Genomic DNA, 67,846 nt, shown 5'->3' on the forward strand with positions numbered 1-67,846 from the left:
TCCCTTCTAGATGTCCCTTCACTGCTCCAAATCCCGTCCAAAACGCTGGTGGCCAAAGTTTTGAAACACTGACATTAACACCTGAAATAGCCCACAACCCCCCGCCAGGAGTGGGCTACCGGGCCACTGGACTCTGCCAGGCTGGTCTGAGAGCTGAAGCCAGGCTGGTCTCCTACCGGACGTTTTCCTCCCGCTGGATCAGGAGGCCTTTCCTGTGGTAAACAGGCATTCATGTGCTAATCTGCAGTCTGAGGCGGGGTAATTATTTCTGTTGGTTTTTTTATTGAGCCTTTGTGGGAAGGGCAGAGTGACAACCACGAGGGAAGATGACTGGGGGGCCAGCTGGAGTGTGCCCCATGACAAAAGTGGCCCGGGTCAGTTCACTAGAAGCCACACATCCACACGCTCTGATCAGGGGAAGATGCTCTGAACACAAAGTTGCAAGGGGAGGTGGGCTGAGCTGAGCTAGCTGCTCTGTTATCTCAACACTCACCTCCACAAGCCAAAGTTGAACACCTCGCTGGGAACACCTGCATCTCTCCGCCCAGGGCTTGATTTCTAGCTGTGGGAGACCTTGGCCACAGAGTGAACACTCTTGGGAGCAGCCCTCGACCAACACGGCTGGCCAGCTAATATACAGACAACGCAGCGTCCTCACCCCTCGGTCTGAGGTGTGTTCCGCTGGCTCCCAGAGTCCCCAGGGCAATTAAGCTACAGGTACCACCACTGCCATCAGCCCAGTAATGCGCCCCTTCCTGGCTTTCTTCCCTTCCCAGCTATGTCTTCCTCTCCCAGGGGACAGGGAGATTTCCTGGGATCACCTCCCAAATAAACTACGTGCACTTTCATCTTGTCTTAGGATCTGCTTCCAGAGGAATCCAAACCCAAGTAAGCCTCAAGAGCTCATCACACCATCTCACCTGATCTCTACCTCAGCCCTGGGAGCCAGGATCATCCCCATTTTTTAGAGGTGGAGACTGAGGTGCTCATAGAGTTTAGGCAGTCAGAACCCCAACTGGCCAGGGATTAGCAAGAGCCAGAGGCTCAACAAAGGTTCCTGGTGGGAGGGTATTTGAGCCTGTCTTCTTGACCACAGAGTGAAACTATCCCAGACCCAGGCTGAGCCCCAACTTTACAGCTCATTCTGCTCCAGCTCCAGCTCGCCTCTCCCCCATGACCATTCCCCCAGAATCCTCCATCAGTGAAGACAGCTGGAATGGGGTCAGAGGTTACTTCTAGAATCAACCTGTCATAAAAGATGGAGAACTAAGAGTTCTTAGCTTGTAACAATTCCATAAAAACGATCTCCATGAGGGAAAAAAATGGCGTGGATGAACTCTGCATTTATTAAACAGTAATAGCCAACACTTATTTAGTGCCTACTAGGGTGTCTCTCCCGATCAGATGGGGGCCCCCATACGTGGGGCGTGGGCAGTGAAAGTCACCCATGGCAGAAAAAAGGAGATGGATGTTTATTGAACACACTGCGGGGGGGAGGGGGGGGCAGGACAGCAGAGGCGAGACTGTCTGCACGGAGGCCGTGGGTGGGGGAAGGTGAGGAGGTATGGGAATGTATGGAATCTTCCCTTTTTTGGTAACCATCCCTGGTTGTAAGTAGCCCATTGGTCAGTTAGGGCCTGTGGATACTTTGAGGTGGGTCAATAGATAGGCCTGTCTGGATTCAGCTCTGGGGGGCACTGTGGGCCCTTTTGTCTTGCTCTACATTCCATTGCTCAAGCCTGTCGCCTAACAGCACCCTCTACACCTAGTAAGTGCTGAGCGCTATTCTAAAAGCTTTACAATAAAATAACTTTTTTAAACGCTCACTCTTGGGGCGCCTGGGTGGCTCAGTCAGTTAAGCATCCAACTCTTGATTTCAGCTCAGGTCATGATCTCAGGGTCCTGGGATCGAGCCCCACATCGGGCTCCCTGCTCAGCGGGAAGTCTGCTTCTCCCTCTCCCTCTGCCGCTCCCCCTGCTCATGTGCGCACACGCTTTCTCTCAAATAAATAAAATCTTTAAAAATAAATAAAATGCTCACTCTCTGAGACAGGTACTATCACTTTTTCCATTTTACAAACAAGGAAACCGAGGCACAAAGAGATTAAGAAATGTGTCCAAGGTCACACGGCTAGCAGATGATGGCACCGGAAACAGAACCCAAGCAATCTGGCTCCGGAGATACGCTTTTAATCCTTGTTAAAAGATGAATGAATGCAGAAACTAATACAACATTGTATGTTAATTATACTTACATTATTTTTAAAAAGAGTTTTAAGGGACGCCTGGGTGGCTCAGTCGGTTAAGCCTCTGCCTTCGGCTCAGGTCATGATCCCAGAGTCCTGGGATCGAGTCCCACATCGGGCTCCTTGCTCAGCAAGGAGCCTGCTTCTCCCTCTGCCTGCCTCTGTCTCTCTCTCTCTCTCTGATAAATAAATAAAATCTTAAAAAAAATAAAAAATAAAAAATAAAAATAAAATAAAATAAAATAAAAAGAGTTTTAAAAATGAAGGAAGGCATATTAAAAATTTTAAGAGTTTGAGTAAAACCCTAATTGAGTCTGGCAGCGTTAAACCAACAGTGGTCAGGGGCGCTCTCCCACAGGGTCAGGCGGAAAGACATACATATGGGGGGGCAAGGTTGGCTCTGAGGGCCACACCTGGAGAGGGCCACAGAGGAGTCTGAGTACAGACTGGTCAGCAGCCAGGGTGACAAATAGACTTGAAAGCAGGCCCCATGAGAGATTGGGGGACTCGGTATTCAGCCAAAAGGGAGGACGTGAACAGAGGGTCTGAGGGCTGCCCCCAAACATCTGGAAGACGTAGGTGTGGGAAACAGACGTGATTATTTGAACAGCCTCAGGGACACAACCAGGACCAGTGGCTAGACAATTCAAGACAGCGATTTTTTACTTTCTGTAAAGAATTTACTCAAAATGAGAGATGTCTAATAAGGGACTCGGCTGTCTGGTTAGGCAGTGAATGCTCCATCACAGGAGATGTTCAAGTAAGGGCCAGAAAACCTCTGGGTGAATAAGGTCTTAACAATCAGAAGATTTAGATTCAGGGACCTTCAAAGACCTCCCTCTCTCTGAGCTTCATTGAGACCTGGATGAGGCATCCGGTAGAATTGTCTACCCTTGTAATCATACCAGTGGCCACCAGATGGCAACAGAGCCCCATCTTCCCAGTCAAGGAGCAATTCGCTCACAAAAACCAAAATAAATAGTTAACTGATTCAGACAAAATGACATTCATGAGCAAAGATTATGAATCAAATCCTCAGGAGCTTTAGTCCCCAGCACAATCCACAGGGCTCCAGATCAAGTAAATTATAAAAATTTTTGAGAGTGATAATCCTTTTTTGAAAAAAATTTTCCATTGAAGTACAACATACATATAGCAAGGTACACAAACCATAAGTGTACAGCTCAATGAGTTCTCGCAAACAGGGCACACCTGTGTAACAAGAAATAAAATATGACCCGAATTCCAGAAGCCCCCCACCTAGTCACCACCCCCCATCCTGACCTCTAACTCCATAGATTAGTTTCGCTTGTTTTTCTACATACAGAGAATCAGATGGTATGGATTCCTTTGTGCCTTGCTTAGATGGTTATGTATGGCATGAGATCTGCAGATTTTGCTGTGTGTCGTCTTTCAATCCCATTGCCGTGTAGTAGTGTGTGGTGTGAATAAACCACAACTGATTTGTCCATTCTCTTGTTATGTGCATCTGAGGGCTCATACGCAGGCTACTAGTAAAGGGCTACTATGCTGAGGGCTCCTACATATAATACTGCTATGAGTTTCTAGTATATCCCTTATGGAGAGTGTGTATACACATTTATTTTATGGAATTGCTAGGTCACAGGGGTAGATGCTAGCTGGCGCTTTCAGCCTTAGTAGACAGTTCAGTAGACATTACCACCCAGTTTCCAAAGTGACTGCACCAAGTGACATTCCCACTGACAATGTATGAGAATATCTGTGGCTGTCTGGCCACACCAGAATCCTCTGTCTGGATAAGTTTTGGTGAAAGAAACGTGGGCTCTGGAGTGAGCATCCCTGCAGAGGGTCTGAGGGTCCCGGAAGCATGAGCGAGTGGGTTTGAACCAGAAGGAAGAGTCCATCCCACCAGCACGCCCTGATGAGCTCTTCAGCAATGCTATCTGCTGAACGGAGAGCCTCGCTTCGTGAGCTCTGAACAATATTGCCAGAGCGGTGTTCTCACCGAGCGCTCACTGCGTGCCTGGCACTTTCCTCAGTGCTGGGGGTGGAAGCTTACATTCTAGTGGGGGTGGGCACGGACAGTAAATAAATGTATGTCAAGTGGTGAAAGTTCTGTAAAGAAAAATGGAACAGGGTAAGAAGATGTAGAGTGCAGAGAGGGGTGCTATTTTAAAATGTGGGCTACAGTGAGATGTCTCCTCACACCTGTCAGGATGGCTGCTATCAAAGAGACAAGAGACAACAAGTGTTGGCGAGGCCGTGGACAAAAGGGGACCCTGTGCACTGTTGCTGGGAATGCAAGTTGCTGCAGCCGCTGTGGAAAACAGTGTGGAGGTTCCTCAAAAAATTAAAAATAGAACTACCATATAATCCAGCAATCCCACTTCTGGGTGTATACTCAAAGGAAATGAAAGTACTATTTCAAAAAGATATCAGCACTCCCATAGTCATTTCAGCATTATTCACAATAGCCAAAATATGGAAATAACTGAAGTGTCCATTGACAGAAGAATGAATAAAGAAAATGTGGCATATGTGTGTATATATATATTATATACAATATAATTAATATTAATATATATATTAATAATATATATATATTATTCAGGCATAAAAAAAGGAGAAAATCCTGCCTTTTGTGACAACATGGATGGATCTTGAGGGCATTGTGTGCTAGGTGAAATAAGTCAGGCACAGAAAGACAAATGCCACGTGTTCTCCCTTATATACGGAATCCGAAAAAGCTGAACTTGTAGAAAGAGTAGAACGATGGTTGCCAGGGGCTGGGGGGTGGGAAAATGGGGAGATGCTGGTCAAGGGGTACAAACGCCCAGCTATAAGATGAATAAGTTCTGGGAATCTAATGTATAGCATGGTGACTAAGATTAACAATTAACAACTATATCAACAACTGGAAAAATGTTGAGAGTAGATCTTAAGTGTTATCACCCCACACACAACTATGGTAATAACATGAGGGGCTGGAGTTGTTAACTAACCTTATTATAGTGACCATCTTGCAACTGTTGAATTGTGTGTTGAATCATCACATATGCTACCTTGAACTACACATATTGTATGTTAATAATATCTCAATAAATCTGGGTAAAAAATATAAAAGAATAAAATAACATAAGTGGTTAGAGGAATGATAAGGTGACTTTGAAGAGAAACCAGAGATGAGAAAACAAACCATAAGAAAAGAGAGCTCCAGAGACGGAGCCATTCAGTGCAAAGGCCCTGTGCTTGGCACATTCAAGGCACAGTGAGAAGGAAATAGGAGGAGGAGTAAGACTGCTGGGAAAAAGTTAGTGGGGCCATGATTATGCAGGACCCGCCCTCCCGGATGCTCAAAGATAACCACAAACCCAACACAACATACACATATCTACTCATATGAAACATCAGGGCTTGAGGGTTTGGGGCGGCTATTGCTGTTTATAAAAATGCAATCGTGCCTATATTAACACTGGCCTTTCTCACTTAACAACATACCGTAGGCATCTTTTTAAGTCCGTAGCATGGATTGGGGCAGGCAGACTTTTTCTGTGAAGAACCAGCTTGTAAATATCTGAGACTCTGTGGGCAGACAGTGTCTGTGGCCACTGCTCGGTACTGCTCTTGTCCGTTCCGGAGCAGACACAGACTACACGTGAGGGAGTGAGAGTGGCTGTGTTCCAACAGAACTTGACTTACAAAATGCGTGGCGGGCCAGATTGGGCCTCAGGTGGTGGTTTCCAAACCCTGGCACATAGCTTCCCTGTTATACTGCCAATGTCAAGAGCAGTGGATGCTACATAGTAGGCACACAATAAATATTTGTTAAATGAATAAATCTAGGGGCACCTAGGTGGCTCAGTCGTTAAGCATCTGCCTTCGGCTCAGGTCATGATCCCAGGGTCCTGGGATCGAGCCCCGCGTCAGGCTCCCTGCTCAACGGGAAGCCTGCTTCTCCCTCTCCCACTCCCCCTGCTTGTGTTCCCTCTCTGGCTGTCTTTCTCTCTGTCAAATAAATTTAAAAATGTTAAAAAAAAAAAAAAAAGAATAAATCTAACATTTTTTTTTTTTTTAGTGGTTACAGAATATTCCATTGCTAGAATATAATCTTAGGGCCTAAGGTTTTACAAATTAATCCTCTTATCAAGAAGATTTCTAGGAGTAAGGTGGCTGGGTCAAAGCCTCGTGAACTTTCTGCTTGTCAATGGGCCAGCCTCCTTGAATCCCTTTGCTCTCTCGGCTTCTGTGACACTGTACTCTGGTTTCTTTCCCTACCTCTCTTCCAAGTCTCTTGTCCTGTACTGAAGTTTCAGAGTTGCCCTGAGAGACAGAATAAGGCCCCCCACCAAAGATGTCCACGTCCTCCTCCCCGGATTATAAAATGTTACCTTACCCGGCAAAAGGGACTCTGCAGAAGTGAGTGGCTCAGTCGGTTAAGTGTCTGCCTTCGGCTCAGGTCGCAATCCCAGCGTCCTGGGATTGAGTCCCTCAGGCTCCTTGCTCAGCGGGGAGCCTGCTTCTCCCTCTGCCTGCCGCTCCCCCTCCTTGTGTGCGCTCACTCTCTCTCTCCTCTCTAACAAATGGATAAATAAAATCTTAAAAAAAAAAAAAAAAAAGAAGTGATTAGGTCAAGGATGTTGAGATGGAGAGTGTATCCTGGATTATCCAGGTGGGCCCAACGTAATCATGGGGGGCAGGGGGTGGGATCTCATAAGAGGAAGGCAGGAAACTCAGCATCAGGAGATTTGACCATGGAAGCAGGGGTCAGGGTCAGAGTAACTGGATGCAAGAAGGTCTCAATCAAAATTCATGGCTTCAGAGATGGAGGAACGGGCCACAAGCCAAAGAATGCAGATGTCTCTAGAAGCTAGAAAATGCAAGGGAACAGATTCCCCCCTCCTGGAGCCTCCAGAAGGAATGCAGCCCTGCTGACACCAGTTTTAACCCAGTGAACCATTCTGGACTCCTGACCTCCTGAACTGTAAGCTAATAAATTTGTGTTGCTTTAAACCAGTGAATTGGTGGTAATTTGTTACAGCAGCCATACGGATTATATGTAGGAATTAGTACAGTTCCCCAGAGTGTAGTTCTGAATTTTCTTCTGCTCTCCATCTAAATTTACTCTTTTGGGGTTTCCATCCAGTTTGTGACTAACTCACAGGTTTATATCTCTGGCCCACTGTGTGCATTTTTTTTCCACTTGACACTAATAGATTTTATTTGTTTATAGGTTCTTAATGCATTTTACCGGGCATGTGCTTGGATGCTGTGGGCCCAAATTCATGTACTCAGAAAGAAAAAAAAAAATTGCACATTCACAGTTAATCATACTTGGATCATTACATTTCCTTGTCATATTGCTCAGATAATACCAGATATTTAAATAGGTCAGTATAGGGGCACCTATACAGTCGTTAAGCATCTGCCTTCGGCTCAGGTCATGATCTCAGGGTCCTGGGATGGAGCCCCGCATCGGGCTCCCTGCTCAGCAAGAAGCCTGCTTCTCCCTCTCCCACTCCCCCTGCTTGTGTTCCCTCTCTCGCTGTCTCTCTCTGTCAGATAAATAAACAAAATCTTTAATAGATAAATAAATAGTTCAGTATATCCCATTGCCTTGAGTGGTGAAACCTTGTTATCCTGCCACTTCTGTTGAAAATTCTGGTTAATCCTTGAACACTTCAGAATGCAATGGAAGCCCATTCTCAGTGCCACACATTCCCTCACCGTCACAAGCAATACCTTAGGGGGCAATTCTGTGTCTCAGCAGACATTTGTCAACATGTCAAGACACTTGTGTTTACCCCCCAATTTTTTTATTGAAGTATAGCTGGCATACAATGTTATATTAGTTTCAGGAGTGCAACATAATGATTTGACAACTCTGTACATTACTCAGTGCTCATCACCTTACGTGTGGTCACCATCTGTCACCACATCAATTTATTACAATACTACTGACTACATTCCCTATGCTATACTTTTCATCTCCATGACTTATTTCATGACTAAAAGTTTGTACCTCTAATCCCTCTCACTCAAGAAATTTTTGGTCATCACAGCTGGAGAAGGCAAAGAGCTACGGGCATCTAGCAGGTAGATGCCAGCCAGGGATGCTGCTGAACATCCTACAGTGCACAGGACAGCCCCTCACAACAGAGAATTACCTGGCTCCAAATGTCGGTAGTGCTTAGGTTGAGAAACCCTGTCTAGATGAATCCTGTACAGATGTTTTTCAAAAAGGGTTTGGATTCACTTGGCAACATTTAACCCAATACTGCAGTTGGAAAGTACCTTTAATCTCATCCCTTCTGAGGTTCTTTCAATCATCTGCTTCCCATCTCTTTCAAACTATGTCCCTGACAATTTCCATTTCTGAATTCCATTCCTGCAGTGAGCCCTGCTACATTTGCTCCACTCCAGGTAAACATACTTGAGTTGCCATGTTCACCCCAAATCCACTCAGGGTGACAGCTTCTGAAATGCTAACATTTTCAGACATCATACAGCAAAACCTACCAGAATCCAGTTTACACCCACTCCAAATCACATGGTATTTGGGATTGAAAACCGCAATGTGTGCTCTAAACTGTCCAATTTATGGGAAATTATGGATTCAAAGTTATTAACTCTCTCTCTCAATGACAGATTTCTGCAGTTTTCTCCACAATTTTAGAATCAGCAATAGAGTGATCTTTATTTGCCACAATTGTAGGTATCTAAAGAAATGAACTCCTGTGCTGTACATCTATTTCTCCTTTGAGTTCTTCTTCCAAAATATCAACAGAGGTGAGTTAGATCATCAAGACTCCACAGAATGCTGATGACCCAACACTCCCTTTAGTCATATTTGAGACCGTGTCCTCTTCTATAGCTAGTGCCTTAGGGGTTTTTGGTTAAGAGTAGCCATTGTGGGGCACCTGGCTGGCTCAGTCAGTGGAGTGTGTGACTCTTGATCTCAGGGTGGTGAGTTTGAGCCCCACACTGGGTATAGATATTACTTTAAAAAAAAAAACAGAGAGGGGTAACCACTAGGCTCTGGGGAAAGAGGTGAGAGTAAGCAGAGGATGGCGTCAGCTGCATCTTTCTCTTTGGGCACATGAACTGCAAAGAGAGGAGGCAACACCCCATTCCCCGTACACATTCTTTAATAAGTATTACCCCATTACCTTCCCAAAAGGAATGTTCAGTCCAACCAACACTGTATCAGCGCATTTCTTGATTCACCTCTTGCCCATAATGAATTGTAACAATTTTTTAAATATTGACAATTTGATGTGTAAAAATGTCTCACTGTTGAATTCTTTTCCCTAATTCGTATATGCCAAGAATTTTTAAAGATCTACCTTGTATTGTATTTCTCTAACTTTAGGCACAGACCGTACAGCCTTTACCACTAGACGCCAGTATTAACACTTCTCCCCCCGTCCCAACAACCACCTTGTCTCTAGACTTTGCCAAAAGTCCCCTGGAGGGCAAAATCGCCCTCTTTGAACCAGCTGAAGAATACTGAGGTTGGACCACTCAAAAAGAGCTGGAATATTCGGAAATACCTGAATAGCCAGTGATATCTCACTGATACTGTTTCCTCTCTTGGCTTCTGTGACCCAGTGCTCTCGCGGTTTTTCCCCACCTCTCTGCTCCCTCATTCCCAGTCTCCTTTCCTGTAGTCAAGTTTCAGAGTACACCAGGGCCTTCTGCTCTCCACTTAAACTTACTTCTTCGGGGTTTTCATGTAGTTCTCCAGCTTTAAAAGGTATCTAGTGATTCACTAAAAAAATGTGTATTTCTGCCTCATAGAAAAGGTGCCTTCCAACCTGTTGGGGGAAGAGATGGCGCTGGGACACCGGAGAGAGCGCACCTCTGCAGGAGGGCTGTCAGGTCTTGCTCAACTTTCTTGGGCCAGAGGCTCCCTTTGTGAGCAGCCACAGCGAGCGTGGAATTACCACGTACACAGCAATCTACAGGCGACTCCGGCTGCCAGTGCTTCCAGAAAGACCCACGGAGGGAGAGGGGGACGTGCCGCGAGGCGGTCAAGGCTGATGATGGCTGTGAGTGAGACCACGAGGGACAGAGAACAGTAGGAGTGTGCGCTCGCAACGCAATCCCGGCCGGGTCACCGCGACCCCGAGCTCAAGCCCGGGATGCGGTGAAATGAGCTAATCATCCGTGTGGGAGCGCCAGTTCCCCGCCAAGCTGAGCGTGAACCCATCAGTGGAGGAAACGAGCCACCTCGCTTTCAGGAGCCAATCAGAGACCATGCAGGCCTATTATGACAACCTCGAGAACCAATGAAAAACGGGAATTCTCTTGGCCTGCCTCCCGAGCGCCTCTCCCGGGAGAGATCACCGAGAGGAAGTTTTTAGAAAGTACAAATTAGAAGACAAGTGTGTGGCTCGACGGGGGGACACTGCGTTTACAAAGATGGGTGCTGAAAACAGTGTGAGCGAGCAGAACCTCACCTCCCCGAAACCTCGCGGACGGTGGACCTGCAAGTCACCCCGAGCCCAGGGATCCAGCGCGGGAGGGTACGTGCTGCGCGCTGACGTCACGCGCCGGCCCCGCCCCCAGCTCGCCCGCCCTTATAGCGTAGCCCTGGCGCGCGCGCACCATTGTGTGGCTGGACTCGGCCGCCGCTGCGGTGTGAGGCGCGTGTTCGGGCTCTCGCCGTCCCCGCACCCGCACCGCGGCTTTTGCCTTGCGGTCCGCCGTTCGATAGCCAGCCTTCGGGGCACCTGCCCGCCACGGACATGCCGCGCGTCTACATAGGACGCCTTAGTTACAACGTCCGGGAGAAGGACATCCAGCGCTTTTTCAGTGGCTATGGCCGCCTCCTCGAAATAGACCTCAAAAATGGGTGAGTCGGGCCTGGTCGCCCGCGTCCTCCCGCAACGCCCCGGGTCTGGCGGCGGCGGGGCCCGCCGGACGGAAGACGGCCAAGGCCGCGGCGCCGCGTGGCAGGCCTTCCAAGATGGCGGCGGCGCGGGGCCGCGGGGGCGCGCGCGGGGCCGCGGGAGCGTGCCCGTGCGCGTCCCCGGCCTAACGACGCCTCCCGGTCCCCGGCCTTCGCGCCGCCCCCAGGTACGGCTTCGTGGAGTTCGAGGACTCCCGCGACGCCGACGACGCCGTTTACGAGCTGAACGGCAAAGAGCTCTGCGGCGAGCGCGTGATCGTGGAGCACGCACGGGGCCCGCGCCGCGATCGCGACGGCTATAGCTACGGAAGCCGCAGTGAGTCCCACGCCCGCGCGCTCCGCGTCCTTGGGACCCTGGGGGGAGGGCGCAGGCTTAGGGTGGGCGGGGTGGGGCCTCCCAGCCCGGGCAGGCGCGGTGGCAGGAGTCCATTGATTCCAGTGTCCCCGGGCTTTGCTGCCTTCACGCCTGCCCGGGGCAGCCGCGGGACGCCGGAGCGCGGGGATTGGGTTGTGGGTTTTGCCTAGCAGGGGTGGGGTGTTTGGGGTTTTTTTATTATTACTATTTATTGGTTTTTGCTAAGTTGGGAGGGGGGTGGTTTGGGCCCCTGTCAGCACTGTCGTGGGCTCTGCCCACGGAGGAAGTGAGGGATGGCTGTATTTGTTGTATCTCCCTTGCTTACCTGACAGTGCTTTAGCTAGAAATGTGAATGTGTTAGCGTAGAAGTGTGAGGGCAGGCGGGGGTGGGGGTGGGGTGGGGGTGGGGTCAGGGAGGGGTTTTAAGTTTAGGTCTTAGAGTTATTAAAATTGGCGGGGGCCAAAGAAAATACTGTTTTGAAGTAATGTGGTATGGTACCACAAAGTAGACTTAAATAAGCTTTATGCTGTATTCGAATTAGTTTGGGGCATGTTATTGGGAGGAGGTGGGAGGGGTTTGGTTATGTTAAATGTTTGATGTTGAAATTGTTGCATGTTGAATTCAAACTTTTTAACAAGTCCTTGATGTTTCAATTTGAAAGTGACCAATGGGGCTGAGGCTGTGTCCACTGAGGCTAAGATGACTGCCTTTCCTGATTGGCCTTGGCTTTTCCATACATTGTGTGACCCTTGCCCTATGACCCTTTGGCTGACCTTACCGGAAGCCATGACGACAGCAGCCTTTTGCCATTAGACGCAGGGTGATGGTGAGGATTCCAAGGGTTAGACAAAACTGGTTAATCTGAACTAGGTGACTGTTACCTTGCGTGTTTTGTGGCCAAACCACCACCAAAAACCTCACACTGTGATGTAAGTACTTAGTGTAACTAGTAAACATTTTTGTAAAATGTAGAAATGCATGTAATCAGTTAAGTTTTATATTTTACAATGTTCTGTAAAATAAAACTTAGCGAGGTAAATTGAATAAAGGAGCAGTCACTCTCTAACAGATTGTAGGAGGAGTTTAGTTGGATTTAGTCTATTTGACTTGCCCTTAATTTAATTTATGGCAAATCACAACTGTATCGAAGGTTTAGCAATATAATAGCAAAGTCCTACTCCAGTAAATAAAAGTTGATATGTTTGTACTAACTTTCAAAAAAACATGCATCCCTATCATTACAAAGCACCTAATTATGCTCTTCATGTGATAAAGGTGGTGGAGGTGGATACAGCAGTCGGAGAACCTCTGGCAGAGACAAATATGGACCACCTGTTCGTACAGAATTCAGGCTTATTGTAGAAAACCTTTCTAGTCGTTGCAGTTGGCAAGATTTAAAGGTACGTGCTATAATTTGAGATAAAAATGATATGGCTAATGTTTAAAGGGTAGGCCTTTGTTTCACTTTATTTCTGAGAATCAAGTACAGTATGTAGATCTTTTTCTTTACTTTTCTAGGTTTGACTAGTCTTGTTGCTCTTTTAGGATTTCATGAGACAAGCAGGTGAAGTAACCTATGCGGATGCTCACAAAGAACGCACAAATGAAGGCGTGATTGAGTTCCGTTCCTATTCTGACATGAAGCGTGCTTTGGATAAACTGGATGGTACAGAAATAAATGGCAGAAATATTAGGCTCATTGAGGATAAACCACGAACGAGCCATAGGCGATCTTACTCTGGAAGCAGATCAAGGTAATTTGTTGAAAGATAGGGAGAGGAGAGGAAACAATATTTGCCAAGAGCAAAGAAAACTCAAATGGCAGTACTTGAATTGAGACAATTTTTTTTTTTTTTTTTTTTTTTTAAGATTTTATTTATTTGACAGAGAGAGACACAGCGAGAGAGGGAACACAAGCAGGGGGAGTGGGAGAGGGAGAAGCAGGCTTCCCGCAGAGCAGGGAGACCGACATGGGGCTCGATCCCAGGACCCTGGGATCATGACCTGAGCCGAAGGCAGACGCTTAACGACTGAGCCACCCAGGCGCCCCATGAATTGAGACAATTGAAATTAGTTCGGTATTTGGTTTTTTTTTTATCGTGCATCATTGGGTTCTTTTCCAAGATGCTTTCAGGTGGATTTAATTGGTAGTAAACAATTATATTTTGCTTGTGTATTTTTTGTAAACAACACAAAAGTTTGTGTTGAGATGTATTGAGATTAAGATTTTTATTATGCTTCTGGTTATAGGTCACGGTCTAGAAGAAGGTCACGAAGTAGGAGTCGCAGGAGCAGCCGCAGTAGATCTCGAAGCATCTCAAAAAGTCGCTCCCGGTAAATATTAAGCTGTTAGGTTTTTCTTCTTTTTCTGTTACTGTACTTGTATGTTCTGGCAAGGTACTGAAAGAGAAATCCAACTCTTCTTGTCCAGATCCAGGTCTCGGAGCAAAGGTCGATCACGTTCTCGATCAAAAGGCAGGAAATCTAGATCAAAAAGCAAATCTAAGCCCAAGTCTGATCGGGGCTCCCGTTCGCGCTCTCGAAGCAGATCTAAGGAGTATGAGAAATCTCGAAGCAGGTCTCGTTCTCGATCTCGTTCCCCCAAAGAAAACGGAAAAGGTGATATAAAGTCAAAATCTAGATCAAGAAGCCAGTCTCGTTCAAATTCACCCCTACCTGCTCCACCCTCAAAGGCACGTTCTGTGTCCCCTCCACCAAAAAGAGCTTCAAGATCCCGCTCTAGATCTCGTTCAAAGTCCAGATCACGGTCCAGATCGAGTTCCAGAGATTAACCTAGAACTCTATATTCTTTGCACACTATTATGGAACACTTTCCTACTTGCTTAGGCAGTTATTCTTCCATGTTTGTACTTGGCCTCTTCTGCAAGAGGAATCTCCTGAAAATGGGGGCACACAGGAATTTGATTTGTGGCCAAATTTGATGAAAAAATGAGGTTCTAAAGAAATGGCATGAAGTCGAAGATCCTCTCCCTTCTTTGTAGAATTAAGATAACTTTGATTTTATAGCTTTTGAGCTAAAATAACTTTTGTAAAGATTAAGCTCATTTAGATTTTTTTTAAGTATTTCAGCAGGATCTGCTGCAGGGATTTTTGTTGTTTTGTTTGCTTTTAAATTAACCGTTTCGAGCTTTGAATACCTAAGGCTTTAGAGGGAGATCCTGATTTTCAATTATGTTGGCTTTTTATAAAGCTTGAGTTATGTAAGATTTCAATAAAAATTTGCTACCAAGATGATTGCCTTACTGAATAGGTCACTATTAAATTCCTTTAAATATTGATAATTTGCTCTTTGTGGAAACAGTGTAAATTCTACATGTGTAAAAGAAGGCAAGCCTCAGACCAGCAATAAATTATTCCATTTGGATAACATTTTGTGCTGTTAATCAAATTTGCCAAAGTCTATCTGCCCCTTTGAGTTAAGTTAAAAATAAAAGGTGTTTTGTAGTCAATTACATCATTTTGCCTAAGTTAGTAGATTTTAAATAATGAAACTTTTCAAACTTAAATTTGATCAAACTCTTGAAGAAGTTCTTAACACTTGGGATCCCGTTTAGCCTAGTAATTCCACCTTCTGGGAGTGGTGAGTGTAATTGGTGTTTTGTTAGAGTATGGTTCTGTGGTCTTTAATGTTACATAAAAATGGAAGTAGCCTTTCTTTGATTAGAAATTTAGCATATTGTTCAAAGTGGAAAAGCAAATACTGCATTTTCTGCTGGAAGATCATTACATTTAACAGGCACTTAACAGGTTGCTTGGTAAGATCAGTTGCTGATTAAAGTAAAATTCTACCCAACAATCAGTCCTTCTTGTAGTTGATGAGGTTATGTAATAATTGGTTAGATCATCCTTGTAACTTTACAACGTGTGGTTGGCTTGAGAAGAATTTACATGGGTAAACCCAAAACTTCCTGTACTTCATTATGAAGTATAATAATACTCTGTGGAAGCCAGATTATACTGCAAATTTGTAGGAGGTACTGGGTAACCAGTTAGTCCATATATGTGTAGACCTAATTAGTTGAAATTGAAGTTTGAGAAATGAATTACCTTATATCTTTTTGTTCAAGTACTTTAACTTTATTTAAAAGCACTCATTAACCTTGGTTTGAAACTAGGATGTAGGTTATTTGACTCCGCTTTCTTTTCTTCTAGGAGCTCACTGTAAGGTATCAAGGGCTGGGTTGTACTATATAGTAGGGCATGGTGATAACAGTGTCATCATGCCACAGGTGTGACTAGAAAGCATCATAATCTACTAAGAGTTGGTTTGTAGGTTCAAATAATCCAGAAGGCATATCTGATAAAATGGGGCTGCTTGAAAAAAACTGAGTCGAAGATTTTAGGTGTCAAAATCACAGAGTAGCTGGGAGTACTTGATAATGAGTAGAAAGACTTGTTTTTGAGAAATTTCTGGGCTTCCTGTTATAAAATCTTGGAGCCTACTCTTAGGAATGTAGTGCCCTAAAAGGTTGATGCTTCTTCCATGACCTTATTTTCTTTACTTTCATACTTTCTAAAATTTAGATATGCATAAGAAATGGGTTTTTTTCCTGTATAAACTCCAGAATTTGAGAGAAGACACTGGTGTCATAGTTCATTATTTTGCCTACTTGAAAAAACAAATTACAACTCTTACATGAAGAGGCGCGTCTCCAGCTGGCTTTCAGAATTTGGTTTAAGAATTGGCTTTGACCAAAGTTCTCTTGTTTTCAGGGAAAAAACAAAAGCTTTTAAAACCATAGCCTTTTAAAAAGGAAGGAGGGGGGAATATCACAGTGTGAAATTTGACTTTGTAAAGTCATCCTTCAACGGGGCTTTCTTGTGTTAGTATAACATCACATGGTCATAGGCAGGTTTTGTCTACGTTGTTAGCTGCCCCCAAAGTGGGTAATTGTAAGGTAAATGCCTACACCCATAAGTTTTCTGGTAATGGCAAAGACCAGCTTAGTGAAAGTCCAGTCCTAGTCCATACCTGTGGACCTCTGCATCATTGAATATGCTAAAGCCCTAGAACTCTGGCCTACTTGAGAACAAAGTTGACTGAAATGTTTAGTTCCTTGCTAACTTACAAGTAGGATCTGAGCATCTACATCGTGCCATGTGTACATCTGTGGCCAGATAGAATATTAAACTGAAAGAGCAAAAACAAATGAGCAACATCATGATTCCCCTTTCTTTGACTGGATAATGTTGATTGACATGCCGTAGTGCCTTTAAGGCCAGCTTGAGTCCTCCCAGTTCCTGTGGTTTACTGGTCCAGTCCTGTGTTGTTAATTACCTTCATTTTGGTATCTTTTTTTCCTCCACTTTGTTAACCCCCTTTATGCTTTATCTCCTCAATAAAGTGCTTACTGAGGGAAAGGCTCGTTTTGAATTTATTTGTATTCCCACTTAGTGCCAAATATTTGGCAAATGGTTTTTTTGAACTAGAGTTGCCACTGGCAGGCCATTCCTGACTTAAGTAGGAGAAAAAGGTCTTGTTTTCAGTTCCTCAGAGACCTGCATTTAGGATCAACACAGTGGATGGTTTATCTTGAGCAAGTCTTTAACAGTGGTGCTTGAATGTTATCCATGAAATGGTAAGCATAAGCCATGAGTTGTGCAGATAGGTTAGCATCTAGGGTGTCTGGCTGGCTTGGAGCATGTGACTCTTGATCTCAAGGTTGTAGGTTTGAGCCCCTAGAAATCGGGGATAGAGATTACTTAAGTTTTTTTTTTTTAAATAAAGGTTAGACACTGGGTGTTATACACAATGAATCATGGAACACTACCTCAAAAACTAATGATGTATGGTGACTAACATAACTAAAAATAAAGGTTAGGGGTGCTTGGGCAACTCGGTTAAGCGGCTACCTTCGCCTCAGGTTGTGATCCCAGAGTCCTAGGATCGAGCCCCACATCAGGTTCTCTCTTCAGCGGGGAGTCCGCTTCTCCCTCTGCCTGCTACTCTCCCTGCTTGTGTGGTCTCTCTCTGTCAAATAAATAAATAAAATATTTTAAAATAATAGTAATAATAAAAAATAAAGGTTAATAAGTGGAAGGCAGTTAGAATAGTGCCATAATAAATACTATTTGCTACTGTGAAGAATTAAGCATACTAAACTTTTGTGTTGTCCTGCTTTATTTTCACATTAAATTTTCTTACCTGTTACCTTGTAGCAATTTGAACATTTTCCATAATTATTTCTCAGGAAAACTAAGAAGCTTTAATCACCTTTTCCAAAGTCCTTAACCTAATTTCCTTAATTTAAGACTTGGAGCACTCTAAACTTTGGCAGTTTACATTTAGGAAACTTCACATTTTTGTTATTTACTTTGTTTTCAGAAAGCGTTTTCTGACTTTATCCAATTTCAGTCCTATGGCAGTTGAATGTTTTGTTCTTAAGTTTTGACTTAATTGCAAAAGTAATACGTACTTGGGAACATAAAGTATCTTTCCTTTGAGCCCCCTGTAAGGTAGCTGCTGTTTATAGTATCTGTCTCTGCCTAGGCTTTGGTCCTAAAACCTATTCCTTACAACAGGCTGTTCTTATCATGAGTGGTGTTCTGCAGCTTGTTTTTACTTAAAACCTAGAGATCTGGTATTTTAAACGGCTGACTAGTACACTCCTGTATAAGTATACTTTTTCATTACCAACATTGTTTTTTTCAAGTAATTAATCCCTTGGCTTGTGTGACAGGAATGAAAAGTACTACTTGTAATATTCAAAATCAAACAATGAGAATATAGAGAGTTTTTACATAGTTTAGTACCTCCTTATCAATTTACACGTTAAAGTTCAAACTTCTTTGAGCAATACCACTTCTTGAATAAGATGGATCTACGTATGTTTGCTCTATTTGCTAAAAGGATGAGTTGATGGGATTGTGTAATCTTCTCGGTCCTCAATAGCTTGTTTAGATTTTTTTGGCTGTGTTACAGCAAAATGATTAACTTTTTTTTTTAAGATTTATTTATTTATTGTAGAGAGAGCACGCAAGTGGGAGAGAGAAAACCCCAAATAGATTCCCCACTGAGCGCAGAGCCCGACTTGGGGCTCTGTCCCTTGGGGCTCTATCCCGGGAGCCTGAGATTGTGACCTGAGCTGAAATCAAGAGTCAGCCACTTAACCGACTGAGCCATCCAGGCGCCCCAGTAATTAACTTTTTATACTTTAACAGGAAGGAATCGTGGTTAGTTCAAAAGTCGGAAGATAAATACAAAAGGGTTAATAGAGCAAATTCCACCTTTGACCCCTTGGAGGAAGCCAAGATTGCTAGTTTTTTGCTCATCCTTCTGGAGATGCAAATCTAGAAAAATTGATATTCCCTAGGTAGTTTCATCATAGTTAATTTGAATTTTATAAAGGCAAGTCACAGTATTGCAGCTCAAACACTAGGAAACTATTGGTAATTAAATTTTTATTTACTATTAACATCCATCTATTTATACCTATTTTCTTTAAAGGTTTTTTTTTTTTCTTTTTAAAGATTTTTATTTGACAGGGAACACAAGCAGGGGGAGTGGGAGAGGGGGAAGCAGGCTTCCCGCAGAGCAGGGAGCCCTATGCGGGGCTCGATCCCAGGACCCTGGGATCATGACCTGAGCCAAAGGCAGATGCTTAATGACTGAGCCACCCAGGCGCTCCTATACCTATTTTCAATATTTCTAAGGAAGTCCTAGAATTACGAAGATTTATAAGCATAGGCAGGATTTAAATCCTAGTTCAGTTCCTAACAGCCCTAAAGCATTAAAAAAAGCAATGTGTATGTCAGATAATTCCTAGTGAAAAGCACTCAAGAAATTAGGTTAAGGAAGGCCCAGAAAGTACAGAATGCATATACTTTCAAGTAATTATTTTCATAAATAGGAAAAACCTGTACAAAAAACTGTATACCCTTTTCACATTCACTAATTATACTTTGTTTCATTTACATATTTTTTTTTTCCTGAATCATAGGAAAGTAGAGATATCTTGCTGTTTTATCCCGGAAAACTATTTCCTAGTAATGGGACACTCCTTATGTAACTACAGTGCCTACAGAAAATAGCATCAATGAAATAATTCCTACTCCATGGTCCATAGCTCTGTTTCATTAGTTGTCTGCTAATATCCTTTACATTAGCCAGGATCATTTGCCACACTTTGTTGTCCTGGCTCTTTGGTCTCTTCTAATCTGGACCAGGTCCTCTTGACCTTGTCATTTTTGAAGAGTAGAGGACAGTTAACTTTGTAGAATTTCCCTCAATTTGGGTTTGTCTGATTGCTCCTCATGATTGCATTTTTAGCAGGAATACCACAACAATGAGACTGTCCTCAATGCATCTTATCTAGTCATTTTATAATTACCTGTAAGTCAGTACTTCTGTGAGTAGACAGTCTTATTTAAATAAGGTTCAAAGAAGGAGTTTTTGTTTTGAGGGAGGGAGCCGATCATTTTCAAATTTAAGAGCTGCTGAAGGGGGCACCTGGGTGGCTCAGTTGGTTAAGCAACTGCCTGCGGCTCAGGTCACGATCCTGGAGTCCCATGGGGCTCCCTGCTCAGCAGGGAGTCTGCTTCTCCCTCTGCCCCTCACCCCTCTCATGCACTCTCTCTCATTCTCTCTCTCAAATAAAATCTTAAAAAAAAAAAAAAAGCTGCTGAAGGGCGAGCTTTGTTGGCATCAACTAGTACTCCATATACTGAAAGCAAGAGAGTGGTTCTAGCCCAGGGCCAAAGAGGGAGCAGGGGGCACTTGAAATAGATGAGAGATGAAAAGATGAAATAGAAGTAAGCCGCGTCCTCACATAGAAAACAGTGCCCTCTAGTATTGTGGGGGTAAATGCTGTTATCAAAGCACTTGGCAGAGTCACTCCTTAAAGATCAGCTGCTCTTATTAAAACATTCTATAAGTAGTCAAACCCTCAAACTTTTCTAGCCAATTGAGGAAAAGATAGGCAAAGCAGAGTTACTGAATATGGTGCCCAAGTATTAAGAGTAAGTGACCACTACTCCTTTTAGCTATTCGTAAACAGCCTTGAGTGTGCTATTTAAATATATTGCTGTTCCTTTGATTTTAGAAGATTGCAGACACCAGCTAGAGAATAGTGTGATGAACCTCCTGGATACTTACTCAGCTTTAACAATATAGGTCTGTCTGCTTCCTCTCCAGATAATTTTGAAGGAAATCCCAGACATTCCAGCTGAAAGTAGTTCACTATATACCTCTAAAAGACATCTTAAGTCTTCTCAATTTCTTGTTCTTTGCAGTATATTGAAGGTCACTGTTGAGTAGTTTTTCAGTCTTGATTTTGCTGATTGCATTCTCATGGTATCATCTAGCATCTTCTAGACCTAAGAACAATGGTTCTCAAAGTGTTCGTGGACCAGTAACATCAGCAGCATCCTCTGGGGATTTAAAACGCAGTTTCCTCAAGCCCCACCCTAGATCACTGAATCAGAAACAAAGTGGAGCCCAGCCATAGGTGTTGTTATAATGAGCCTTCCAAGTGATTCTGGTGTGTGCTCAAGTTTAAGACCCATTATTCTAGAGGCTTTATCAGTTTCAGGGGAAGGGTTGGGTTTCCTTCCCAAAACTACCTGGGTATCTTTTTGTCATTGGCAGGCATTGATGATCTTTGCCTAAGTCCATTAAACCATGAACCCATGATTTTAAACACTTTTCAGTCTGTGGCAGTTCTCCTTACTGGTGTTGCCTTACTCTATCTTTAGTCAGGGGAAGTCAGCTCAGGTTGCCTCCTGAGTTCATTGAAGCAGCCCTAATAATCTTACCAGTTTCCTTGCTTTCTAGTATGGTAAGATTTCCAGGCTCAACTTTCTAGTCCCAGACCTGGAAGCAGCCATTTCTCCAATGAGCCCGGGTTATCTTTATTTGGAAATGGTATTTAGCAAGCACAACCTGGGCCCTTGGGTGTTCATCGCTTCTAGTTGGATCTTTCTCAGGCCCCCCAGATCAGACTACTTCTGCTCTTGTGAAGGTCCTCTCCTGTAGGCTAAACATCCCCTCAGCTGTCTCAGCACAGCAGTTTTAAAGCCCCTAACCATCTCTGTTGTCTCCCTGTATTCTGGGTGGTCAGGGTCCCTCTTACAGAGTACCGCCTGCTAGTAAGAGACAGCACTCCAGATTTGCTTTAACCTGCTCAGAGCAGGGGCGCCTGGGTGGCTCAGTCGGTTAAGTGTCTGCTTTTGGCTTGGGTCATGATCCCGGGGTCCTGGGATCGAGCCAGGCTTTGGGCTCCTTGCCAAGCAGGGAGTCTGCTTCTGCCTCTGCCCCTCCCCCCTGGCTTGTGCAAGCACACGCTCCCTCTCTCAAGTAAATGAATACAATCTTTTTAAAAAATCATTTAAAAAAAAAGACTGCTCAGAGCAGAGCAAGTAGTATGTGGACAACCTGCCCTAATAGATGTTCAGCTGAATTCTGGGTCAGTTCTGGCAAAGGAGTGAGGAAACTTTAATACCCCTACAGAATCTCTTCTGTTCCTTCAGAGAGTTTAAAGCAAATAATGTGTCCTCTTGCTCTGGGTAATAGGAATAGAGGGAGAAGGAAATTCAGAGCGTAAATTTCAGTGTGATTGTAGAATGAGCACACAACAGCATTATAATTGGAATGAGCAAATAAGATCTTAAGTTATAGCTTTTGTCCACCTTTGCTGTAGATGACATTCCCCTGCAGACCCAGTAGGAACTCCAGCTTGGATAGCTGTGGCTGTGATTGTAATAAGCTGGTCAGTGTAATACCCTGAGTCATAATGGTCCAAAACATTCAATAAACATGTACTAAAGGCCTTGCCAGATTCTCTTACAGATCTACATATATTTCTGTATATCCCCCCTTCATGAGCAGAGTACCTCCTGTCCCTTGATATGGGCCAGTGGAATTTTGGCAGGCACAGCATGTTTAGTAGGCTACATATTACCCTCCCCTTCCCCAAAGATGCCTACCTTCTAACCCTCTAACCTGTCAGTATGTTACTTACATGGTAAAAGGAACTTTGTAAATGTGACTAAATTAAGGTCTGGGAATGGGAAGATTATCCTGGATTATCCAAGTGGGCTCAGTGTAATTACAATAGGGAGGTTGGAAGGTAAAAAGATAAGGAAAAGTTGATGTGAAAGCAAGCAAAATTAGAGACTGGAAGATGCTACGCTACCAGCCTTGAAAATGGAAGGGACCACTGGGCAAGAAAACTAAATTCTCTACAACCTCTGGATGGAGCACAGCCCTACCCACAGCTTGACCTTGTGAAGGTCCTCTCCAGGCTAAACATCCCCTCACTCATTTTGGACTTCTGATCTCTACAACTGTGAGGTAATACATTTTTATTTTAAGCCACCAAATTTGTGGTAATTAGTTACTGCAGCTATAGGAAACATACAGCATGACAAGGCTTTAGAAGCACTTGCACAAATGGGCTTGGTCTTTGGCATCTCAGTCATCACCATGAGAATAATACCCCTTTGTGGGCCTACTGGTAGAAGACGAGACAGGTGGGGCCAAGCTGTCTGTTAGCCTCCGCCGCCTACAGCTTGAAACAGCCCAGCCTAAATCCACCAACCTGCACATGTATGAAAAGGAAAAACAGGCAGTTATTTCATTTTGCCTAAACAGATACTTGACATTTGGCCCTCCCACACCATCACCCCTCAATCCTCTGCCTATTCTGAGCCCCAGGAAGCTAACCTCCATTGGCCCTCTGATTTCGGATCAGGTTCAGCCATTAGGAAGCAGCAATAGGATATGGGAAAGATTAAGATTGGAGTACTTCCAACAGCTCCCTCCCTGTAGAGTTCAGGCTGGAGGTGGCCCTCATTGGAAGGGCGTAGTGTCTTCTATACACAGCCCTCTTGTTCAAGTCCTGGTAACCACTGTCCCCTTTTCCTAGTCCCAATGATCTTTAGCTAACAATTGTGATTTTCTAACAACCTGCCCAGACCTTTAAAAACAGACCCTTTATTAAATTCTCTTCAAATTTACTCAGTTGGAGTGTGTGCCATGTTTCCTGTCATGACCCTAACAGATAACAAGTAGATATTTCCTATTTCAATAAAGTATAAAACATTACACTTACTTGATGAAGTTGGCTTTTTTCATTTGCTATCCAAAGCCAGGAAGAGTTTCTTGAGTTAATTCTTGCCTCTCAGTAGATAAGCTTTTCTGAGGGAGATACCCACCCACTCTGCCACCCCCATATCTGGCTAACAATGTCCAAGTACCTGGCTTGTACCAGAAAGCCAATGTGTTCCTTGAGTGGAAGAAGAAGGGAGATTGGAAGGTAAATCCCTAGCAACCCCATTCCAAATAGCTGGATTATGGGATATGAAGTGCTATGGAGTGAATGTTTATATGTCCCCAAAATTCATGCTGATCCCTAATGTGATGGTATTTGGAGGTGGGGATTCTGGGAGGTAATTAGGTCATGAAGGTGGAGCCCTCATGAATGGAATTAGTTAGCACTCTTATAAAAGACTCCAGAAAGTTCCTTGCACCTTCTGCCATGTGAGGACACAGCAAGGAGGCGGCTATTTGTGAAGCCAGGAAGACTCCACTAGACATGAAATCTGCAGCACCTTGATCGTGGATTTTCCAGCCTCCAGAACTGTGAGAACGAAGTTTCTGTTGTCGTAAGCCACCTAGTCCAGTCTACGATGTTCTGTCCTAGCAGCCCAAGAGCACTAGAACAGGAAGGTATCTGAAAAATGAAATCAGAAGATGGCCTGGAGCACATGAGCCAGAGCAAAGCAACATAATGTCTTCTCCAGAGACTTAAGGTTCTTGAACTACCTTTCCTAAGTGGTATTTGTCCCCACTGACAGGCTAATTCTTTGGGAAGAAAGTCCTTGGTACTGGGAAATAAAACGCCTTGAGACCCAATTTGGGCTTCTGACCTCCAGAATGACAAGGTAATAAATTTATGCTTTTTTTAAGCCACTAACTAATTTGTTCCACAATAGCAAATGAGTATGCCTTGATTGATTCTTTTTTGTTGGGTACCTCAGTGTCCTAAGACAAGAATTCTATCGGTATGTTAAGAACAAGGTTCAGATATTTAGCAGGGTGGGGTTAAGGGAAATAGCTGAGGCTCTGGCCCTCACCGAAACAAGTTCTAGTGGTTACAAACATAAGCTTCCATTCCCAAAGCCAAATAAAATGTCAGTGTCTGATGTTCTGGGTAACATAAACCCATGGCCTGGGGGAGAGCAGGACCTGAAGTTGATCATATTTGGAAACTTGGGTCTCCCTTGCCTTTCCCACTATGGACCCACAAATACATAGTCTAGGTATGGGAGGTGTCCAGTCTTTACACTGGTTTAAGTTCATACTCCCAGTATCACCTGGACTTAAGATCCCATCTCCTGCCATTAAGTGTGTGATGAAACCCAAATCCCTAGCAGCTGGTCCCTGTCACTCATCAATAACCACCTCCAGGACAAGAGAGACACCAGGCCACCCTTACCCCACCCCAACCCCATTGCTCTGTTTCCCTCTTTTGTTTCTGACTCCTGCTGGTTACCCTTTCAGCCATGAATTTACTCTTCTTCCTCCTTTGCTTGCTTTTTTCTTGTAATACTTTACCCAGGATTCTGGGGTGTTTATGCTAGAAAGGGCTCCTTCCCTATTAGTGAAGTCTGTCATGTTGGAACCAGAAGTATTTTCACACTGAACTATAAAGGGCACATTTTGATGATTTTCCTAAAATACATAGACTGCCTCAATGGTGAATTAAATTCTGTAGAAACAGGTGTGGGCTGCTTACAACAGTTTTCCCAGTGTTTCTATTAACATTTCAAACAAATTTGGGTCGACTCTTGGGTAGAAGGTTAACTTGGAGAAGACACTGGGGGCTACAGACTTGTAGAAGAGGGGTCTGTCACTTGAGGGAAGGACTAGACTTGCTCCCTTGCTCCTGAGGGCATTCTGAAGAAGCAGAAGAAACACTGGCTGTGTGAGAAACAACCTTCCCCAAATCACATCAACTTGAGGAGCTCTCCATCCCTGAAGGTGCTCAGGCAAGCAAGACCACCGAAAGTATCAGGACCACCTGTTAAGACTGTTAATGGGCAGAACAATAATGTCTCAGCAACTCATGTTGGTTCCTACATCCTGCTAGCTCAGATTCCACTTGTCTGTCTGAATCACTGTCTGCAAGACGCATTTGTAATTGAGAAGTCATGTGTTTGTGTAGTTTCATCACTTTCTTGTAATCCGAATACCTAAAATAAACCTTTTGGAAAATCTAGAACAAGCAGTCGGTAGAGATGAGAGAAAAAGCGGATGGTTGTGTGTGTATCGGTGTGCATAAAGAGACCTCCATTGTTATGGCAACCAGCGTCCTCAACTGATGCAGTTCTGTTCCCAATAATATGAGATGTGATTAAAAATTGACATTGCAGCAAAGAACACATGTAATGCGTCGGCGTGGCAACCAGAATAAAGTCTGCATAAATTTAAACCCGATGGTCACAATTTGGGGAATTTGCCTACAATTAATTAGGAAGCTTCTCTCATCTGGACTGGAAGTCAGGAGCCTGGAGGTCTGACCTGTGGCCATGACCTTAGGCCAAATGGACCTCAGTGTCCTTTTCTGTAAAATAAGGGATTAGGTTAAATCTTTTCGTGTGGGAGAGGGGCCCCGGGCTCTAGACTGTATCAAGAGTTTCCCTGTTTTTATCCGCGTGCAGTATATTAGCAAATATTTATTGAGCACCGACACTCAGTGTCCAGCTGAGAGCTAAGGATACAAAAACTGTCTCTCTTGGAGCTTGCAGTCTCTTAACCTCTCCAATTACACAAATCTATGTGAAACTACAGCTGTGATATGTGTAAATAGAGGTATTTTGTGCTAAAAGAACCAACAACAGAGATGTGACTAGTTAGATCAAGGACACTGAAGCACAGAGAAGCAGTGACTTGCTCAAGGTAACACCACAACGGGAACCATATGCCAAGTAAGTGAGTCTTTACAAATGGAGAAATGGAGTACCAGGAGGATAAGGTGATGTCTTCCAGGTCACACCAGCAGCCATGGCAATAGGGCCATCTAAACGCAGGCGCGGCTAATGCCGCCCTTTATGCCTGGCAGGGTCGGAATCAGAACCCACGCCGCCCTGGGCCTCCTCTCCTCTGGTCGCGCGGCCCTTCACCCCTTCGGAGGCCGTTTTCGTACGCTCCTTGGCTCCCCTCCTCCAGGGCGGGGGGGCAGGCACGGTTGGGAAGGCGTTGGACACCGCAGCGACCCAGCCGGGGTTCATGCGGGAGCACAACCCCGTCTTTTGTCACTGACCACTCAGCTGGGGCCCGGCAGGCTCGCTCCCCGGCTCGGCGGGCCCCGCTGCGCGCTGCTGGCCGTGACGCGGAGGTGGGGGGGGGGGGAGGCGGTGGGCAGGATGAATCTCAACCCGCCTCGCCCGCGCAGCCGTCGGGTCGCGGGCTGGGGGGAGAGGCCACCAGGCCCACGCGGCCGGACCCGCGCCCCCTGATCCCGCTCGGCGCGCGCTCCACACCCCGCGTCCTGCAGGGAGGCGGGCCCGCCCCCTGTGCGCGCAGGCGCGCGCGGCGCGGGGCTCGGACGGCAGCTCGGCGCCGGGCGGCCACGGGCGGGCCTCGCAGGTAGGGAGCCCGCGGCGGGGGCTCGGCCCCGGGGTGCGGGGCGCCGCCCGCCCTGCCGCCCGCCCTGCCGCCAGTGCCCGGTGCGCGGCCCCGGCGCGCGGCCCGTGGCGAACGCCGCCGGCGGGGGGCGCGGGCTGGGGAGGAGAGCGGGGGAGCGGAGCGGAAGGGGTCCGGGCGGAGCGCTGCGGGGCGGGGGCCGGCGGCTGCGGGGCTGGGGGCCGCGACCGCGAGCGGGGGAGGCGGCGGCTCCGATATTAGCGAAATGCAGTCAATTAAGAGTTTTCATTAATACCACGGAAGGTGTAGAGGGCGGGCTTTGGGGTTTCTTAGGAAATGGGTCATTTGGCAAACTTTCTTTTTCCTACCATTGATTTCCGATTTTTTATAACGGGAAATGGGGTTATTATTTTGCCATAAAGAGAAAGAATAAAAAGAATTCCGCCATTTTGGCGTCTTAAAAAGTAACCGTTGCACGGAGTCGACGGGTCAGTGGCCGCCCCGCCCGGCGCCCTGTGTGCTGGTCCCCCGAGGACCCGCGGGCTGCGGTCCCGACCCCGGAGCTGGCTTGCCCCCCCCCTCCCTCGCGTCCCAGCCGCAGCTGCGGGGGGCAGGCCCCAAGTTTGTGGCGCTCAGTCTCGCTGGGGCTCTGAGTGTGTGTTGCTCCCCACCCCCAACACCTAGAGCCAGGGCTTTTATTGAGCGTCTGTTGTATACGAGGCCTTGAAGGGCAAGCAGTTGGGAGGAACCTTAGCAGAGAGACGACGAGAAAATAAACAGAGACATACTCATTCAATAAATATTTATTGAGCATATGTTATGTGCCAGACACTTCTCTGGCCCGGGGACCCAAATGGCTATTTTAGGTCAGGTTCCCTGGAACCAGACTCTGGGAGGGAGATGTGAGCGCAGGTGTACTGGAATGCCCTTGCGAATATCACCTGTAGGACAGGGAAGACAGCAAGGTGCTGGACAGAAGTTGAACAGCCAAGGTAGTCTCAGCAGAGGCCTCAGCCTGTCCCAGGGGAAGCTCTGGAGTGGACAGGGCCCTGCTGAGATATCCCAAATTGAGGCAGGGGGGTGAGGCCTTTCCTCCCCTTATCAGCTGGTCTAACAGGATGGCTGCTTCCAGGAGAGGGCACTTGGGCGAGGCAGCTCCCTTGGCTGAGGGCAGTTCCCAGAGAAGGTGACAGCTGAGGGCTGCCCGTGACAACCTTTAGGGCAGCTGGGACCTCCCACCTTAACCCTAGCCTCTGAGCAGCACAGCCCCGGGAAATCGAATTCCAGCCCCGAAGGCAAGAATGGCTAAACCTTGTATGGTTTTCAGTACCACTGCTTCTTATAACGTTGACCACTTTTTACTCCCAGCTCTCTGATTCATTCAGTGACGATTTGAGTGCGGCCTCTCTGTCAGGCTTTTTTGCATGTCAGCTGCTTTGTTCCATCTCTGGGGGAGACAGACAAGTTAATGCATAGTTAGACTGTGGTGGAGTGGAACACAGCCCAGGGGATGATTAACTTTGTTTGGGGGTGGATTCCGGGAAGGCTTCAAAGAAGAGGTGTCACTCAAGCTGTATCTTAGAGGATGATTAAGATTTCTCCAGACCTATGGGATGTGGAAAGGTACCAAGCAGAAGGAACAATATGTGCAGAGGACACAGGAGTGGGGTTCTGAGGGTGTGATCAGGCCATAAGGGTAGGAGTGGATGGGTTCCTGGCACATGGCTTGGGCCTGGGAGCCATTTCAGACTGGTTGTGCTGCTGTGTGTACCAAGTGAGACAGTGTTTATGAAAATGCTGCGTGAGCTGCAAACATAAGGGGTGGCAGCAGGAGAGGAAGAGTGAATTCAAATCACAGAGAAAGCAGTTACAGGCCTCAGAAAAACTCCTGGTCTAGCTGGGGAGGAAGGACACAGAAGCAGTAGGTGCTGCGAGCCAGGAGCCCACAAGTACATGTGATGGGTCCCAACATCACAGGTGCACTGGATCCTCTTTCCTCCTACATATTCAAGGACTTGTCTTCTAGAATTATTCTTTTTCCCCTGCACTGCCCATTTTTTCCTCTCCATAGGTTCATTTTCATCAGGTACAAACATGCTCTAACATCTCCTACTTAAAAACAAACCAACAAACCCCCACGCCCCTTCCTTGAGACCACATCACTCTCCAAACACCATCCCCCAATTCCATGCGCTCTCCTTCACATCACAGCTCCTTGAGAGAGTTGTCAGTCCCATTGTTCCACTTCCCTTTCTCCCATTCTCCTGAGGAGCAAACCTTAGTGTCAGCTTCCCCCACTAGAATGTAGAGTCTGTGGCAGAGGTTTTTGTCTGTTTTGTTCACTGACAAATCTGCATTGCCTAGAACAGTACCTGGCGCATAGTAGGTGCTCAGTAAATATTGAACTAATCCATGATCTCTCTCTAGAATCCACTCCAGTCTGGTTTTTGTGTCCACAGCTCCTCAGAAGTGGCTCTTGTCGAGGTTTCTAAGGACCCCCTTATTGCCCCAGTGGTCAGCTCTCAGCCCTCCCCTCACTTGATCTGTCAGTGGCATTTCACACCGTTGAGCAGTCCCACTGTCCTGAAAACATTCCTCCTGTGTCCTCCAGAAGTTCAGACTCTTCTGGATTCCCTCTGACCTGAAGGCAGGCTCTTTTACCAGATCATCCTCTTCCCATCCTATAAATCTTGGTGAGCTCCAAAGCTCCTTCCTTTTTCTTTATACTCAGTTCTGTGGTTTTCAATGCCCCTACACACGATGGCTTTCCAATTTATGTTTCCAACCCAGCCTTAGCCCTTATTTCTACAATATATGCTTCCTGAGAGCACTTTGTCTTTTTTGAGACTGTATTCCCAGAGCACAGAACGGAGCTGACACCTAGTTGGCCCTCCAGTGTTTGCAAACAAGGGCAACAAACCTGAGCAGGAGGGCAGTCCCCTCGGCCAACCTTCCTGGACACCCCCGAAACATGTGGGGGATTTCGAAACAGGAACGGGTTCTTCCAGGAGTAACCACACTCACTCTTAGTGACTGCCAAGGTTTTGAATTAAAAGATTGACTCTGTCTAAAAGAACTTAAAGTGGTACAAGTACATCAGCTGTGCAAAGCAAAATAGTTAGAATTGAAATTCAGGGAATTCTATTTTATAATTTTAACAAAGGGAAACACACCTTGGTTTGAATGTTGCCTTCATTAATCAGGTTATATATCTAGCCTTCACCTACCTGATTATATAATATAGAGGATGGACTCTCTGTTTTAGGGAGGAAAAGCTGGGAAATAAATGAGTGCACAAGAACAGCAGGTGGGAGGAGGGTGGGAGAGACAGCAACCCCTCCAAGCTGACTTTGCTAGCAAGCAGCTTCCATGTTACCGGCCAGAAGCTACCAAGCTCCCTGGAATTTCTGTTAAAAGGGAGTGGATTGGTGTTTGTTGAAAGCCTGCTGCTACCGAGACTTCACACGTTTTTCGCATGTGATCTTCACCAGAACACTTTGAGGTAGATATCATTACTGCATTTATTTTACACACGAGGAAACTGAGGCTCAAGTCAGGTAAGCTACTTACTCAGAGTCACGGGTGTTAAGTGCTGGAGCTGAGATTCACACTGTCTTAAGTCTGTCTTGAGCCGAGGCCATGTTTTCCTTTAACTTGTATGCCAGAAGCCATTGTCAAGGACTGCCAGCTCCTTAAAGCAACCAGGTATCAATCACACACCCAGAGCTTTTTATTAACAAGTTGAAATTACTGAAATTCAACACATATTTATTTAGCACCTACTGTGTGCAGGCACTATTCCAGGGGCTGGCTATATAGCAGTGGACAAGACAGATACAAGTCTTTGCCTTCATGGAACTTATATTTCTATGGGGATGACTGATCACACACAAATAAGTAAATGAAGATCATTATGGATTATAATGAAGGATGCAAAGGAAATAAACACAGTGATGGATTGAGCGCTAGTGGTGTGGGTGAGGGGTATGCTGCTTAAACTGAGTGGCCATGAAAGACCTCTTCTGAGGAGGTGACCACTGAGCCGAGGCCTGGAGGATGGGAAGCAGGCAGCCAAGCAGAGAGCTTAGGGAGGTGCATTCTGAGCAGAGGGGAGAACAAGGATCAAGAGCTCTAAGGTGGGAACATTTGTTAATGAGTAGAAGGAAACCAGTATTTGTTGGGGTGGAGAACAGGCGAAGAGTGGTGGAGGATGAGGTCAGAGAGGAAGACAGGGGTCAGATTCTATAGGGGGAAGCACTTTGATTTTATTCTAAGGGCAATGGAGAGCCATGGAAGAATTTTAGATAGGGAAATTATGTGATTTGGCTTACATTTTTAAAGCTTTCTCTTACTGGAGAATAGACTGTAGGGGGCAAGAGAGGAAGAAGGGAGATGAGGTAGGAGGCAGTTTCTGAAGTCCAAGGAGAGCTGATGGCAGTTGGGACTCTCATGGAAGCAAGGAGATGGAGAGAAGTCAGACTGTGAGATGTGTTTTGCAAGTAGAGACGACAGGCCAATTATAATATATGTAAAGTTTTGCTGTCCAACACAGTAACTATGGCCACTGTGACTATTTAAATTTAATTTAAGATTTAAAAAATTTAGTTCTAGGGTGCCTGGGTGGCTCAGTCGTTAAGCGTCTGCCTTCAGCTCAGGTTATGATCCCAGGGTCCTGCTCAGCAGGAGGCCTGCTTCTCCCTCTCCCACTCCCCCTGCTTGTGTTCCTTCTCTCACTGTCTCTCTCTCTCTGTCAAATAAATAAATAAAATCTTGAAAAAAAAAAAAAAAACCGAACAAACTGAAAAGTGAATAATTCTAAATAATAATAATAATAAAAATTTAAAAATTCAGTTCTTCATTCACACTAGCCACATTTCAGTTGTTCAGTAACCACATGTGGCTAGTGGCTACTAATGTGTTGGACAATGTAGGCATAAGACATTTACATCATCACAGAAAATTCTGGACAGTGATGGTAAGACTGGCACTAGAACAGTGGCCAAAACGTTTTAGGAGTTAAGTAAATGATAGATAGATCCTAAGTATAGTTATGTCATTAGGTCTTTTTTTTTTCCCCATATATTTACTTGTTCAACAACCTCTTTATTAAATACCTTTTTTGCCCTTGCTTTATTATATAGAAAAGTCATGCACTGCCTGGGTTCTCAAACAACACCTCTTTGCTCTCCACATGTATGCATTTGTTCAACAGATGTTAGAGTGCTTACTCTGTGCTTGGGGTTGGAAGGATTGCGGGCAGGGGGCATATAAGAATATAAGAATGTGATTGGGAAAGATCACCTCCTAGGAAAATGGACCTTATGAGTGAGATCAAACATGGTACTTGAGGGCTCTAAATCCCCCCAGGAAGAAGAGATTGATCCTAGTGGGGCTGGAGGTGGGGGTTGAGAAGAGGGGAGTTTAGACGTAGCCTGGGCCCTGTCACTGACAGCTGGCCAGACAGAACCTTGACCTGAGACCTACTCCCCAGAGTCACTTGTGTAGCTATACATCAGTTTACAAAGCACCCTCACGCATGCCCATCTTCCAGAATCTGGGGGAGATGCAAGGCCTAACCAGAGCCCTCACCTGGGTGACCTGGTTAGAGCCAGGAGCCAGACTTAATGTTGGTCTCCTAAGACACCCTGCTCTCCTCAGGACTGAGGCTTTTCTCTGCAGGTTGCCAACTTGAGGGTGAAGAGTTCCTCCTCAAAGAAGCCTGCTCCCTCCCTAATCTCCCTGGGGGTCGTGTTCAGCTTGCAGGCCTACCAGGATGGAGGGGAATGCCGAAATGGAGATGCTGAGGACACTGAAGGGGCCCTCCACAGGAGAGGTCAACATGCACCTGGTGGCCAGAGACAGTCCAGGTTCCAGCTCTCACCTGCCGGCTACTGCCTTCATCATCCCAGGTGGGCCAAGCCAGGGGCCTGGAGGGAGGTGTGGATCCCGGGAAGGACATACTTTCACCTGCCTACACATGCATGGGGCAGGGCCACCAGGCTCACCTGTGTCATGTCTGTGTATTTGTTCGCAGCCGGCTCGGCCACCCTTGGCCTGCCCAGCAGTGCCCTGGATGTTTCCTGTTTTCCGCGGGAGACGATCCATGTGGGCGCTCCGGAGCGAGTGGCCGGCAGCGTCCCTGTCACGGCCACCGTTCTGCCGCAGTTAAGCGCGGCGCCTGCGGCCAGCTCCAGCGCCACCACCGTGCGGCTCCTGGAGTGGACCGAGGCTGCGGCCCCGCCTCCTGGGAGCGGCCTACGGGTCAGTGTCTGTGGGGATTGGCGGGGGCCTGCGAGCCCCACCTGTGGGGCGGGGCCAGCGGGCTGGAGGCGGGGCCCGAGGCGAAGGAAGGGGAAGGGGCTCGCGATGGGGGGTTCTGGGGTGCGGCTTTGAGTGAGGGACTCCAGGGGCATGGCTTGGGTGGAGGCGCTCGGGGTCTGGCGGGCTGCTGGGGGCGTGGCTTGGAGCGAGGCACCCGGAGCGGAGCCTTGCAGAGTAAGGCGGCGGGAGGGGACCTTGCCGATCAGAGGCGGGTCGAGGGGGTACAGGAGTCCCGTCCTCAGACCCTCCCACGCTCCAGTTCCGGATAAGCGAGTACGCACCACTGAACATGGTAGGAGCGGAGCAGCCCCCGAGCCCCGAGCTACGGCCCGAAGGTGTGGCCGAATATGAAGATGGCGAGGCCCCGGCGGGAGGTGGCGATGCGGGCACCCAACAGCCGGGTAGGACCCTCCAGTCCCCAGGCTGGGGCCCTGCCCGGGTGGGTCGAGGCCCGAGCTCCCTGAGGAGTCTCCAGTGTGGGGGGTGGAGGAGGATGGAGTGGGTGGCCTGGGTCCTGCGGGTGCGTCCAGGGGTTGGTCCTGAGATAGAGAAGACTGTTGGGGGCCTGTCCAGGGGAGCCGAGGGGGCGTGGGCTCCGAGGTGGGCGGAGCCTGAGTGTGGCTGTGATGGATGGGAGGCCTGAGGCCCCTTTGGCCCCCACAGCGGACCTCCCCCAGGATCCTCCAGAAGATCCCCCCCAGGATCCCCCAGAAGATGATGGCGCTTGTCAGTGCCAGGAGTGTGGACCTCAGCAAAGCGTGGGTCCAGATCCTGCTGGTTCCTCCAATGATGACTGCCCGCCACTGTTCCAAGAGCGGTAAGGGGGAGGGTATTGCAACCCTACTTGCTCTGCTTTGGGGCCCCCCATTCTCCATTCCTGCTCAGGGCTTAGGAGAGGGACTGGGTGGTGTAGGGTGGGTGGTTCTTTCTCTCAGGCCATCTGTCCCTCAGGTCGGTCATAGTGGAGAACTCCTCAGGCCAGAACTCCTGCACCAGCGCTTCTGAGCTTCTCAAACCCATGAAGAAGAGGAAGCGCAGGGAATACCACAGCCCGTCAGAGGAGGAGTCAGAGCCTGAGGCCTTGGTAGGAAGAGGGCAGTGGGGAGGGGAAGGGGAGGCTAGAGGCTACCTGTCAATTCCCACTATCCTCTCCATTAATCCAGGCTGTGGGGCTGGGCCAGAGAAGACACATGATGACTCACTCATCGTATTTTGGGGTCCCATTTTGACTCAGGTTCTGTACTGAGTTAGAAGAAAATGATTAAGTCACCCTCCTGCTTTTCTGGGGCTTCCATCTCAGTCTAGTGTCAGGGCTAAGTCACATTCACATACACCAGCACCCAAGTAGATGAGTAGCAGATGAAAAGCTCCATCACTGGAGCCCCATCAGGAGGCCAGAGGCAGAGAAGCTGGAAGAGACAGAGCATGAAAGCTCCAGTGGGCAAGTAAAATCAACACACAGCAGGTCTGAGGAATGAGGAGGATTGTAGTCAGCCTGTGAAACTAGGGGCTATATGCTTATGGGAGTTTGTGCCCACGTGGTCAGGGTTGCCCACTGGAGCTCTGTGCCTGCTGGTAGCCTAGAAGAAATTCCCCTTGTTTGGGGCAGAATACCATGTGACCAGAGAGCCAGGCAGGGGCCTGGAATAGAGGCTGGGGCTTCACCCCAACCCATGAGGACAGGAATCAGGCTTGCCTTCCACAGGAGAAGCAAGAAGAAGGAAAGGATCCAGAGGGCCGACCCACTGCTTGCACCCCAGAAAGTGAGGAGTGGAACAGCCAGCCTGGTATGGGGGCCTCTGTGTGTGTGTGTCTGTGGATGTGTTGATGTGATGTGTACACACCTTTGGAGGTGTGAGGCTGAGAGTATGCGTCACGTGTGTGATGGTGTGTGGTACATACATAGATGAGTATAAAGTAGCGTATGTGTGAGGGAGAGAGAAAATGCGAGAGAGACAATGTTTCTGGTTCATGCATTAGTATGCGTGTATTTGGGGAGGGATTATATCGTGTGTTTGTTTTATCCTCTGTTATCCAGTTGTGAATAGGCCTCACTGCCAGGCTCAGAATCCAAAGACTTAAACAGCTTTTAATGGCATCACGTGGCGTTGCTTCCCTTTGGTGGTGTGAGCAAGTTTGTACGGGCCATTGGTCTGACCTTGCTATTGGAGCTCCCATTCTGGCCTTTTGGTTCTTAAAAAAAAAGGGAACAAAGGCCATTCAGAGTCAGCTCTGGCCCTCAGGCCATCTCCACTCCCACGTGACAACAGTCAACAGGAGCTGAGTAACAATTATCACACTTGTAATCACCTAGGTACTGCGTAACAGGTTGTTGAATTCTATCTTCCTCCCTCAGAACTGAATTTATTTTATTAATCGTATCGCTGGTGCTCAGCTCAGTGACTGGGGTTGAGTAGACTCTCAATCAGTGTTTGCTCGGTACATGAATGCATGAGTTGTGTGTTGGTGATTCCTCTCAGACCATGGCTCAGTTGTCTGAGTTACTGTCTTTCCTGTCTCAGAGAGAGCCAGAGGGTGAAGTGAGTTCTTAGGACACTCTGCCTTGATGGATCCGGTGCCGGCCAGAGGAACCCAGTCTGTGTCCTGGGCTCCAAACTCTGTAGTGCCCATTCAAAATTCTGCCCATCGCAACCAAACCAGATTTTCACTGCTGTCTCTCACATCAGAAGCCAAAAGCATAGCTCTCATTGATTTATGGCCTCTTAAATCTTACGTAGAGGAAGGAGACAGTGTCCAACCACCCAAGACAGTGGCTCAGATTCCCATGAATCAGCATTCTTCTAGCTGGGTCCTGTTGAGCAGTACAGAATTATCTTTTGATTCATACCTCTTGCCCTCTCAACGGTAAACGTTGGTGTGGCGTTGATTTCTGGATATTTTCCTCCTTGTGCCTTTTCTCCTTTTTTCAAGGGAAAATACTCTCTCAGTTGGCAGAAGTTTGCATTTATGGCTAAGTTTTTTTCCACTTGTTTTTGGGGTCTTTTGGCAGAAGAATCTGGCGTGAGGGGTGGGGTTGGCAGGGTTGTTTGAGTGTCCTGTGGTATGGAGAATCCGTATTATGTCTACACTCTGTTTGGCAGTTGGATGGCCAGCTATTAGGTTCATGTTGTACAGGCCTGACGTGTCTGGTCCTGACAGAACGTTCCAGTAGTTTATGAGTTAGAGCCGTGTAACTCGTGTATGTACTCAGGCTCTCTCTCTCTTTCACGTATCCACTTTATCTTTTCAACAGCCGCTTCGTGTGAGGAATCTTTTCTAAAACACCGTGGTAAAAGTCTTCACAATATATGTAATCATTAATAGCTATTCTGATATTCTCATGTCACCTCTCAGTCTGCCCACATCCAAATCAGGTATCTGTGGTGGCGTTCTTCAGGGTCAACTTGTTATAGCCTTTTCAGATTCAGAGCAGTCCTCCAAGCATCCTGTTCTGTCTCCCTATAGTTACCATAGACATACGTTTTTGCCCGTTCTTTTTTTTTTTTTTTTAAGATTTATTGATTTATTTTAGAGAGTGGGAGGGGCAGAGGGAGAGGGCAAGAGAGAATCTCAGGCAGACTCCCTGCTGAGCACAGAGCCCAATGCAGGGCTCGATCTCACAACTCGAAGATCATGACCTGAGCTGAAATCAAGAGTTGGTTGCTTAACTGACTGAGCCACCCAGGCGCCCCACGTTTTTACCGATTCTTAATTAGGTTGTTTGTCTTCTTACTATTAATTTTTTATATATTCTGCATGTAAGTCCTTTGTCAGATGTGTATGTTACAAATACTTTCTCCCAGTCTGTGGCTTGCTTTTTCCTTTCTAAATGATGTTTTCTGAGTAGTAGAATGTTTTCATTTTGATGATGTCCACTTTATCCACTTTTTGCAGTTAGTGCTTCATACATATTTTTACAAAGTAGTGTTTAACAGCTTTATTGAGATGGAATTCACATACCATGTTATTCACCCATTGACTTGTACAATTCAGTGGTTTTTAGTGTATTCACGGATTTGTGCAACCATCACCACAATCAATTTTAAAGCATTTTCATCATTCCAAAAAGAAGCCCTGTACCCATGAGCTGTCATTCCCCCTAAACCACCCATCCTCCTGTAGTCCTAGGCAACCCCAAGTTTATTTTCTCTGGATATGGATTTGCCTATTCTGGTTATTTCACATAAATGGGATTATATAATACATGGCCCTGTGTGACTGGCTTCTTTCATTTAGCACAGTGTTTTAAAGGTTTATCCACTTTGTAGCATGCATCAGTATCTCATTCCTTTCTACTGCTGAATGATAGCCCATTGTATGAATGTATCACACTTTATTTATCAATCGATGGGTATATGGGTTGCTTCCATTTCGGGGCTATCATGAGTAATGCTGATATGAATATCTGTATACAAGTTTTTGTGTGGGTATGTTTTCATTTTTCTTGGGTATGTACCCAGGAGTGAATTGCTGGGTCATATGGTAACTCTATGTTCAGCCTTTTAAGGAACTGCTAGGCTGTTTTCCAAAGGGACTGTACCATTTTCTCTTCCCCCTAGCAGCATATGAGGGTTCCAGTTTATTCACATCCTCATCAGTGCTTGCTGTTGTCTTTTTTTATTATAGCCATCCTGGTGGGTGTGAAGTGGTAGCTCATTGTGGTTTTGATTTGCATTTCCCTGATGGCTAATGATGGTGAGCATCTTTTCATATGCTTATTGGCCATTTATATATTTTCTTTGGAGAAATATTTATTCAGAGCTATGCCATTTTTTAATGACATATAAGAAACACATTTTACATCAATATACAAGGAATGCTATATGGAGTTGGGGAACAAATTGAGAATGAGCGTGTGATTCGGTACAAGTCATTAATCAGTATGACTCTTCTAGCAATGCCTTCTTAACTGAGGTCCCTAGTCTAAATTTACATGCAAAATTCTGTGAATTATTTATTTTTCTGGGGAGATGGTCCATGGTTTTCATTAGGTTTTCAAAAAGGTCCATTTATACTTACTAGAAACTGAAAGCCAGGTAAAGAGTAGACCATAGCATTATGGAGCCCAGCCTCTTCAGTTTTGGGTTCCCAGTGAAAAGTCTGGCTAGAACTATTAATTTGCGAATTCTCTCTACTTTTTTTTTTTTTTTTTAAGATTTTATTTATTTATTTGAGAGAGAGAGCATGAGAGGGGGGAGGGTCAGAGGGAGAAGCAGACTGCCTGCTGAGCAGGGAGACCGATGTAGGACTCGATCCCGGGACTCCAGGATCATGACCTGAGCCGAAGGCAGTCGCTCAACCAACTGAGCCACCCAGGCGCCCCAGAAATTCTCTCTACTTAAACGACTGAAGCAGTGCTGAAGAAGCTTCCTAAGAGAGTGAACAGAAAGAGAGAAAATGGGAGGGAATTACTGTATTTCTAGGGGTCTACCATTGAGGAGCAGGGTTGGGGTGGGAGAAAGAAGAACCTCTGATGGCAAGAGAAGAGGAGGAAGATACAGCTAAGAGAGCACAGCAAGAAGGAAATGCTCAGATGGAAGAGGGGTTGGTAGCATGTGGAGATCAAGAGAGTTGAGGAATAAGAAAAGGTCATTGGACTGTGGCCCTGGTGACTCGAGAACAACTTCACTAGTGCGCAGAGGTAGGCTTGAGACTGGGTGATTCAGAAGGAAATGTGTCAGAAGGATGTAAAGTTATTCATAATACCCCCTTATCTTTTAAAGTCTGCAGGATATGGGGTGATATCCCCTTTTTTATTTCTCTTATTACTATGTGTGCCTTCTCTCTTTCTTTTTTTCCCAGCTTTATTGAAATATAAGAGTTCAGACTAAGCAAAACACAATACTAGCCTTTAGAGAGCTCATAGTCCGATGTTAGGGAAAGATTTATGAACAAGTAGTTATAATGCAATGGTAGAGTAAGTGTTGTGTTTGAGGTATGTAGGTACGAAGGACCATCACGGAACAAACTGCCTCATGTAGTCCAGGAAGGCTTCATGGGGTAGGTGGGGTGACGTTCCATCAGTGCAGCCATACATCCATGCATCCATACATCTATGCATGCAAGCATCCATGCATTCATGCATCATATATTCATGCATCCAAGCATCCATGCATCCATATATCCATGCATCCAAGCATCCATACATCCATGCATCCAAGTATCCAAGCATCCGTGCATCCATACATTCATGCATCCGTATATCCATGCATCTAAGCATCCATGCATCCATACATCTATGCATCCAAGCATCCATGCATCCATGCATCCAAGCATCCATGCATCAATACATCCATGCATCCAAGCATCCATGCATCCATACATTCATGCATTCATACATCCATGCATCCAAGCATCCATGCATCCGTACATCCATGCATCCAAGCATCCATGCATCCAAGCATCCATGCATCCATGCATCCAAGCATCCATGCATTAATACATCCATGCATCCAAGCATCCATGCATCCATACATTCATGCATTCATACATCCATGCATCCATACATTCATGCATCCATACATCCGTGCATCCAAGCATCCATGCATCCATACATTCATGCATTCATACATCCATGCATCCAAGCATCCATGCATCCATACATCCATGCATCCATGCATCCATGCATTCATGCATTCATACATCCATGCGTCCATACATTCATGCATCCATACATCCATGCATCCAAGCATCCATACATTCATGCATCCATACATCCATGCATCCATACATTCATGCATTCATACATCCATGCATCCAAGCATCCATGCATCCATACATCCATGCATCCATATATCCATGCATCCATATATTCAATCATCCATGCATCCATGTATGCATATATCCATCCTTCTCGTCATTCATTTAATAAATATTTGGTGATCATCTTTCTGTGTAAAACCCTGTGCTAGGTGCCAGAGCTATGGCTGGGTCTTGAAGGATGAGAAGAAGATAGGAGGGTGGGACAGGGTGGGGCAGGATCGATGAGGCGGAGGGATTAGGACGTGCACAGGCACAGAAGCGCACAGGGGCGTGGAAAGGCACGATCAGGCTAATTCACACAGAGCTCTGTGTGCTGCAGAAAGATGTTTGGGTTTTTGGATTTTTTGGTTGTAAAGCAGAAGCCATTGTGGACTTTAAAGCAAAGAAATAAACCAGTTTTATTTTAGAGCTATTCTGCTGATAGACTGAATCTGAGGCAGAGAGATCAGTCCAGAGGCTCTTGGACCAGGCTCAAAGCAAGACGAACAGTGAGCATGGAGGGGTGGGGATAGATTCGAGAGCCAGCTAGGAGTTGGAGTCGGCAGGACTCAGGGACTGAAGGATCCTGGGGGTGAAGAAGAGACCTAAAGGATCCCTCTCAAGTTCCTGGCTTATGTGGCTGGTTGAATGGGTGCTGGTACCATGGACTGAACTAGACCACACCGAGAAGGCCACAAGCTTCGGCAGAGAAGTTACGAGTTTGGTTTTGGACAACCTGAGCTAGCTGAAGAAGGTGCTAGCCAAGAGCGTGTAGTTTAAGGAAGCAGGAATAGGCAAAGGAGCATTTCTGGAAGTCAAGAGAGGATCAGTACCACAGCGAGTCTCTACCATACCTTGGGACACATTGTAAAAAAGGCGCCCTTTCTGAGCAGACCCGGTTAGAAAAAGGCAACCTGAGTAGACTCAGCCGCATGGCGCAGCAAGGAGCCCCAGCTGGATTTCAGCCCACATGCACCCTCTCGGCTGGGCATCTGTGTACAGCACACAAATAGTACAACCATCCCCAGGAGCTTTGGGACTTACTTGGTCTGAAGGATGTACCTAACAGCTCAGCCCATTGTTCACCGTGGAAAACGGATGCAGGAAACTGGAGAAGGCTGGGGGCTTGGTCAGGGAGGGAAGGTCTAATATGACTGAAAGGTTGCGTAGTTAGGCCTCTTTCCAGTGGATTCCGTTTAACCTCTTTTCTCATCTGTGAAAAGGATTACTGTGAATCCTACCTATCTCCTCAAGACATTGTGTGAGGATTAAAGGGGACCATGTATGTGAAGTCTCTGAGGCATCCCTGTACCCCCAGTTTCTGGCACCAGCCTTGGCACACAGAAAATACCACTCGATGGTAAAGGAACGGTTAAGGTAAATGGAAGTGGTGTGTGATGACAAACTGTGAAGTCTGTATACTTGTTATGCATCATGGCTAGTGAGAGAATCCAGATAATTAAAGGCTCAGGGAGGCAAGTAGCAACACTGGGAGTTGGGAGGGTAAGGGACAGAAGATGAAGGCAGAGGTCTCTGCGGTGGCACGGGGGTCTTAGGACTTGGCCACTTTGGGGTAGGGCCAATGGGAGCTGAACTTGGGAGTCAGGACCAAGGAGGGGCAGAGGTGCCTGAAGTGAGAAACAGACAAGTGGCTCATGTTATGGTTCAGGAAGAGTGAGGAGAGAAGAATGTCATCTAGAGAGAAAGGGGTGGGTGTTGTGAAGGGCTGGTGATAGTGGTGGTGATTTGGAAGAAGGGAAGAGGTATTACACAGGATGATGTGCAGCTGCAGTGGCAAGAGACAGACAATGCCAGGCCTGGCGTCCCGGAGCCTGCTCTCTCCCCTGGCCTGCTCAGTAAGTCTGGAGGAAGGCCGAGTGGGAGAACCAAGGGTTTCTTGAGGGAACACCGTAGGTGGTATGTTCTAGGGACAATCCAGATTTCACTCAGGACAGGATGTGCGCTAGGCTGGTGTGTCTGTGTAGGTCTCAGAGAGTCTGATGGCTTGGTGATCAGTTGATGAAGAAAATCCTTGCTTTGGCCCAGCTGGGTCAGGCTCAGTACAGTGACCAGGGAACTTAGGCAGCTCCTAGGGAGGTGCTTCTAGCCACTTAGGTTCCAACTAAAGAAAAAAGCTTCTTCATGAGTGACAAAGCACTCCACATCTGAATGACCCAGGGCAGTAGCCAAGTGAACCAGAGCATGGCAGAGCTAGAATCCAGATAAGACAGACTTAGTGGAGCCCTAGGAAGACCAGAAACTCAAGACCAGCACTTTGCATTTCATGAGGATCTTTTACTCACAGCATCTCATTTCCTCCTCCAAACGACTCCCTGTGGTAGATGAAGTTGTCTGCATATTGCAGTTGACAAAAATGGGGGCATAGAAGTTACTAGAAGAAGCTGGAGCTATTTACCCAAGGGATATGAATTGATTTTTGCAAATAGTTGCCTCTTTCATTGTCTGTGGCCTTCAGCTGGAGGCAGCCCAGGCTGACTTTGTGAGCCTACCTTACACGTTGCCAGCTATTCTAGTCTTTAAATGACGTTTCTCGTCTGTGCTGGAGGCCAGGTCTCCACTGCAGGCCAACCTGAAGTTCCTGCAGGGGAATTTGTCTCCCCCTCCCCAGGACCTGGAGACTCCGAGGGCTGTAGGCCCTGACCACAGTGTGTGTGCATGTGCGTGCGTGCGTGTGCGTGTGTGTGTGTGCGTGTCACGTGGCGTGTGTACGTCTGGGAGGGCCATAGAATCTGTCTCTATTCTGTGGGCACGCCAAGCACACATATATGTATTTGTGACTCTGTGTGTACCTCTGTGTGTTCAGAGGGAGAATTGAAAAACAAGAGTTTATTTCTTTGTGATCTCGCTCCTCTGTTTCTTCCTCCTTCCGCATTTTCTCTTTCCTTTCTTTTCCGTGAGCTTAGGTGGCACTGTGATGAAGTCCTCTGGCTCAGGGCTTGTTACTCAGCTTTGTCAGAGGACAGGGTCCCTCTGTGGCTGAGACTTTGTAACCTCACTTACATGCTCTGCAGTCCAGAGTACTTTTGCCAACTGGCCTGGGGATGAGGGCGGACGGAATTTGGCGTAGCCCCGCCGGAGACCAAGGCTCGCCTGAGGTCTGAGCCCCTGTGTCTGGTGCCATCATGGCTGGGAGGGCCCGGAGGGCGGCACGCAATCATAGACAAGGGTTTGTTTTGGAGGTAAGGTAGAGTTGAGTTGGGGGAAACTGAGAAGAATAGTCTGTCGGGAGCAGTCCAGGGGTCAGTCTGTCTGTCTCCTGTCCACAGCATCAGGGGAGAAGAAGGAAGGCTGGTCATGGGAGTCCTACCTCGAGGAGCAGAAGGCTGTCACTGCCCCTGTCAGCCTCTTCCAGGACGTGAGTCAGATAATTTCTACCTGGGAAGAGCTTGTATGCCCAGTCCAGGAAATCACCACCAAACTCAGGCCTTCTGGTGTATTGTGTGTCTGATAGCCCTCAAAACACTGGCAGAGTGGAAGGGGGAGAGGCTGGTTAGGGTCCCAGAGTAGGAAAGGGCTCACATTGAGAGGCTTTCAGGGTAGGAGGAAGTAGAGAGGTGGGACCCAGGCTCACCCATCACTGAACCTGTGGACTTTTGAATCCCGGTACCTTCTACTCAGTTCTGTACGCTGTCTTCCCATGGCCTGGATAAGGGGGAGCCCTTAAGTCCAGCCCTGACTTAGCCCACGTTTTTCAGAGGACCTGGGAGCTAGTCTGTCCTGCTCTGAACCCCTGCACTGAAGATCCCCAAATAAGTTACCCCTTTGGTAATACTAGGCGGGTGGGGCCTAAAGGCAGCTCCTTCACCCCAAGCCCACTAGGCAAGGATAAGGCTGGATGGAGGCTGGGTCCTCCCCAATCTGTGCGTTGACAGTACCAGGCAGTCACTCATAATAAGAATGGCTTCAGACCGGGCATGAAGTTGGAAGGCATCGACCCGCAACACCCGTCCATGTACTTCATCCTCACCGTGGCCGAGGTGAGCTGAGGCTTGCGCCCACATTCTGGCGATGTCTCTTTCGGTAGACTGACGGGGACTGCTGGGGGCATGGAGGGCCTGGCTTAGATGAGGGAGACGCTGCCCTGCCCTCAGAAAGCACACAGTGTGTAGGGGCTTATGGTAGAACACACAGAAAGCTAAAAAATGGAACAAACACCAAAGTACTGGGCATGGTGACATTACTGAATGGTGTATTCCTCTGCTGGGGGAGCCCGAGGAGGAGAGATCCTGAGGGCAGGGATGTTGGTGTGCGTCCAACCAAGGTCTTGTCCTCTAGGAGCTCACAGCATGGGAATCAGTGAGATAAACACATCAGTGACATGCCACGGCGGGGGGCAGGGGGTGGCCAACAGATGTTGAGCAGGGCAGCACCGAGGGGGCAGAAGGAGCTTCATAGAGGAAAGTCCTCCTGCCGAGCCTTGAGGGATAAGTTGTGAACGAGTAGGGTGTTCCAGGCAGAAGAAGCAAAACGAGCAAAAGTACTGGGGCATGGAACAGGGTGCCAAGTTCAAGGAGCTGCCATCAGCTTGGTGAAGTCAGAGCAGTGTGTGAGTGGAGAGCGGTGAGAGACGGTAGCAGAAGGAGAGGCCATCAGGGGCCCTGAACAGGCCTGAGCCTTGGTAGGTGCCCTTGGGGTTCTGTCCAGGGCTCAAAAGGGCAGGAGGATGTCATGGATTCCACCTGTCTCACACCCAGAACTCAGGGCTCACGGGTCCTCAACGAGGGATGGGAGAACACGGGGCCAGGTTCAGGATGGGGGGGAAGAGTGGTGGGCTAGGGATCCTGCTAGCATTCGAGACCCTCGAGACCACCAGGCTGGGCCAGGAAAGGTGAGGGAGAGGGAGTGGGTGCCTGCTGGCGTCCGAGTCCCTGTGATTCCCCGTCATGGGGCTAGGTGTGTGGCTACCGCCTACGTCTGCACTTTGATGGGTATTCTGAGTGCCATGACTTCTGGATCAATGCCAACTCCCCTGACATTCACCCCGCTGGCTGGTTTGAGAAGACTGGGCACAAGCTGCAGCCCCCCAAAGGTAAGGCCTAGCTGGATTGCTCACAGTGACCTTCCCTTCTTCCCCGTGGGTCTCCCTTCCTTATTCCCTGTTCCACCGCTAGCCTCTCTTCATCGAGTCCTACCATGACTAGGCCCCAGGGCTTCTGCTTTGCCCTTTCCCTTTGGGTTTCTACCCAGGTCACGTCCCACCTCAGCAGGGTTTCCCTGGGCAGGCGCTTGAGGTTGGGAGGTCCTTGGGCCTTCCCGATTCCGGGGCTTCAATGTGGGGCGCCCTCGCTGCGGCCCAGCCCCTGTCTGCACGGCACTCTCTTCCCCCCTGAGGGGCCCAGGTTACAAGGAGGAGGAGTTCAGCTGGAGCCAGTACTTGCGCAGCACCCGAGCTCAGGCCGCCCCCAAGCACCTGTTTGCGAGCCAGAGCCACGTGAGTGCCCCCGGAGCGAGAGCGGACCCCACCCTCTGGGACAGAATCCCTGCGGCCAGCCAGGCTGTCCTGACTCATCAGGAGAGAGCGCACCTTCCAGTGCCCTCAGCTTTGTTCTGGCCTCTCCCACCGAACGGCCGGCCGAGGGCCAGAGGGGGAGCTGGTTCTAGGTTCCGCCCGGTTTCCCCGTCCGCCCTACTGCACAAACCCTCTCCTCCGAGCACCGCTGCGAGTCCCTGGCCCACCAGCTCAGCCCGGGCACTGGGATGTCCCTGTTCTCCTTTCTTGCTTTGGTTTGCTCTGCAGATCTTGATTGAAGGTCCAGGCCTCTGTTCTGGGAGCTGCTTTTTCCTTCCCTTTGACCAACACCGCAGCTCTCCCACTTAGTCCCAACACTCACTCCTTGTCCCCTTCTCTGTTCAAGGCAGCTGACAGCTTTATCCAGCAGTTAAAGTAGCTCCTGATCCCCAGCCACGGGTCTGAGAGACTTAGGGAACCCCCATTAAAGTTGTCACCATATCAAAAGTGCAGGATCCCCGTGGGTCGGAGTGTCCCCGTGCCGCACAGACAGGGACACTTACTCCCCCACCACAGTCTGACCCCAGGTTCCTAGGTGATTGGGGCCATTCTACCCACTATTAGGACAGGGAATGCAGTCTTGTAAGTCAAGCTGTTTCATTCCTGGCCCCACCATTGACTAGCACTGCGGTCCTGGGCAAGTTACTTAACTTATAAAATGGGGATGATCGTACCTCTCTCCATAGGGTTGTAGTAAAGGTCAAGGGGGAGACGACAGCTTTTGAAGCTTATGCCTGAGAGATGCTCTTCCTCCCCTCTCCCCAACACCCCACTGCTGACCCAGCTAGCTGCCTCGGTGCAGGCTAGGGCCAGGCTCGTCTGGGGAGAGGAGGCCTGTGCTCACCCTGGCAGACTCCTTGGGGAGAATGGGTAGCTTCCTGCCTGTTGCTCAGCTTGCACCACAGTGAGGCTGCCTGTGAGCATACCTTGGAGACCGGAAGCTCCCAAGTGGCTCAGGGCTGGGGGTTAGGATTCTGCTCTGGGGGGGACCCTCTTTCTCAGCTGACTTCTCCCCTGCCCTCCACCCCCCCACCCCAGGCATGACTCCTAGAGAACCTACTCCTTCCTGTGCCAGGGGGTTCTGGGTTCGTGCTAGCCCGCCTGGGCCTGGCCATGGCAGACCCTCTTGTTGCCCCCAGAGCCCCCCACCCCTGGGCTTCCAGGTGGGCATGAAGCTGGAGGCGGTGGACCGCATGAACCCGTCCCTCGTCTGTGTGGCCAGCGTGACCGACGTGGTGGACAGCCGCTTCCTAGTGCACTTCGACAACTGGGACGATACTTACGACTACTGGTAGTGGGAGGTCCCAGACTCGGCCTGGGGGTGAGGGGGTGGCCGGGTCCGGAGGCAGTACTTTCAGGCCTCAGGTGCCACGTGGCCCCTGCCTGGTCCTGACATTGATTTTGGCTCTGGGGTATCACTGGCTTTGATCTGTATCCTAAGAAACACAATGTAATATTAGTTGTTTCATCTAAAAATACCAAGGTTAGGATGAGCAAGCCACTGTGTGTCATGATTCTCCCTTCGACATTATGGGAGTCCTGGAGTTTGTAGTTAATGCTGCAGTGTTCGGACTTTTTTATCAGCCATCGGTGTAGCTGTCCCTAAGCAGCAGAGTGAAGGAGGGCACTGAAGCCGTGCTGCCATCGTCCTCAGAGTGTCACTCGGGACAGTGAAGTATTCTCGGTTTCAGGTGTGACCCCAGCAGTCCCTACATCCACCCGGTGGGCTGGTGCCAGAAGCAAGGAAAGCCCCTCACCCCTCCACAAGGTGACCCTGCAGCCTGAGAAAATGCCCTTTCCTGGGCCTGGCCCCACAGCCCTCTCCTCCAATCCCTTAGCAGTGCCTCCTTAGCTGGGTCTCTAGGATCTCGGTGAGGGGATGGAAGTGTCCTAGAGCCCCATCTTCTTTGCTTGGGAGTTGAGAAGTCTTTGATGTTAGGAGAGACCTGTCAGCCCCCGGCTCTGCTGAGGTTTAAGGAAGAAAGTTAAATGACCCCCTCAGCACAGGAGCAGGGGTCCAAAGCAAAGAAAGTTTCCGATGGGGCTGGGGCTGGGGCTGGAGCAGCGGGGCCAAGGAAGGGGAATGGGAGCCAGGCTTCCCAGACAGCCCTGTGAACTGTGGGGTGGTGATGTGCTTGGTTCTGGCCAGCACCCCTCTGCCTCAGGAGCCTCTGCCGGGAGCTGGCTCTAGTTGGGGGGGGGGCTGTACCCCTACCATGCTCCTGGTCCCGTGACATTGTTCTCATCCTGTCCTCCAGACTATCCAGACCCTGATGGCTTCTGTTGGGAGAAATATCTGGAAGAAACCGGGGCCTCTGCTGTGCCCACCTGGGCCTTCAAGGTGGTGAGTCAGCTCTCTCTGCTCCTAGAGCTGACCTCTGGGAAGGCATGGAGCACTCGGCCAGCCAAATGGAGTGCTCCCCACTTTGGCAGGCCACAATTTCCAAGGCACGGCACTTGGGCTCCCCCTCCTTGGGGCCTCGGCTCCACTGAGCTGGGCCTTGGCCTGAAAGCTGCTGTCCCCTGCAGCGGCCCCCACACAGCTTCCTGGTCAACATGAAACTGGAAGCCGTGGACCGCAGGAACCCAGCCCTGGTGCGCGTAGCCAGCGTGGAGGATGTGGAGGACCATCGGATAAAGGTGGCCCCGGGCGCCTTGGGCTAGGGGAGTGGACAGGCTGTTGGGCAGGAATTCTGTAGAGTGGTTAGAGGTCAAGGGCATGGCATGAGCCAGACATAAGGGAGGCTGCAGGTCGTAGGAAGAGAGCTCTACACTCGAGGTTGAAGAACTTGGTCTCGCTCTAGCCTCATCTGTGACTTATCTTTGTGGGCTGGGACCAGTCATCTCCCCTCTCTGAGCCTATCAAGTGGGCCTGATGACCCTTGTCCTGTGCCTGGATTGATGGAAGATGCCAGTAACTTAATGAGTGAAGCCCTTGGAAAATGTGGTGGCGGAGGCGGGTTGTTGTGAGGTTGGCCCCTTGGTTCTTCCATCCAGGATGTCGCTTCTGACAGGCCCCAGGGACAGGGAGAGCCGCCAGGAGCCTGGAGGACCTCCTGGCTGAGCTGGGTTCCACGAGGAACGCCTGACCTCCAACGGCCTTTCCTCCCCAGCTCCACTTTGATGGCTGGAGTCACGCCTATGACTTCTGGATTGACGCCGACCACCCGGACATCCACCCCGCGGGCTGGTGCTCCAAGACAGGGCATCCTCTGCAGCCTCCTCTCCGTGTGTACCCTTGGGACGCTCTGACCCTTTCCTGCTGATGTCCAACCCAACCCCATGAGCTCTGACAGTCCCCCTCCTATAGCTTGCCCGGGGGATTCTGACCGACATGCACAGGTGGGCTCTAGTGCCCACAGTAAGCTGTGGGATTCCCCCATCCTCCCTGCCTCAGTGGTCTCTGCTACACTGAGCCACGCTTCCGGCTTCCCCAGCTATTGGGTTTAGGGTGCTGAGCTGTCCAGGGGCAAGCTCACTTGGGATCATGAGCCTCGGAGGGAGTTATGCACCCGGGGAGTTCCCTCAGCATCCAGCAGAGCCTCACAGAGCAGACATTATGTTTGCTAAGGAAACCAGGTTCCCTTAACTACAGTCCTGGTCCCTGTAGGTGGGGTGGGAGGTCAGGTCATCGGACCGCCCAGCTCCAAGACACATGGGGTATTGATCCTTCTCGATTATTCTCCAAGCATGAGTAGGGCCTAAAGCAAGTTACCAGAGCCTTGACAATGAAACAGGGAAGCACACAGGGTAACATAATCGTGCCTGGTGCGGCTTCTCAGCTGCCGTGCCCACTCCAGCTCTGAGTTGATCTTCTCCCCTAGGGCTCTCCTCTCAGAGACAGGGCGCCTGGGGTTTCAGCAAAGGGTATGAGAGCCAAGCCCCCATACCCCAAAGAGAGGCAGATCCTCAGTAGCAAGAAATGATGTCACAGTCTAGGTTAGGGCCCTGCAGCTGGGGAGCTAGCTCCTAGTGCTGAGCTTCCCCATAGAAACTGTTCCTGCGCTCCCTGCCCTCCATCCCCCCATCCCACCCCCAACCCAGGACCCTACGCTAACTCTTCTTCCTGCTCCGCCAGGACCCAGAGAGCCCAGCTCTGCCTCCCCTGGGGGCTGTCCCCCTCTCAGCTGTCGGAGCCTGCCACACACTAGGACCTCCAAATACAGCTTCCACCACCGGTGAGTGAGGGGCTCCTGCTAAGAGACCCTCGGGCATTGTTCAGGGAGGGGCTTTCCTACACCTCAGGTGCACGGCCCATCAGGGCTCCCCAAAAACACTCTCTGAGTGGGGCCAGCGCTGGGAAGGGCTCAGTGGGAACAAGTGGGGATTCAGCCCAACTTAAGCCTTCTTCTTCTTCCTCTTGCCCAGGAAGTGCCCCACTCCTGGTTGTGATGGTTCCGGCCACGTCACAGGCAAGTTTACAGCTCACCACTGCCTCTCCGGCTGCCCGCTGGCTGAGAGGAACCAGAGTCGGCTGAAGGCGGAGTTCTCCGACACAGAGGCCTCGGCCCGTAAGAGGAACCTCGCGGGCTTCTCCCTAAGGAAGAAGCCTCGCCATCACGGCCGGTGCGGAGGGCAAGGGTGCAGGGCCTCGTGTCCTCTGGGGCCAGGCCAGGCGCTGATTCCCTGCCACGGACCCGGTCCCTCTCTCTCCAGGATTGGCCGTCCTCCAAAGTATCGGAAGATCCCGCAAGAAGATTTCTCGAGTAAGTCCTGACTCCTCTACCCCATGCCCCTCACAAAGTGTTCACAGTGAGTGCGTGGTAACTGGGGGGAGAAGTCACGAGGGGAACCCGAAGGGGGCAGCTGGTGGGGAGGCCGCCTCTTGCTTTCAGGTCCTTGCAGTGGTGAGAGCACAGGAGTGCCCTTGGGTTCCAGTCCCACTTCACCAGAGACCTTGTTGTGAGTCTGCAGGAGACACAGAGCCTCTCTGGGCCTTGGGTTCCCCACTGTGTGGCAGGAGGATGCCCCCTAGCCCTGCTCCTCTCGATTCTAGGCCTCCTGGGAGGGAGGCCTGGCTCTCACTGTCTAGGTGTGTGACCTTAAGCAAGTCACTTAATATCTCCGAGTCTGTCTCATTTGAGGATGTAAATAATACTTCTTCCAGGCGTCAAGTACCTGAAATAATAGTACTTAGCAATAGTACTTAACAATAGTTTACTGAGCACCTACTGAGGGTCAAGCACTGTCACAGGTGCCTACGGACATGGTCGCTGACGCTCACAGGCCTCCTGGAACGTGGACACCATTCTCTTCTGCTGAGAGAAGAGGAATGGGAGGCTCAGGCTCAAGGCAGAGCTGGGATTCAGACTCGGGTCTGACGTCTGCTCTGTGTGCTGGTGTAACAGACTGAAAGCACCTAGCCCAAATGTCAGCTCACCCCTCCATCTCCTTTGTCTTAGCTTGGGTGCCACAGCCAAGTACCCCAGACTCCGTGGCTAACCCACAGAAGTTTATTTTCTCACACGTACAGAGGCTAAAAGTCCAAGATCAAGGTATCCGCAGGGTTGGTTTCTTCTGAGACCTCATGCCTGGCTCGCAGGTGGCCGCTTTCTCGCCGTGTCCTCCCGTGGTCTGCCCCCTGTGCCTGTGTGCTCCCGGCGTCTCTCTGCGCGTGTCCAAAATTGCTTTTCTTGTCAGGACACCAGACTGGATGAGAGCCCACCCTAACGGCCTCACTTGAACTTAATCACCTGTTGAAAGACCCCATCTCCCAATACAGCTGACCCTTGAACAACAGGGGTTTGAACTGCGTGTGTCCACTTATGTGCGGATTTTTTATAGCACAGTACTATAAATGTGTTTTCTTTATGATTTTCTTTTTTTTCTTTTTTTAAAGATTTTATTTATTTATTTGACAGAGAGAGAGATAGCGAGAGCAGGAACACAAGCAGGGGGAGTGGGAGAGGGAGAAGCAGGCTTCCCGCCGAGCAGGGAGCCCGATGTGGGACTCGATCCCAGGACCCTGGGATCATGACCTGAGCCGAAGGCAGACGCTTAACGACTGAGCCACCCGGGCGCCCTTCTTTATGATTTTCTTAATAACATTTTCTTTTCTAGCTTCCTTTATTGTAGGAATACAGAATATAACCCATATAACATACAAAATCTATGTTAATTGACTGTTTATGATATTGGTAAGGCTCCCAGTCAACAGTGGGGTATTAGCAGTGAAGTTTTTGGGGGAAGTAAAGTTATACATGGACTTTTGACTGCATGGGATGTTGGTGCCCCTCAGCCCCACATTGGTCAAGGATTAAATGTATAGTCCCATTCAGAGGTACTGGGGGTTAAGGCTTCAACATATGAATTTGGGGGGAACACAGTGAAGCCCATAGCATGCTCCAAAGGGAGGGACAAGGTGACTGAGCCTTCCATTGGGTGACAGATTCACCTCATGTCTTCCGCCACCGGCACAGGGCCTGATACACAGCAGGAACGCTAGGGATCTTGCCTTAGTTGAGTTGAATGCCCATGGTCTTAAGGCTAGAAGAGACCATGGGAGATCACCTGGTTCAGTGCTCAGTTTGTGGACAGGACTTAAGCTCTTCCAGTTCTTCAGGAACAGTCTCTGCAACCTAGACTATATAGCATGGTCGTTAAAAGCACAGCCCTGGAATCAGACCTCGGCTATGGCGGGAGAGGGTGAGGAAAGGCTTACCCAATAATAATAATAATAATAATAATAATAATAATAATAATGCTATAGGCTGAATGTTTCTGTCCCCCCACAAATTCATATGTGAAACCAAATGGTATTAGGAGGTGGGGCTTTGGGGAGGTGGTTAGGTCATAAGCGTGGAGCCCTCACAAATGGGATCAGTGTCCTTATAAAAGAGACCCAAAGAGCTCCCTTGCTCCTTCCACCATACGAGACCCAGCGAGAAGTTGGCTGTTAGCCAGGAAGTGGGCCTTCACCATATACCAAATCTGCTGCCGCCTTGATCTTGGACTTCCCAGCCTCCGTGACCGTGAGGAATACATTTCTGTTGTTCATAAGGCCAAAGAAACCAAAAACCCAGCAGCTTCTGACCTGCCCCTAGTTGGCTCGCAGTTCGATAAGACACCCTGCTGCCCGAGAGAGCCCCCATCCCATGCTCTGGGGAAGAAAGAGAAGGAGCAGGGCTCCCTACAGCCTCTTGGCCTTGTCCCCCAAGACCCCTCCACTGGTATGTGGAGAACCAGAAACGGCCTCAGAGGCAGGAGGCCAAACCTCCTGTGGCCAGGAGATGGCCAGGAGACGAAACGCTGGGCGGAGGCTGCCTGGGGAGAGGCTGCTGGTGCCGCCGGCGGGCGCCGAGAGCTGGCTGAGCGGCGCACGGGAGCGGCTTCCTCGTGGGGCTGGAGGCTGGGCTCCTGGGGTCCGATGAGCAGGGATGGCAGCAGGCAGGAGGAGCTGCAGAGGGCGGCGCGAGTGGGCGGGGTAGGGGGGGAGATCCTAATAGGATCCCGGAGGCTCTGCGGGTGGTTGCGAGGGGCAGAGTCGGGGCGAAAGTCCGAAGCTAAGGGGCCAAAGTCAGGGCAGGACCGTCTGTGACGAGAAGGGGGCGGTGGCGAGGGGCGGCCTCGGGTCCAGAACTGACGCCCAGTGAACAGCAAAGAGGCAGCTGTCTTGGACTGTGGGCAGAGAGAGGCAGGGCAGGCCCCATGGGGCAGGGGCCACATGGCTCAGGGCCTGCCGAGGCTGGCGAGGTAGGCCCGGGCCAGGCTCGTCAGAGCAGCCAAAGGGAGTTGAAGTCCAGGCAGGTGAGCGCCGGGCCTGGCCAAGGAGGAGGCCCCGCAGAGCAGCGTCACTCATGAGACCCCGTAGCAGCCGAGGCTGGAGGCCGGGAGGCAGGCCCCAGGCAGAGCAGCGGGCAGCGTAGGCAGGGGGCGGAGCGGGCTGGGGTGGGGTAGGGGAGAGGAGCAGAGCCGGACGCAGTGGCCGGGCTTGCGGGGGGCAGGGGGGTTCCCATACGGAGCCCCCCTGACTCAGCGACAGTTGGTCAAGGCCCCAAAGGCCTCAGGAAAAGGAGGGCAAACCGAACGGGCTTCTGCTGCCAGGGCTGAGCGTCTTGGCTGTTGGAGCCCATTCTGGTGCGGGGCATCTGGAGAACTGTCGGGAATGCCTCAGCATCTCCTTGTGGGGCCCAGGGTGACGCAGCCTCAGAGAGATGGGGCTGGGGCCTTCCTCACAGCTGACTCACGAGAGTCTGTAAAGTGAGGGACTCACTTAACCAGGGGGAGCGAGCAGTGCATGAGGAGTCCCGTCGCCCTCCCTCTTGGCTCTGCGAGACCATCACTCGGAAGGGGGCCGCGGTCCTCCCAAGGGGCGTGGGTACGAGCGGGCCTCGGGGAGCAGCTGAGTCCTCAGCATCGGCCTGCAGCCTCGGCCTCTGCCTCCAGCGCTAGCCGCCGACGCCATGCACCAGTCCCTCTTCCTGTCGGCCCTGTCGGCCCACCCGGACCGCTCGCTGTCCGTGTGCTGGGAGCAGCACTGCAAGCTCCTGCCGGGAGTGGCGGGCATCTCAGCCTCGACGGTTGCCAAGTGGACCATTGACGAGGTGAGAGCGAGGACCCGTCCCCGTTCCTGTCCCCTACTTTGCCGTCTCACCGCAGCCTGGCGGGAGGGCTCAGGAATGGCCCTGGTCAGGCAGAGGCGGACGCTGCTCCTCACAGCATCTGCTGCCCCTCCAGCCTGTCCGCCATCCCTCCTGGTGCCCGGCAGGGGCTGCGAGATGGTTCGATAGGCCTCCCCTGGTGGGTGGGGGAGGGACGTGCTGCTAGTTCCCATGCAAGTCGGGCGGGAGAGACACTTCACCTGGGCCCCACCTTGCTCACCCAGCAGCAGAGATGCAAGGGTCCTCTTAGGCTAATAAGAAAAAGCGACACTGTCAAAGCCCAGAGAGCACCAAGTGCACGTGGGCCCGCCTCCGCCCTGCACTCCCAAGCCCCTGTCCCCTTGGCAACACGTGCTTCTCTGGTTTCCAAGGTCTTCAGCTTCGTTCACACCCTGACCGGCTGTGAGGACCAGGCACGACTCTTCAAAGATGAGGTGAGGTGCAAGTGCAGAGTGGGGACAGAAGGGTCAGCTGCTGAGGCGACCAGGGAGCGGATGCCCTCACCAGCCCTGCCCCCTGCTAGGGAGGGCCCTCTGTTGTCCTGCCTGCGGGAGACTGGTCACAGTGACCCACGTCTCTGGGAAAAACCCGGTATGGACTATGGCCCAGCTTGCAAACCCTGTGTTCAGATCACGGCAGGAAGAAAAATGCCTCGTGGAGACAGGGCTCCATTCACTCCTCTGCTCTCTGCCCAGCCTGTCTTCCAGACCTAGCTCACTAGGGACAGTAAGTTAAAGTGGCTCTTGAATGGCGTAGGTCTGCCTTTTACTGCAAGGATCCTAACATATACTTAATACCAAGACCCCAAAGCTTCCCAAGGATAAGAAACAGTGAGTCGTACATAAAAGAACCCTAGCTTTACAGACAGTGTGGGTGTGAATCCCAGTTCTGCCAGTTTGAGCTCCTTACTATGTCTGAGTCTGCCTCATCTTATCTATAAAATGAGATAAAATGGGATAACGAGGGCTAAGATGATGACAACCTTGCAGGGCCGTCGTGAGCATTGGAAATGATGAATGGATCATTGTACCAGAATGTCTAGTATAATTATATCACTAGCCTGCTATAGAATAATACACAAATCCTATCACTCTATAAGAATGCCTGGTACAGTGGGGGCTCAGTGGTGGTTCTGGCTCTTAATAGTCATCCTTAAGTAAAGAACTTTGTCGTGACTCTTCCAATTTACACAGTTGGAAACTGGAAGGGACCTTGGAGTTTGTTTAGATCTTCCTTCCAAAGAATACACACATCCATCCCCCATCACCCAGGAAAGCATAGTCTCAGCTCCCCGTAGATGCCCGCTACAGGTCAGGCGCCCGTAAGAAAGAAGTCTGCTCCTCTCCCCCGAGAAGAATCTCTATCCAGACCCAACACGGCCAGTTCTTCATAGTATCCTTGCGTGGCGGAGGATAACTCCACCCGCTCTGGGTGCTTGCCTCCTAGGCTGGTGATCTTACTGTAACATACGTGTTCAGAGCCGTATACCGGTTTCAGGGCCTTCTGACCAGCACAGAACATGCTGGTTGAGTTCTCCAGTACCTGCTTTTTGGTTTTGTTTTTAAAAGGACTTTATTTTTATAGAGCAGTTTTAGATTGACAGCAAAACTGAGAGGAAGGTACAGAGATTCCCCGTCAACCCCCCACCGTGACGCATGCACAGCCTCCCCCCCTTATCAGCTGCACTCACCACAGTGGCACGCTTGTTAGAGTTGTTGAACCGACAGCCAGATGTTTCTTAATGGAGATAAAAATGTACATGGAGCAAAATCCACACATCCTAAAAGTACAGTTCCACGAGTTCTGTGAGATGTATGCACCCTGAACCCAGTGCTTCAACCAAGATATAAAACATTCCCACCATCCTGGAGGGCTCTTTCTTGGCCCCTTCGTCAGTCCCCGCCCTCATCAGCAGCCGCTGTTCAAATTTCTAGCGCCGTAAGTTAGTTATACCTGTTCTTGAACTTCACATAAATGGGGGCAGAGCTTTTATTCTTGGTGTCTGTCTCTTTTCACTCTGTAATGTTTTTGAGGTTCATCCGTGTTATTGTGTATACCAGTAGTTTGTTCATTTGTATTGCTGAGTAGCGCTCCATTTTATGAATAGCCCACAGTTCTCCTGTTAATGGATATTTGGGTTGTTTTCTCTTCCCCTAGATACAAACCCTATATATATATATATATATATATATATATATATATATATATATCTTTTTTCTTTTTTTTTTTCTATCAAAAATTAAGTTTGCACTAGCTTCATTATAACCACATCAGACCAGTTTGGAGGTCATGAAAGTCCCCAAGTGCCTTTTATATCAATTATCCATTATAGTCTAACCGCATTTTCCAGCTTGTTACTTGTACCACTGGATTTTTTTTTTTTTATTAACCTAATGTAAAACTTTACTTTTATCCCTATTAAATGTTATTTTGTTGGTTTCATAGTCTCATTGTTTTAAATCTTGATTCTGTCATCTCTGATATTAGTAAACCTTTCCAGTCTCATACAACTTACCATTTGATAACTAGGGCACACCTTCACCACACCTGTTTCACGAGACGGAGCCCTGTGGCACCCATTAGAGGTCTTCCCTCCATGACAGCAGTCATAAGTCAGTGCTCCCTGAGTGCGGTGGTCAGCTAGCCACAGAGCCACGCGAGACTTAGGTGCTCCAGCATCCACCCCTTGTCGGAAGAAGGGCTCGCTCCCCCCAGGGCACCTGCTGCGTATCTCAGTTCAGCATGGTCTGGGGTACAAAAGCAGCGGCCAGCAGGGGCCCAGGGTGGACTGCAGCAGCAAATGGAGTCTCAGTGGGGAGCAGGACCCTGTGAGAGCTGAGGATGACCCTTCCCAGGATCTGGTCCACGCTCCAGGGAGGGGCCTTTGTCGGGCTGAAATGATACATTCGGACACACACGTCAAGATTCTCTCCAGCCGGGCCACAGACCAGTCATTCGAGGGATGTGTCATGAGTGAGAAGTTAGGGCAAAGCAGATGGATGGTCTCATGGGTAGTCAGTCTGTCCAGTCTGGCGGTCGGCCCTGTTGGTGCTAAGGAAAGTCTGCCCAGATTCAGACTAAATCACTCTGCCGTCCTCTCTCCCCCCAGCCCCCCCGGCAAGAATAGCTCGTAGGTGACACTGTGTACATCACACCGCATCCCCGGCGCGTGTCCCCGGTGTCTGCCTGTTGACCTGCCAACAGCACGGACACTGACCCGGGGCTTTGTGGGGGAAGCACAACAGCAGGTGTTTGGAGGCTGCTGTCTGTGGGGACTCAGAAGACGTTAAGCACATACACACTGACATCAGACCAGGCAGCAGAAAGAAAGAGAAAGAGTATGTGTGTGAACATGGGGGAGCCAGTGGAGATCTCTGTCCTTCTCTGTCCCCATCGCTATCTTCCTTTTTTCCTTCCTCCCTCCCTCCTTTCTCCTTTTCCTTCCTCTTCCCATCTCTCTCCTCCTCCCCGCCCCTCATGCAACCTTGACTCCGATTCTCTTTCTCCCCTGCCCGCTCCCCATGCATACCCCACCTCTCCGTCACTCCTTCCCACGGCCCTCTCCACCTTCTCTGCCTTCCGCCTCCCTCTCCCAACCCCTCAGATGATTGACGGCGAGGCCTTCCTTTTGCTGACACAGGCGGACATTGTGAAGATCATGAGCGTCAAGCTGGGTCCAGCCTTGAAGATCTATAACGCCATTCTCATGTTCAAAAACGCCGATGACACCTTAAAGTGAGTGGCTCAGGGCTGGGCTCACCTCCAGCCCAAGCTGGGCCTCCCTCTGCAGCTGATGCTTCCTTCCCAACTTGAGTTCCTCATATCCCACCCATACCCCCACCACCCTCTACGTCTTACCAGGGGTGGCCCTCCTTCTCTCCAGGGCTGCTTCCTGCAAGGTACTTGGGAGTCCTAGCCCCTGAGTCCTGGGGCTCATCTGCCACCAGGCACACCAGTGAGGGTGTGACTGGGCTGGGGGAACATTACCAGGGGAGTGGATTGGAGGGGCCCTGCCTCTAGCCACCCCACCTCTCCAGCTGACTTGTGTGATCACCGAAGGGTCTTTTTCTTAGCGGTTAAGGACAGTCTGGTTGAACAGGAGTCCTCCAGTTAGAGGCTCATTTCTCTTGGGCCTCTCTCCATGCTTTTCTTTCCTTGGTTCCGACCAAGAAGTGACCCAGCCACAAACATATATACTCATTCTGCTGTCTGGTTTCCTGGGCTGGGCCCCCAGCCATGGCCCTCCCAGACCCCACTGGCTCTTCCCCCTTAGATGGGTAAGCTTCGGAAATAGGTTGTCAAAGGATCCGCTGGGAGTCTGGCTGCTTTTCTCCCTTTCGCCCAGAAGCGGGGGATTCCAAGCCAAGATGCCTTCCTGAGCATGCCCTGTGCTGGATCAGCTGGCATCTTGGTGGCCCACGCCAAGCCCCGTTTCCAGCAGAGTGGGTGGTTAGAGCCTGTTTTACCCATGCAGAAAAGGTTAAGGCTCCACATATGTTCCCCATGTGCCCTTCCTGTGTCAGGTGTGGGGAAGAGGCAGCCCAAGGGTGTGTCAGACAATCTCGGGTCTTTGGCCAAAGGGGCAGCCCCAGCAGGCATGATGGGCCCCGAAGCTGGGCACGACATCCTTCCCTGCAGCCATGGACCTCAGCCAAGGTATTGCCCCCGGGCTGAGGACCCCATGCCTGCCAGGCCTCCTGCCGTGGTCTAGCACACATACCTCACAACATCACGTTCGACCTGTCCCGTAAATGTCTTGCTCTTGAGTCTTACAAAGTCCCCTTGAAGTTGGAAGTTGGGAAGGTGAATTCTTCTGTCTTTGAATCCTCTGTGTCCGTGAGCTGTGAGCCTTTCTTACCACTCTCCCTTTGCAACTGCCAGCCAGGTGGCCTGCCGGGGCTTTGGGACTTCACCCTTCCTGTCCAAGTGGGGGCCTAGCCTCCACAGAGCCACTGCCGAACCAGCCAGGGAGGGGCGGAGGCAGAGGGCCCGGCAGCAGCTGGCCCCCCACGGAAGTGAGGGGCAACCGCCAAGCTCCCTCCCGTGGCCCCGGGTGCTGCGAGGGGCCTGCAGGGTGCAGAGCCAGGCCCGTTCCCTCAGTCACGTGATGTGTGTGCCCATAGGGCACCCTCAGAAGTGTCGGACAGGTGCATCTGTGAGGCTCAGCGTTGGGAAAACGTCAAGGGCTATTACTGTTAAAATATGAAGCGTTAGCTTTCCCACAGAAGTGGGACACCCAAAGCTCTGTTGATTTCCTGCCGCAGCCCAGTACGGGACCCTCTCTCACATGGGCCCCCGCGGCTCTGCAGGGCAGCCAGTCAGCCGCCCCGCTGAACTCCCACAGGACTTCGGATGCTCCTGCCCTTTCGGCCCTTAGAGGCAGCTCTGAGCACACTCTTCCTGGGGAGAAAGTGGGCAGGCCCTGCCTCTGGCTGAGGCTCAGCTTTACAGAGGTTCTTTGGTGTCCCCTTGGCCAAGAGTCAGGAGGAGCCCGTCAGCGTCTGTCCCTTGGTTCGCTTGGGTGGTGGCAAAGCTCCCCAGCTCCTTGGCCGGGTCTGCTCCTCTTTGAAACTGAGGAGAAACGGGCATTGTGGTGTGAGGAGAAGGCAGCGAGGCCGCGCAGCTGAGCCGCAGGACCTCCGCACTCCCGAGGAGCAGGGCTGGGGCGGCGGACCTGCCGGCCACCCTCCAAGGCCTGCCTGCGGGAAAGGCAGGCTGGACCCACGAAGGGCCTCGCGAGAAGGAGGCCTCAGCACTTTCTGCACCAACGTCAAACTCTTGGGAAAGAAACCAGAAAAAAGGGGGAAAGCAGTGTGCCCTCCTGCCCCTTCCCCCCAGTCCTGTCCCCAGAGGAGATCTTCACACGCTGACCGCTGACCGGGGTGCAGGTGAAGGGAGGGAGTCAGGGCCAGGGCCCTGCTCTCAGCCGCAGCTGCGCCCAGCCCCCGCCCGGCCCTGGCTTAGGTCAGTGAGGACCTTTCTGTTTAATTTCTGAAGCAGAGAGAATGATTCCAGAGTTTGAAAATGAAGCCTGTTTGCACTTTCATTCACATGCACTTTGGTGGAATTGTTTTTGTACTTTCCGTGTGTGTGTGCGCGCGCGTGCTCTAAGAGAATCCTCTGGTTTAAGATAAAGTGACTCTTGACTCTTGAGGGAGAAAAATTTACAAACTGTGGTGTTTTGTCAGTGTGTTGAAACAACATAAATAAACTTTGAACATCTGGATGATATGCAGTCAGAGTCTGTTTCTATTTTCATGATAAAACATCCAGAAAACACAAAATGAGTATCAATAGTGCCATTATTGAAGAGAATAAAGTATTCTCTTTGTTGTTAGGGGGTCCTTATTCTATTTTAAAGATAAGAAACAAAGGATAAAGATAAATGGGTATACTTGTCTACACTGAGAAATATAAACAATGGGAACCCCCAGAAAACAGTATGAATAAGACCTGATCCTTGACAGTTTATAAATGGACAGGGGCAGAAAATTCAATGAAGTCCTCCAGTTTTTATTTTTTATTTTTTTAAAAGATTTTATTTATTTGACAGAGAGAGATAGGGAGAGCAGGAACACAAGCAGGGGGGAGTGGGAGAGGGAGAAGCAGGCTTCCCGCTGAGCAGGGAGCCCGATGTGGGGGCTCCATCCCAGGACCCTGAGATCATGACCTGAGCCCAAGGCAGACGCTTAACGACTGAGCCACCCAGGCGCCCCTCCTCCAGTTTTTTAAAATAACATCAAACTTTCAGGTGGGAAATGTCAAGCTGAACGGTTAGACTTCGTTAAGTTTCCCAGGGACTGTGAACAAACGGAAAAGTGGCAGAAATGCCCTGTCCAATGACATCAACCCCTTTCTTGTCAATATCCTTAATTTCTTTGCCCTACTGCTCTTCCAGACTACTCAGCTAGAGTACCAACCACAGGGCTGTCCAAGCCCATCTTCTCCAACTTTTACCAGGAGGTTATCTGACTAAGCCGATTAGTGCCATTGTTGACTGATGGTCTCTGGCTTCAGTATGGACTCTCAGGGCTGCGCAGGAAGCAGCTGGGTTTTTGTTTTCCTTTGTTTTTTTAAAGATTTTTATTTATTTGACAGAGAAGGAGAGAGCACACAAGCAGGGGGAGGGGCAGGCAGAGGGAGAGGGAGAAGCAGGTTTCCCGCTGAAACCCCATCCTGGGATCATGACCTGAGCCTAAGGCGGATGCTTAACCGACTGAGCCACCCAGGCGACCCGCAGCTGGGTTTTGAAGGGGTTACCTCTGATTTCCCTTTTCATGCCCCTCAAACCTCCTGCCCCGTTAACCTTCCCTGTTATCTCAATATATGTGTTCATCATCTATATCACAGAGAAAATGGAAGTCATCAGAAGGAATACCTCCACCTTCCTGCCACCTCAACTGTCAGTCTCTGCCCACCCATATCCATCCTTCCTTCTTTCCCACCCATCGCAGTAGAAGAATTGATCCTTCCACTTGTGGAAGCCATTCCTCTACCAGCCATGGCTGCTATAAAAGGAAAAGAAACATTGAGAGGCAAGATAGGACTTTTGGAAATTTAAAATTGATTGCAGAGGTAATTCAACACACAGGTTAAAAGATAAAGTTGATATTGCCCAGAAAGTAGAAGAAAAAGACAAGGAAATGAAAAATGGGAAAGAATAAAAAAATTAGAGGACTAGCTAGAGGTCCAATACACAACTAACAGAAATGCCAATAAGAGAGAACAGAGAAATTATAAATTTTTTAAAACTTTTTTAAAAAAGTAAATTTCAGAGTTGAAAGATACTAGTCTCTAAAACTAGAAGGTTACACTGAATGCCCAGCACAATGGATGTAAAAGGAATGACACTAAGCTACATTATTGTGAAATATCAGAATCATGAGAACAAAGAGAAGATTTAAAAGCTTCCAGAGGGAATAAGACAGGTCTTATCGGAAGGAACATGAATCAATAGCATTGAACTCAATGGCAGTGCTGGAAGCGAGAGAGTGGAACAACGTCTTCACAATTCCAAAGCACAATTATTTCCACCCTAGAGTGTACCCAGCCAAGTTGTCAGTCAAATGTGAAGGCAGAACATTTTCAGATATACAAAGTTACAAACTTTTATCTCCTACGAACCTTTCCTCAGAAAACCATTGGATGATGTGCTACATCAAAATGAGAGAATAAGGGACACCTGGGTGGCTCAGTCGGTTAAATGGTTAAGTGTCTGCCTTCAGCTCAGGTCATGATGCCAAGGTCCTGGGATTGAGTCTCACATCGGGTTCCCTGCTCCGTGGGGAGGGAGTCAGCTTCTCCCTCAGCTCCTCCCCCTCTCTTCCCCCACCCCCGTTCATGCTCACACTCTCTCTCTTTCTCTTGCAAAAATAAAATCTTTTTTAAAAAATGAGAGAATAAGTCAAAAAAGAGGAAGATTCCAAAAATGCAAGGGTAGTTCAAAATAAGAAAGTCAGTCTATATAATACACCACATTACTAGAATGAAAGGGGAAAAAAACATGATCATCTCAATTGATGCAGAAAAGGCATTTATGAAAATCCAACACCGTTTCATAGTAAGAACAGAAAACTGGGGAATAGAGGGGAACTTTCTCAAAATGATAAAAGGCATCTACAAAAAACCCACAGCTAATATCATACTCAATGGTAAAAGACTTTCTTCCTGAGATTAGAACAAGACATGGAAATCTACTTCCACCACTGCTTCTCAGTATTGTCCTGGAAGTTCTCACCAGAGCAACTAGATAAAGGCAGTGAGGAGCACCTGGGTGGCTCAGTGGGTTAAGCGTCCGCCTTCAGCTCAGGACATGGTCTCCGGGTCCTGGGATCAAGCACGAGGTCAGGCTCCCTGCTTTCCCTCTCTCTCTCTCCCTCTGCCCCTTCCCCCCGCCTCTCAAATAAATTAATAAATAATCCTTAAAATTTTTTTTAAAAAGAGAAATAAATAAAGGGCACCTAAGTTCGAATAGAATAAGTAAAACTATTTCTATTTATGGATGACATGATCTAATACACAAAAAAATCCACAAGCAATCTGCTAAAGCTAATAATTTAAGTAAAGTTGCAGGGTATAAGATTAACACACAAAAATCAAGTCACTTGTGTTTCTATAACACCTGCAACAAACAATCCAAAAAGGAAAGCAAGAAAGCAATTCCCGGGGCACCTGGGTGGCTCAGTTGGTAAGCGTCTGCCTTCGGCTCAGGTCAGGATCCCGGAGTCCTGGGATCAAGTCCCGCATCGGGCTCCCTGCTCGGCGGGAAGCCCGCTTCTCCCTCTCCCACTCCCCCTGCTTGTGTTCCTGCTCTTGCTGTCTCTCTCTCTGTCAAATAAATAAATAAAATCTTAAAAAAAAAAGAAAGAAAGAAAGAAAGCAATTCCCGTTACAACAGCATCTAAAGGAATAAAATACCTAGGAATAAATTTAAAGGTGAAAGGCTTCTATACTAAAAGCTACAAACCATTGCTGAAAGAAATTAAAGAAGACCTAAATAAATTGAAAGACATCTATGTTCATGTCTAGGAAGACTTAAGATTGTTAACATGTCAACACTACCCAAAGTGAGATTCAAACCCTATCAAAATGTCAATGGCCTTTTTTGAGGAATGGAAAAGCTGATCCTCATATCCATACAGAATAGCAAGAGGACCCTAAAAGCCAAAACAATCTTGAAAAAGAACAAAGTTGGAGGACTCAGATTTTCTGATTTCAAAACTTGCTGCAAACATAAAGTAATCAAAACAGTGTGATACTGGCCTAAGGACAGACATAGCGACCAATTGGAGAGAATTGAGAGTCCAAAAATAACCCCAAACATCTACGGCCAATTGATTTTTGAAAAGTGTTCATTCGGGCGCCTGGGTAGTTCAGTTGGTTAAGCGACTGCCTTCGGCTCAGGTCATGATCCTGGAGTCCCGGGATCGAGTCCCGCATCAGACTCCCTGCTCAGCGGGGAGTCTGCTTCTCCCTCTGACCCTCCCCCTTCTCATGCTCTCTCTCTCTATCTCATTCTCTCTCTCAAATAAATAAATAAAATCTTAAAAAAAAAAAAAGAAAAGTGTTCATTCACTGGGGAAAGAACAGTCTCTTCATCAAATGGTGCTGGGACAACTGGATCTCCACATGTGAAAACAATGCAGTTACATGCCTACCTTATACCATATAAAAAATGGAACTCAAAATGGGTCAACTACCTAAATATAGGAGCTAAAACCATAAAGCCCTTAGAATAAAACCTAGAGGTAAATCTTTATGACTTTGGAATTGACAGTGAAATCTAGATGTGACACCAAAAGCACAAGCAACAAAAGAAGAAACAGACAAGTTGAAGTTCATCAAAATGAAAAACTTCTGTGCATCAAAGGACTTTATCAAGAAAGTGAAAAGACAACCTATAGAATGGGAGGAAATACTTGCAAATTATCCATCTGACAAGGGTTCAATATCCAGAATATATAGAGAACTCCTAAAACTAAACAACAAAGAGACAAACAACCCAAATAAAAAATGGGCAGAAGTCTTGCCTAGACCTTTCTCCAAAGAAGATGTACAAATGCCAACAAACACATGAAAAGATGCTCAACAGCATTTGTCATTAGAGAAATGCCAATCAAAACCACCATGAGCTACCACTTCACACCCACCAGGATGGCTGTCGTCACAAAACTGGAAAATAGTAATTGTTGGCAAGGGTGTGGAGAAACCACTGGTTGGAATGTAACAGGTTGGAAAACAGGTTGGCTGCTTGAGGAGGGGTTTGCTTTCTCAAAAAGCTAAACCCAGAATTACGACATTACTCAGAAATTCCACTCCTAAGTATACACCTGAAATATCCGAAAACAGATACTTGTTGCCAGTGTTCACTGCAGCATTATTCACAATAGCCAAGAGGTGGAAAGAACCCAGGTGTCCGTTGATAGTCGATAGGTGAGTGGGTCTATCCATACAACAGAATATTATTCAACCATAAAAAAGGATTAAACAACATGGAGGAACCTTGAAGACATGATGCTAAGTGGGATAAGCCAGGCACAAAAGAACAAATACTCCGCGAGTCCTCTTATAAGAAATACCTAGAATAGGCAGGTTCATAGAGACAGAAAGTAGACTGGAGGTTACCAGGGGCTGGGAGGAGGGGAAATGGACGGTTATTGCTTAAATGTTTACAGAGTCTCTCTTTGAGGCATGAAAAAGTCTTGTAAATAGACAATGATGGTGGTTGTACAACACTGTGAATGTACCTAACGCCACCGAGTTGTTCACTTAAAGATGATTGAAATGGGGGCACCTGGGTGGCTCAGTTGGGTAAGCGTCTGCCTTTGGCTCAGGTCATGGTCCCAGAGTCCTGGGATCGAGTCCCGCATCAGGCTCCCTGCTCAGCGGGGAGGCTGCTTCTCCCTCTGCCTCTGTCTTTCTCCCCACCCCCACCGCGCTCACACTCGAGTGCTCTCTCATGCTCCCTCACTCTCTCAAATAAATAAAATCTTTTTTTAAAAAAACATGGTTGAAATGGCAAATTTTGTTAAATAGATTTACCCACAATTCAAAATTAGGAAAAAAGAAAGAAGGAAGGGGATGCCTGGGTGGCTCAGTCGGTTAAGCGTCTGCCTTCGGCTCAGGTCGTGGTCCCAGGGTCCTGGGATCAAGCCCCACATCAGGCTCAGCAGGGAAGCTGATTCTCCCTCTCCCTCTGCCTGCCGCTCCCCCTGCTTGTGCTCTCTCCCTCTCTAACAAATAAATAAATAAAATCTTAAAAAAAAAAAGAAAAAAGAAAGAAGGAAGGGAGGGAGGAAGGAAGGGAGGAAGGAAGGAAACATAGGATCCAAGAAACAGGACCTCCAACAAGGAGAGAGATGGGGATGCCTGGGTGGCTCAGTCGTTAAGCGTCTGCCTTCGGCTAAGGTCATGGTCCCAGGGTCCTGGGATCGAGCCCCGCATGAGGCTCCCTGCTCGGCGGGAAGCCTGCTTCTCCCTCTCCCACTCCCCCTGCTTGTATTCTCTCACTGTGTCTCTCTCTCTGTCAAATAAATAAATAGAATCTTTAAGAAAAAAAAAAGGAGATGAAGGGAACTTGCAGAGTGATGGGAAAGGAGGAGCCAGGTTGACAATTGAGCAACTGTCCAGGTGAGAAGAGAGGAATGTGAAAGGCTCCAGGAAGGATGAAAAACAAAACAAAACAAATGAACCAAAACTGTCATATTATTGTATGAAGAGGATATTTTCAGCTCTATCAAAGTTTAAGAGAGAATTGTCGTGTGTGTGTGTGTGTGTGTGTGTGTGTGTATTCAGTGTTTAAAACTGTCAAAGGAGACAGTATTAACTTTAGGAAAAGCAGAAGTGTGTGTTTGGATGGGTGAGATCTGAAGATTCATGTTCCACAGTAGAAAGGAATCCACTTGATAATGTTTAAAACCAAAAGGAAAAACAGGATAGTCATGTGATTTAGACAAGTGGAAGTAAATACCGAACAAAGCAGCTTTTAAAAAATTGAGAAATGGAAAAGAAACTGATCTTTTTCATTATCTACCTCTTAGTCCTATTTGATTTTTTTAAAAGACTTTATTTATTTATTTGACACAGAGAGAGCTAGTGAGAGAGAGAGAGAGAGCACAAGCAGGGGGAGTGGGAGAGGGAGAAGCAGGCTTCCCGCCGAGCAGGGAGCTCGATGCGGGGCTTGATCCCAGGACCCTGGGATCATGAACTGAGCCGAAGGCAGATGCTTAACGACTGAGCCACCCAGGCGCCCCCTTATTTGGTTTTTTAAATTTTTGTACATTCATCCATTTCTAAAAAAAATTTTTTTCCAAAAGAAACCTGGGGGCCCATCTCTGGCCTATGTGTGAATTCCATTGGCCCAAAGGTCCTGCGTCCAGCTCACATGGGTAACAGATTTCCCCCTACAGATCCTACGCCCCTTATCCCCTCTGCCTGTGGATGAACCTGCAGGTGTGAGAGGGGGAGGGTGTGTGCAGGTGGGGGATGTGGTGGGAGTGTGGGCGGGGGACCCGACAAAGCACAGAAAAGTGGGCTGAATGTCAAGGTGGAGGGAATATTCACAGAGGTGGGTGCCCATCGGTTCAGGCTCTGGCTGCCCTTCTCATCCCTGAGAACATGTCTTTGGCTTTCGCACCCAGACCACAGAGTCCAGCCAGCCGGCGGGAGAGGAGGGAGAGGAAGGGACAGGGAGGGTGGCAGGGGAAGGAGGAGGTGGAGGAGGAGAAGCACCTCTGCAGGGGGGGCCTCGCTGTTTTCTGCAGCATCACGGAGGGGAAGGGCAAGTTTAAGCACCGCTGATAGCCATGTCAGTTGGTACCACTTTTTACAGTAATTTGGTAGATAGGTCAAAATTAACCCAGCACTCCCCCCTGCAGGAGTTTATCAGACAGAAACAGAAGCGCAAAGCCACAGGATATTAGCACCACGAGGTTCTCTGCAGCCTTGTTAGAATTATTGTGAAATTGGTAACAGCCTAAATGTCCAAAAGCAAAGAAACAGTAAAGAGGGAATAGGGACAAGGAAATTAATCCCACATTATACAATGTGATGC

The 67,846-nt window shown here is 48.6% G+C and overlaps 2 protein-coding genes and 1 long non-coding RNA gene across 9 annotated transcripts; 2 read left to right on the plus strand and 1 right to left on the minus strand.

Moving 5' to 3' along the window:
- The first annotated feature begins 10,832 nt into the window (after positions 1-10,832).
- SRSF6 (serine and arginine rich splicing factor 6) lies at positions 10,833-16,877 on the plus strand. Its single transcript, XM_036096079.2, has 6 exons — positions 10,833-11,082; positions 11,307-11,455; positions 12,771-12,895; positions 13,041-13,249; positions 13,746-13,829; positions 13,927-16,877. Exons 1-6 carry the CDS (start codon positions 10,976-10,978, stop codon positions 14,285-14,287), a joined length of 1,035 nt encoding a protein of 344 aa, XP_035951972.1. The 5' UTR covers positions 10,833-10,975; the 3' UTR covers positions 14,288-16,877.
- Positions 16,878-26,987: 10,110 nt separating this feature from the next.
- Positions 26,988-60,124, plus strand: L3MBTL1 (L3MBTL histone methyl-lysine binding protein 1). 7 transcript variants are annotated; one of them, XM_036096005.2, is made up of 22 exons: positions 26,988-27,105; positions 32,859-33,011; positions 33,137-33,363; positions 33,683-33,824; positions 34,087-34,240; positions 34,375-34,507; positions 35,129-35,210; positions 43,452-43,540; positions 44,058-44,162; positions 45,079-45,214; positions 45,525-45,616; positions 46,834-46,985; positions 47,386-47,462; positions 47,953-48,038; positions 48,224-48,334; positions 48,808-48,922; positions 49,773-49,872; positions 50,063-50,260; positions 50,351-50,400; positions 54,080-54,237; positions 54,666-54,728; positions 57,899-60,124. In XM_036096005.2, the coding sequence occupies exons 2-22, from the start codon at positions 32,876-32,878 to the stop codon at positions 58,031-58,033; spliced, it is 2,541 nt and encodes an 846-aa protein (XP_035951898.2). In that variant the 5' UTR covers positions 26,988-27,105; positions 32,859-32,875; the 3' UTR covers positions 58,034-60,124. The 7 variants fall into 7 exon arrangements, with proteins under 7 accessions (XP_035951898.2, XP_035951899.2, XP_035951894.2 ...); XM_036096006.2 differs by having other exon boundaries at positions 57,935-60,124; XM_036096001.2 differs by lacking the exon at positions 57,899-60,124 and having other exon boundaries at positions 54,666-56,736.
- LOC118538183 (uncharacterized) lies at positions 27,891-33,234 on the minus strand. The gene is made up of 3 exons (XR_004918484.2): positions 33,108-33,234; positions 30,673-30,793; positions 27,891-28,549 (listed from the first exon to the last, which is right to left on the minus strand). It is a non-coding gene; the product is annotated as an uncharacterized LOC118538183 (long non-coding RNA).
- Positions 60,125-67,846: the final 7,722 nt, after the last annotated feature.

The sequence above is a fragment of the Halichoerus grypus genome, chromosome 10 (assembly GCF_964656455.1).
Source record: "Halichoerus grypus chromosome 10, mHalGry1.hap1.1, whole genome shotgun sequence".
Lineage (NCBI taxonomy): Eukaryota > Metazoa > Chordata > Mammalia > Carnivora > Phocidae > Halichoerus > Halichoerus grypus.

Excerpts from the sequence above, each read along its gene's own strand:
- SRSF6 (XM_036096079.2), top strand. The coding sequence starts at position 10,976 with ATGCCGCGCGTCTACATAGGACGCCTTAGTTACAACGTCCGGGAGAAG. Across the intron at positions 11,083-11,306 it reads GAAATAGACCTCAAAAATGG|GTACGGCTTCGTGGAGTTCG; the intron begins GTGAGTCGGGCC and ends CGCCGCCCCCAG. Across the intron at positions 11,456-12,770 it reads CTATAGCTACGGAAGCCGCA|GTGGTGGAGGTGGATACAGC; the intron begins GTGAGTCCCACG and ends CATGTGATAAAG.
- L3MBTL1 (XM_036096001.2), top strand. The coding sequence starts at position 32,876 with ATGGAGGGGAATGCCGAAATGGAGATGCTGAGGACACTGAAGGGGCCC. Across the intron at positions 33,012-33,136 it reads TACTGCCTTCATCATCCCAG|CCGGCTCGGCCACCCTTGGC; the intron begins GTGGGCCAAGCC and ends ATTTGTTCGCAG. Across the intron at positions 45,617-46,833 it reads TGTTTGCGAGCCAGAGCCAC|AGCCCCCCACCCCTGGGCTT; the intron begins GTGAGTGCCCCC and ends TGTTGCCCCCAG.